The 72,089-nt window shown below is 43.8% G+C and overlaps 1 long non-coding RNA gene across 12 annotated transcripts; it reads left to right on the top strand.

Annotated features, from left to right (window-relative positions):
* Nucleotides 1–27,964: 27,964 nt before the first annotated feature.
* On the top strand, nt 27,965–72,082 carry LOC309654063. Of its 12 annotated transcripts, none has more exons than XR_014259788.1 (8): nt 27,965–28,059; nt 32,052–32,197; nt 41,607–41,681; nt 49,641–49,766; nt 63,774–63,914; nt 64,320–66,303; nt 70,723–70,831; nt 71,886–72,082. It is a non-coding gene; the product is annotated as an uncharacterized lncRNA (long non-coding RNA). The 12 variants fall into 12 exon arrangements; XR_014259789.1 differs by having other exon boundaries at nt 68,926–70,831; XR_014259791.1 differs by having other exon boundaries at nt 41,604–41,681; nt 68,926–70,831.
* Nucleotides 72,083–72,089: the final 7 nt, after the last annotated feature.

Here is a 72,089-nt window from a genome sequence, read left to right as displayed (position 1 = left end):
TTCTTACCAGGAAGAGATATTAGGAATCATCTAGGAAACAAATGTAGCAGTTTTATGCAATTTAAGCAATAAAAATGAGTTTCAAAATCCTCCTTTACTACCAGTAAAGCTTGAATTTTGTACTTCAATATAATATTTTCCCCCTTCCCCTTTTACCCAAGATTTACCCGCCTATTAATGTGCTGCCCTCGTTGTCTCGGTGAATGAAGTGGGCTATTGGAGAAGGTATGACCAGAAAGGATCATGCCGATGTATCTAACCAGCTGGTACGTATGTTTTCTCCAGGATTGTGTTTAAAGAAATGAATACTTTCTCAGTTCATTCTGTTGTCTTATACCTCTTGTCTTTCTTCCATATCACTTTTCTTCTCCCCCCATCAAAGTAGAATTTTAATATAGAATATATAATACAGAAGACTGGAATACAGAAACATTCATTAGAGCCAAACAGTCTTTTTCATAAGGATAACTGCTCATGACAAAGATTAAAGATCACATGCTTGAAACCCACCTCTAATGCTGTATGAGGTAGTTTTTAAATAAAAAAGGCATAAGACGATTAAGTTTTTAGTAGTAACCTTTATTATAGAGTATTTCTGAAAGACTATTCTAACTAATTTTTTGTTTAACATATTAGGCAATCACCAGAACGCTAAGGGATACAGCTGTGTATATTCTATGAAATCCTTGGTTTCTATAGTCCTGAGATTGTATACCAAGCATAATTAAAGAAAAATACATTTGACCTTAAAGTAGAAATGATAAATAAACCTACTGATAACACAGATATTTTTTTTTGAATAGAATTTAGAGATGGATTTCTCCTATTGTGTAAGTTGTGATTTTTAAATGCTCTACAAAATGGAAGCTCATTGATATATTGAGGGAGTGTATTTTTTGTAGAGTGTTAGTAATGTCTATGTATTGCATGCCTGAAGACTCCTTTCTTAGTGAGACTACTGTATAATAAAGTCTTTCCAGTACTTGCATATGTGAATTATGTTTGGAAATAATGTGAAATACTGTGAAGATAGCTACAGCAATACACTTATATAGCCCAGAGTACCGTTACCATTTATAAAGGTTCATGTAAACCTTCTTTTCTCTTTAGTATGCGTGCTATGCTATTGGTAAGGATGTGCAGGCCATGAAAGCCGTCGTTGGAGAAGAAGCCCTTACCTCAGATGATCTGCTTTACTTGGAATTTCTGCAGAAGTTTGAGAGGAACTTCATTGCTCAGGGTAAGATTACTATTTTCCTATGAATAGAAACCGCATCATATGTAGTTTTGAGGACTTCTTTCCTAGTCTGAGAGAATTTACATTGGTCTCCATACAGTTTTCCTTCTGATGAGAGAAGAGGTTCTTCCAGCCGCCTGCCATGTCTTTGTTCTTAGCCCTCTGGTTCCTTCCCCTCTACCTTCGATGTCTTTATCCCTTTATTTAGCTCCTGTCTTATTTTTTATCTTCCTTACAACCGGCCTTCTGCTCTCCTACCTCCATTGCCGCTTCTCCTCCCTCTTAACCTCTCTGCAATGCTCTCCTCTGGCTTTGGGGGTTTTGGACTTTCCCAGTCCATCTGTTTTCATCCTCCTGATTTCTTACCTTCCTGCTTCTTAATTGTTAATGTTCCCAAAGGCTTAATTACCTGTTCTTTCTGCGCTTTTTTTCCCCTATGCTGACGACTAACTTCCTGTGTATGAGCCTTTACCCTCTTTCTGAAGCTCTAATCCCACATCTCCAGCTAGGAAGCCTGTGTTTATGCCACCATCCTCTCTGGCTCAGCGTGGTGAGAGCCAGAGTATTTTTCCAACTGACCACCTGCCTAGCAATTCCCTTTTCAATTTCTGTCTACCTCTGGCATGACCATTACCCTAGTTAGCCCAAGCTCAGGAATTGGGCATTCTTAAGCCTCTTCATGTATTCTCCAGTCATCAAATATTTGCTAATTTGCATTGTTCTCCTTTGAAACATCTTATCCTGTTCTCTTTTCATTCCTATTAAAAAAACTTAGGCCAGTGTTTCTCAAAGTTGAATATGCTTTTGAATCTACCAGGGATCTTGTTGAAGTGCAGATTCTGATTCGGTAGGTGTGGGTGGGGCCAGAGAGCCTGTATTTTGACAAGTTCCTGGGTGACATTGAAGCTGCTGATCTCTGACCACTCTTTGTGTCCCAAGACCTAGTCCAGACCTTTGTCCCATCATCCTTGACCGTTAGTGCCAGCATCTTCACCAGTCTCCCTGACTCTCTATGTGCCATTGCCGGGGTAAATTTAGTATTAATTTTATTGATTGTCCTTCTGTTAAAAAGTCTATAATGGTTTTTATTACATAGCATGTGTAGGGCTTTCAAGCTGTTTTGTTTGGTCTCTTCCCTGCCACCCCTGCTAATGCTGGTAAACTCTATTTTTGACCTCAGTGATACTTACAAACGATGTGTTTGTTTATTTTGGAATAATGCATCAGCTGCACACTTAGGATTTGTGCACTTTTCTATTTGTGTGATACATTTTTTAAGTAACATTAAAATCCCCAGAACATATGATTGTTGGGTTTTCTAAAAAAAAAAAAAAATTTATGCAGAACCTTAATATCTTAAAAAGATAAAAATTATTCTGGTAGAGAAAAGAATGCAGAACTCTAGCCACTCTAACTCCTTCGTTAAAAAATGAGATTTATTTGCAGGATAAGAATGATGCTGCTATTAAAAATAATAATAGCAATAGCAAGTTTGAAAACTTTCACATGGACCTATTCAGGTGCTTAATTGGCATTTAAGGCCTTCTAAGTATCTGTACTAGCCTCCTTCAGGTCAGCCTGTGTTGCTGGGAAACTGCTTTTCTCACTACTCTCTGGACAAAACTCTGGGTCTAGTTTCCATTATTCAGTGGAGTGTTTTTAGATCCCACCCGTTGTTAAACACACACACACGCACGCACGCACGCACACGCCCAACGTCTCGCCTGCGGGCTTTCTCCCTTTTCTCTGATTCCCAGGGGTACTTACTGTCTAGACCCTCATTTCCACATTTGGTCACATCCAGTCCTGGGAGACCTGACTGCTTTGTGTCTCTTTTTTATACTTCATGCTCACAGTGCTAGACCCATAACAATAAATTTTGAATAACGCTGATAAGTTGGAGGTACTTGGCCTTTATTCATCTAATCTCAATGTTTTGTAAGGTCCTTAACGAAAAGCACACTGTCTATGAGACTTTGGACATTGGCTGGCAACTGCTCCGAATCTTCCCCAAAGAAATGCTGAAGAGAATCCCTCAGAGCACCTTGAGCGAATTCTACCCTCGAGACGCTGCAAAGCATTAGCTGCTACTTCATCGCTGGCTCGATGCTCTTGTGAAATACTGGTTCTGTTTTCTTTATTCCTTTTGCACTCGCCCATCCCCACCTTTGTGTTGGAGTTTACTGTGTTGCCCTGTAATTAAAAACAAAGAATAGGTAACATATTGTGCCAGTGTTGCAATGTTTCAAACTGCTAACAGACTTTAAAATATCCCCTGTTCAGAAAACCTGGACCTGCAATGCTTTGTTTAAAGTAGCTGAGGGTTGGAGGTGAACTTTTCGTACTGATGTGTGTATTTGTACGTAGTGGTGTAGTTAGCTGCCTAGTGTCCTCATTATTTGGGTCTCTCAGACCTTCCCTGTCCACCCCCTCCAGAGTATCACTATCTGAAGTTCTAATGCTTTGATCTCCAAACTAGGGACAAGATAGGGTCTGAAAGACGCTTCCTCTCTGAGCCGAGACGCTTTCCTGAGCACTTGTTTTTAGATTTCGGTGTGCCTCTGGGTCTGCTCTAAGCAGACGGCTTTTCCTGTCCACCTGCTGTTTCCTGTTTAATGAATAGATTAGAAAAGGAGTTTCCTTTTCCTCTTTGGTACGGATAAGTTTCAACTCCCGTGTCTTACCGTTCTCCCTCCCTCTGAGTAACACAGAATCATGCAGCTTTTGCCCAACTGGCATTGATCTGATAGTAGTGAGATGCCCTGTCTTGATGATCCCTTACTGGGTTTCCATGCAGAGGAATCATAATGAAAATAATTAATAGAATTGTTGGTTGGAAAGAGTTGGGATACAATTTTTTAAGAGAGAAAAAACCTATATCGGTTCTACATTCGGACATGCTAACAGTGGTTTTAAGTTTCTAAAGTGTTGACCGGATGCTAGAGGCAAGGTGGGGAAGAGAAAGCTCTTCTGTGTATGGAGTTTTATATATATATATAATCTATGGATATTTTAAACTCTGTTAGATAGCAGCCTTTGGAAAATCCCCTGTTTGGTCCTGCTTTCTGACCTATCTGCCTTTTCAGGGTAATCTTGTGGCACAAGTGATAGCATTTAAAAGCTTTAGTCTTTTAATTCCTCCTCCTTCCTGCTGCGAGCCCTGAGCTGTCTTCTATGCACTTCTGACATGTCTACTGTTTGGTCTCTCTGTGTTCTTTGTTACTTGGGTGCAATAGCAACTTCTCTGTGCATTCCATCTTTCTTTCAAGTTGTGTAAAGTTCTTCACTTTTTTTCTCTGAGGGTGTAGGGGGTGGGGGGAGTCAGCATGATTTTATATATTTATATATACATACATATATATATATATATATATATATGTATATATATATATACTTTTTTATGATTATATTTTAATGTAGAAAATGTGACCCAGATATAAAATGAAGATAAATATTAAATTAAATGGAAGTTACCTAAAGTGACTCTGTATCTTCTAATCAGAAAAGCAATAGCAACAAGCAAATATATAATAATGCACCTCTCTTTGATTGACAGTTTTGAACATCATGACCAGTATTGTGAACCAGCCCCTTGATTCACAATATTATGAACCATGTCCCCTTTACAGGGACATGGCCCATGTTCTGTACCCTCTGCCTTTTAGGCTGCCCTTTCAAGCTCTTTTCAGTAATACCTCTTCCAACATATTGTAGTTTGATCCAAGGTTGAGAGTTGCTAGGGTGTGGGGTTGTTTGTTTGTTTATTTGTTTGTTTTGCAGATCGTTAGTGGCTGTAAGTTCTCTGAAACTTGAAGTTTTGATTCAGGGTCCACTTAGCGTTTTCGAGAGTTACTAAGGTGTTTTATAGCATTCTTTGTTTCAGACATTCTCAGGACCTCTAGAGCCTGTCTGCCATGAATGAAAGAGGGTAATAAATAGAAAATGAAATACATACTGAAGCAAGCCAAAACTTGCTTCAAATAAAATCTGAAATAGATGGTCCAGTATATAAAGAAAACATACTGGTTAAAGCACAGGATGTGGCATCACGGTGGCCTCCCATTTCTTTCCCCTCTTCACCTCAGAGTGACGTTTAGGAGATGTAGAGGAAGAGGCTCAGTCATAGCAAGAGTAGGTAGACCTGTGTTCTGATTCTGGTGCTGCCACTAACTGTATGGTCTTGCTTAGTCATTTAACAGATTTGTATTCCTTTCAGGGTTATTATAAGGACTAGAGATTTTGCTTTTTATATTGCTTTTTAACTTACGTAAAAAAAAAAAAAGTTTGTTGTATTGGCATGTGTCTATTTCTGTATTCTCTATCCTATTCATTGAACTATGTATCTATCCTTCCACCAATACCACACTGTCTTACTTATAGCTTTACAGTAGGTCTTAATATTCTCTAACTGTATTCTGCTTTCTCAAAATTGTGTTACTTGTTCTGGTTCCTTTGCCTTTACCTTTTGTTCATACATTTTAGAATAAGCTTGTCCATGTTGACAAAAAAATTCTGTTGGAAGTTGACCTTTTATTATGTTGGGTCTTCCAATCCATGAATGCGATATGTCTCTCCATTGATTTAGGTCTTGTTTGGTTGTATCATACAGATCCTCTATTAAAATATTTATAATCAAATATTTCATGTTTTGGAAGCATTGTGTATGGCATTGTGTTTTTTTTTTTTTTAATTTTTCTTTTTTTCTTTTTGTCTGTGTTGGGTCTTCGTTTCTGTGCGAGGGCTTTCTCTAGTTGTGGCGAGTGGGGGCCACTCTTCATCGCGGTGCGCGGGCCTCTCACTGTCGCGGCCTCTCTTGTTGCAGAGCACAGGCTCCAGACGCACCGGCTCAGTAGTTGTGGCTCATGGGCCTAGTCGCTCCACGGCATGTGGGATCTTCCCAGACCAGGGCTCAAACCCGTGTCCCCTGCATTGGCAGGCAGATTCTCAACCACTGCGCCACCAGCGAAGCCCCGGCATTGTATTTTTAGTTTTGGTTTCCAGTTGTTCATTGTTAATATTTGGAAATATGACTAATGTTTTTGTGTTGATCTTGTATCCTGAGACTTTGTTAAAGTAATTGCCACTTATTAATTGCTTCTTAGAGATTTCTTGGGATTTTCTATGCAGACAGTCATGCTATCCATGAGTATGGACAGTAATATTTCTTCCTTTCTAATCTGTGTGTCTTTCTTTCTTTTTCTTGCCATGCTGCACTGGCTAGTACCTACAGTACTAAGTTGAAAAGGAGAGATGAAAGAGGACATTCTGGCCTTCTTTTGAATTTAGGAGGAAAACATTCATTCTCTCACCATGAAGTATGATGTTCACTGTCGGTTTTTTGTAGATATTCTTTACTGGGTTGAAGTAGAGTCCTTCTATTCCTGAGAGTTTCTGACATGAATGTGTGTTAAAGTTCATCAAATGCTTTTTCTTCATTAATTGATGTGGCCATGTAGATTTTCTTCTTCAATCTATTAATATGGCAAATTACGCTGATGCTTTTTGAATAGTAAACCAAGCTTGTGTTCCGAGAATAGACTCCAGTTGATCAGAGTGTATTGTTATTTGCTTCCTTCTTCATGTGTTGATTTTATTGTGCAATTTTTTTCCCGTTTCCGTGTGTGAAAGCTTAGATTATTGATCTGAGACCTTCCCTCTTTTCTATTCTAAGCATTTAGTGCCATTCGTTTCCCTCTTAATAATGTTTTATCTGGATCCTTCCACATTTTATGTGTTGTATTTTCATTTTCACTCAGTTCTATTTATCTTAAAAATTTTCCTTGAAATTCCTCTTTAACCATGGATTATTGAGAAGTGTGCATCTTAATTTCCAAATGTTTGGAGGCATTCTACTTCTCGTTCTCATTTTTATACAATTTAAAGCTTAGACTGTGGACACAGTGGAATAAAATGCGATTATGTTTGTATAGTTATTTTATAGAGGTTCTTCAAATATCACTGGAGTGAAGTTTTCAAATATTAGTTTTCCATAGTAGTTCTCAGTCTTTTGCACTTGTAACCATAAGAGAGTTCCCTAAAAATATGTAACCCTGGCTGCTGGAGCCATGTTTATCAGGGGCAGTTCACAGTCACAGGAATAGTGGGTAGTTTGTGGGTCCCCACTGCACACTTTGTTTTGGGCCAGCACACAGGGATCCAGTAGGGATCCAGGGTCCAGGAGAGGGACCCAAACTTTGGGCTCTGGTGTTTATATTGCAGAATCAGGGAAGCCCAGGTCCCGTGTGGGCAGGAACTAGGACCAGCACTGGGACACACAGGACCCAAGTCCAGTCCCTCTCCATGGAACGAGCACTCAGGCTGAGGGAGGCCCAGCCTCTCTCCTGCTGGTCAGGGCTGAGCCAAGCTGCGGTTGCAGCTGTATTGCTCAGTAGGCCCATGGCTGAGTCACCAGCTATGACAGCTGTAAGCCCTGGCTATGGGGAGTGTCCATGAAGTCTTGAGGAAGGCCGGCCTTCCTCCTGCAGGGAGGCAGTCTTGAACAAGTCAGCCCTGCCCTGTCACTACTTCAACAACCCAAATTTTCATTACTCCCTCTTGCTCCCCAACCCCACTCAGATAAAAGCATAGTTTCTCATGGGGTGGCCAACCTTTTATTTTTCAAACATTATCAACATCATTTCATCCAAGAAAGGACATTCGAACCCCAATTAACTAAGAAGCACATATTGCAGAATAAGCTCGTTTGCCCTAAAACAAGACCCTTCGCTATTTCCATGGACCATCCTTGATTTCTCCATTATGCTGCTGAGTAGTGCAAAGTTGGTGCTCAAGAACTCCTTGGATGATGGTGTGCTATCAACAGCTGCTGTGAACGCAAGCAGCTGGCACCCTCGGTGGCTATATGGGCAGAGGAGTTGAGGAGACAGTAGGTGATGGCTCTGTGCTGTCAGTGAGGGCTGTCCTCTGCCCGCACCCCTTTTAATCCCTTTGTATCCCTACCACCTGAGGAATGAAGGCAGTGATGAGTTATTGGCAGAATTGCCCTGTCTGATAAGAGGGTCACCTGCAAGCCAGAGGGCCCAAATCCTCCCTGGAACACATCACTCCCTACCCACCACTTAACAATTCCCTTCAAACAAAGGTGCAAATTTGTAATAGCTGTACCGTTAAGATATGCCGTCTGTGATTCGGACAACTGTGACTCCTTGGCCTGTTCTTGGAGGAACATGACATTTTGTAGGGAGAACCCAGGCCAGGTGGCCAAAGTCTCTGTCAAGTCTGTTTCTTCAGCCAATACTTGGATTCAAGTTGAGGGTGGTGATGAGTGGGCCTTCACCATGATAGCCTTTCCCTGGTATCACTGGCCAAGGTTCCCTTTGGTGAACATTACATACAAAAGCTTGCCCAGCACATGCCTCGCTCTCAGCCGAGCCGTGGCCACGCTGCTCCTGGGATTAGGCACCTCCTTTGCACACCCTGTGGATGGTGCTCATTTCCTTGATTCTGTGAATGGGGCATTTGTTAAACTATTATTTCTTTTTTTTTTTTTTTTGGCTGTGTTGGGTCTTCGCCTCTGTGCGAAGGCCCTCTCCAGCTGCGGCAAGCGGGGGCCACTCCCCATCGCGGTGCGCGGGCCTCTCACCACCGCGGCCCCTCCCGCCGCGGAGCACAGGCTCCAGACGCGCAGGCCCAGCAGCTGCGGCCCACGGGCCCAGCCGCTCCGCGGCACGTGGGATCCTCCCAGACCAGGGCTCGAACCCGCGTGCCCTGCATTAGCAGGCAGACTCTCAACCACTGCACCACCAGAGAAGCCCTAAACTATTATTTCTTGATGTCTGTGCAAGTTTCAATTCTGCAATTTCTATTTCCTTCTTCTTACGGAGTGAAAAACACTAGTGAAATTCCTCATCTTACAATCTATGCTCCTTAACATTAACCGTAGTCTTCTTAAAGTCCTTGGTCTTGCTCTCTCAAAGGCTCCCTGGGGCTTGATTCCAGTGGGCTGGTGAGGTGGACACCACTGAGCTTGACAACATGCCATACTCCACCCAAGCCTGGAGATCTCCGGTGTCTGGGGGAAAAGGCAGGGGCCGTGAGACAGGAGACAAGAATGGAGGTAAATTCAGGGGTAAAGCCCAGGGAAGAGTCCATATGTCAGTTACAGGTCAGCTATGGGCCCTGTGTCCGAGAAGACGCCCCTCAGTGTGGGATGACCAGCTGCTCTCAGAGAGAACGAGGCTCCTGGCCCCGGCTTCTCATGTGATACTGGGGCAGATCCTATGCACAGAGGCTGTGGCCTGCAGGGGGCGTGTATGAGCACCTCTGCAGGGTCGAGGGGCCAAAGGGGGCCATGGGCAACCTCTCCCAGGAGAAGTCACCTGCCCTGGGGCTGGGGCATCAGTCCCTCAGACCCACACCATCTACCTTTCTACCTGGGTTCCAAGCCCAGCAAGGCACAATCCTGACTTCCCCAGTGTAGGATTTCCCCAGTGTGTGACAAGCCAGGCTGTGGCCACCTACCCCGAGGGTATAGTTCAGCGGGGCAAAGCCCGTCACTGCCCCCTGGGGAGGCAACTACAACAGAAAGGTGAGCTTTGGAGAGCAAGGGTCAGGAGTCAGGGAGGAGAGGCAGAAACCCAAGAAAGGACCCATCGCCTGAGCCCACATCCTTGTCCACCTCTGTGGGGTCAGTCAGCCTCCAGTGTCTGCTCTGAGATCACAAGACCCCACAGTACTGGCCATCACAACCACCTGCCTCAGAACAAAACAAGAGGGCACAAGAGCAGGAGGCCCGTATGATAAGCGTGGTCCGTTGAGGAGGTGCTCCCGGGGCCAAGTGACAAGACATGGCTTCTCAGGGCACAGTTGCCCCCAGACTCAGCATAAATGTCTGGGCTGTGAGCCCATTGGTTCTGGGAAGGGCACCAGCATAAGGTGAACAGATGCTCCATCCTGTGGGTCAGGCAAGCCAGGAGCCTTTGACAGTCAGCCTGCGCTACACCCTCATACTTCACAGGGCAGGAGCCTCGGGGGGGGAGGGGGGAATGGGGCCTGCCCTGAGGTCACAGCAGAGAAGGTTTGCTGCTGGAGGGCCACACACAGGACAGCTGTATAGAATGTGATCAAAGGCTCTCTGGTGCTTCATGCCATTCAAAACCAGGGGTCTTAAACAGCCCGAGGGTAAGATACCGCCAAATCCTTGCTGAAATTTCTGAGCCCATCCTCAGATCCCAAATTTTGCCCAGATTGCCAAAAGTTTCCTGGACTTCTGGTCAAGGACCCGATTCATCTGTACTGCTCAGTGCACAGCAAGATTGCCAGGACGGGGCCTAGGGATCTTGCCCACACAACCGTCCCTGACATTTGGTCCTGGAGAACCACCTGCCCAGCTACCGACATCTCCTCCTTCCCTCTCATCAGGCTAAATGCAACTGGGAGAAAGGCAACACAAAAGGAGGCAAATGTGGAAACATAAACCCGACAGTGCTGTCTCCCCCAGCCAAGACTAAGAGTCCATGAGTCTACCCGCTGCACTCACCTGAAAGCCCCCACATATCACCAGAAGCACAGAGAGCACACAGGCCATCAGATACACCTGACCTCAGTTTCCTCCTGAGAGAGCACTCAGGGGCCTCCCTGGGATTTGGAGGTGTCAACAATTCACTGCATTGTGGCTTATGCCACAGAGCAATTTTGAACAAGGATTCTAGTACCGGTAAACTTTAAGCACTGCTTTAAGTCCAATCACTTTCTGTTTAAAGAGAGAGGACTTGGGACTTCCCTGGTGGCGCAGTGGTTGGGAATCCGCCTGCCAATGCAGGGGACATGGGTTTGATCCCTGGTCTGGGAAGATCCCACATGCCGCCGAGCAACTAAGCCCGTGCTCCACAATTACTGAGCCTGCGCTCTAGAGCCCACGATCTACGACTACTGAGCCCGTGTGCCACGACTACTGACGCCCGCGCGCCTAGAGCCCGCGCTCCGCAACAAGAGAAGCCACCGCAATGAGAAGCCTGCTCACCGCGACTAGAGAAAGCCTGCGCACAGCAACGAAGACCCAACGCAGCTAAAAACAAATAAATAAATTAATGAATTTGAAAAAAGAGAGAGAGGAATGGAATATTTTAAACAGAGACATATGAGCCCTTTAAAGGGCAAAAACATGTTGCTTACAGCTTTTCACATGGAAAAGGAAACAAAAAGTGACTGGGTTTGCCGTTTTCCTTGAATTTGTCTAGTACTAGCACTAGATAATATTGACGATCTTCACGCTTGATCACAAACAACATGATGCTGTAATATTCAAACTGTTGGTGAAACTTTTTTAATCTCATGATTTACTCTGGAACAATTGTGTTGACATAGGTACTGATGGTGCAAAAGCAAAGGTGGCAGAAGTGCTGGCACCTTAACCCAAATCAAGGAGTAGCACCAAACTGTACTAGTTGGGCTTGTATTCACTATCATACACTTGTATTAACAGTGCCAGTTCCAGTTAAGAATGTTCTGTCTTCAACAGTAAAAATGATTGATGTTAGTAAATCTTGACCATTGAAATTGAATATTTTATAGTGGATGATGAAATTCAACATACAAACATCACACATCTGTATATCAAAGGGAGTGGGAAAAAGTTAGATCAGATACTGACAAAGAGGAAGTGGATGACATGGATGATAGATGTGAAAAATTAGCTAAAATGTAGCACAGAAAAGAAACGGTCAGAAATTATGAATGAGAAATATATGGACCTAGAGTCTGCTGGTGGCTTGATTTTGGACTTTGCAGCCTCCAGAACTGTGAGAAATATACGTCTTTTGTTTAAGCCACCCAGTCTGTGGTAGTTTGTTATAGCCTTTTGAGCTAAGACATATTTTAGTACCAAGAAGTAACAAATACCTAAATATGTGGAAGTGGCCTTGGAATTGGATAGTAGGTAAAGGCTGAAAGAGATTTGAAGTGCATGCTAAAAAAGAGCTGAAATCGCCATAAAGTCCTTTCAGCCTATACCTATTAAAAGTGATTCTGGTGATGGCTCAGAAAGCAAAGAGGCACACTGGAGAGAAAGTCTCCATCTTTGTAGAGAATACAGAAATAATCATGAACAGATAGAAATATGGACGTTAGATGCTATTCTGGTGAGGTCTCCAACAGAAATGAGGAAGACATTATTAGAAATTGGAGGAGAGGCAATTCTTATTATAAAGTGGCAAAGAACTTGACTGAACTGTGTTCTAGCGTTTTTGGGAAGGTAGACCTTGTAAGTGATGAAATTGAATATTCATCTGAGGAGATCTCTGAACAAAGTTTGGAAGAAGTAGCTTGGTTCCTCATCACCGCTCCTAGTAAAACACATCAGGAGAAAGATAAATTGAAGACCAAATTGTTAAGCAAAAAGAAATCAGAACTTAGAGATTTGGAAACTTCTCAGCCTATCCATATTTGAAAGTGAGAAAGCTTGTTCTGAAGAAACTCTAAGGGTGCAGCTGAGCAACCCTTTGAAGAAGAGATCATAGGTGTGATATTAATTTAATTAGTCATCTCAGCAGAGGCCAGGAGTAGAGAAGGGACACTGCCAGTTTGAACTAAAGGGGACAGAGAAAGCCAGGCAGAATGAGGAAGGCTGTCAGAATTCTTGGATTCTACAGAATGGGAGACTAGAGCAATTTGGCTGTGCATGTGTACTCCTCTTGAAGAAAAGGGAAGAAGGACCCCAAAGGTGATTCCGAGGTCATCGGGTCTGTCAATCCCACCACAGGCCGAGGGGTCTCAGTTTCAAAGTGTGAGATTGTCGCCCTCACAGAGAGTCATGGTGTAGGTGGAGGCCCTACAGAGAGCTGCAGTGTGGGTGGCACCCCACCAAGCTGAAGGAGTGGGGCTGCCCCACCGAGCTGTGGGGATGATGTTGCCACCCCAGTGGGCCTGGAGGGCAAAGCATCAAACTAAAGAGGGTTATTCTCGTACCTTAAGATCTAATGGGACTGGCCTTGCTAGGCTTTGGACTAGCTTGGAAACTGTCACCCCTTCCTTCTTTGCTATTTCTTCCTTTTGGAGTAGGGATGTCTATTCTATGCCAGTCCCAACATGGTATTTGGAAACACTTAACTTGTTTGGGTCACAGATTTACAGCTACAGAGGAATTTTGCCTCAGGATGAATAGTACCTCCTGTCTCACCCATATGTGATTTAGATGGTGTTTAGATCAGACTTTGGACTTTAAATTTTACAGTTGATGTTGGAATGAGTTAAGGCTTTTGAGGCTGTTGGGATAGAATGAATGTATTTTGCATACAGTAAGGACAGGAATTTTGGGTCCCAGGGGCAGAATGCTATGGACGTATATCCCCCCCACCAATTCTTATGTTGAAGCCCTACCCTTCAATGTATTTGGGGATAGGGCCTTTGGGAGGTAATTAGGGCATGGGAATGGAGCTTTCATAATGGGTTTAGTGCCCTTAAAAGAAAAGACACAAGAGAGATCCCTCTTTCTCTCTGCCACGTGAGGACGCGGTAAGAAGACAACCATCTGAAAAGTAGGAAGAGAGCTCTCACCAGGAGCTAAATATGGCACCTTGATCTTGGACTTCCAACCTTCAGAAGTGTTAAGAAAGTACCGTCTGTTTTTCAAGCCACCAGGTCTAGGGCATTTTGTTATAGCCGTCCAAGCTGATGAAGACACAGAGAATATATAAGATGGTCTAATATACATATATCCAGGGTTCTAGAAGTAGAGACAGGAGAGAATGAGTAGAAGTAACATATGAAAAAGATAATATTATGTTCTAGATGAGATGAAGAATGTGGATTATCAGTTAATGAAGCAAAATAGATCACATGGAGGATACATTTTTTTAACCTGAAACTAATCACACGTCAAGAAACTGGAGAACACAAAAGACAACAGACAGTCTTCCAAAAAACAATCAGCAAGGAAACTGATCACCCACCATGAAAGGGTGTATTGATGGCATAATTTGAAAAAAACAGTAACAAAAGCCATATTCGATGGAATAAATACTCAAAGTTCTGAAAGGAAAAACTTTTCCTCTGGAACTGATTACCCTGTCACATTATAATTTCTAAAAGTTCACCAACAAGGGAACTGATAAAATATTTTTAATGTATGCATACAATGCAAAATTATAAATAATTAAAAAATTAAAGAACATCTAATATATCCATTTTTCTTAAAGTAAGAATGTTGAAAGAAGAAGCCAAAGGCAATATGATTTACATGACACCATATATAACCAAAAATATTGTTATTATACATAATTTTGATTATCTACAGCTCTGCTAAAAGCATAAACATTTTTATAAGATGGATATATACCAAGTTCTTGATGGTAGCTATCTTTCTCATTGTTGGTGAGAGGTGTAAAATGGGACAACCCTTACGGAAAACAATATGAAGTTTCCTCAAAAAATTACAAATATAACTACCATGTGATCCAGCAGTCCCACTTCTGGGTATGTATCCAAAAGAATTCAAAGCAGGATCTCAAAGAGATCTTTGCACACCCACATTCGTCGTAGCATTATCCAAAATACCCAAGACGTGAAGAAGCCCAAATGTCCATCAACAGATGAAGGGATAATGGGGGTCTAAAAACACAAGGAAATATTTCCTTCCTTGAAATAAAAGGAAACCATGTCTCATGCTACAACATGGATAAACCTCTAAGACATTATGCTAAGTGAAATAAGCCACTCATCAAAGGACATATCATAGCCACTCACATGAAGTATCTACAGTAGTTAAAATCATAGAAACATACAAAGGTGATTGTCAAGATCTCAGGGAGGAGGAGGGAGAATTAGGGAGTCTCTGGTGTCCCAACCCCCGCCTGGGTCCTGGGGAAGGAATCAGAACTCAGAACCGGGAGAAGAGGCCTTGGCCAGCAGGGAAGGGGGGGTGAGGCCCAGGGCGGGTCCACAAAGGATCAGAGCATCTGAGTGCATTAGGAGGAAGGGGCTTCAGAGGTGGGCCAGCACAGGCCGTGACGGGGGCTAAGCAGGCTGCGAGGGGGGGCAGTTCAGGGAGACAGCAGGGGTCTGCTCCCTGCCCCTCATTGTTTGCTCGTCTCACCCTTATGAGCGGGTCATTTCCCCTGCTCTGATGATTCAGTCTCTGCCGGCAACCACAGGACGGTGACTGAGGCCTCTACACTCCTCAGCATGGATCCCAGCTCCCACCCAGATCTGGGGCCACAGACACCTCTCCCCACCCCTGCTGCCCCTGTGAGCAAGCTGTTCTTGTGAAACACGGTCATAGTTTGTCAGGAGGAACTGTTTTCTATGGGAATACAAATCAGTCTTGATACCAATACACACACATGTCCAGCCATGGGTGGAAAGGGAAGGGACAGTAGTTCTGGGGTGTCGTTGCACACCCCTAGGCCCCTAAGGCCAGTCCCCACAGCCACAGCCAGATGGGTCCTCCTCCCTCAGCTGAACGAGATGCTGCTGCACAGAAATCCCACAAGTCCCACAAAGGGGCCCCACTGTCACTACCCTTATACACACCTGTAACAGGTGCCCCATGAACTTCCCCGCGCCCATTCCCCTTGTTGCATCCTCATTGGGATTAAGAGGTAGCTGCCTCAACCACGCTCCACATTGCAATAATCCCAGTGGGACTAGAGAACGCTCCCGCTATGACGAGGCAGACAGTCCTGTCCCCATGGCCAAGACTTTTCCTGTCTGGTCAGGCCACCCACACAGGAAACCCTGGATGAGCGGAGGGTCACCCCAGCGCCATCGCCTGGCCACTTCAGGGAAGCAGAGAGAAGCTCCATAAAGACAAGGGCCGTCTCCAGGCTCCGTCCTAGAAACTGGTTAGTGTCCAGAGGGCTGAGAGGCACAAAAGCAGCTCTCCCTCCCCAGACGGTTCAGGGATGCAGAAGATGCTACAGATGCCCCAGAAGGCCCCTAGCCAAGCAGGCTTTAGAGAAGGGGATGATGAGGGGGTCCCTGGGGAAAGTGAGAGCTGTGCGTTCCCAGGGGCAGCCTGAGGAGTCCTTGTCTATGTGGAGGAAAGGTTTGGTCACCTGTAGATCCATAGCTCCTGTGACCTCCCTCACCCTTCCTTCCTCTCAGGATCGCTCTCTGTGGAGCAGCTCCACACGAACAAGATGACAGTGGCCTGAGAGCATTTCCCACCAAAACTATCTTTATTCACCATTTTCATACATCACTCCAAAGGTCCTGCCCACACCCACCTCCCCCACCTCCCTAACCCCCCACAATCCCACTCCCCCTCCCCGCCCTGGTGGTCCTGCCCTCCCTCCCTTCCCCCCACATCCTCCAGGATCAGCACTGGGGTGAGGAGGAGCCCCTAGGCTCCCGTGGGGGCCGCCCTGGGGGGCTCGCCCTGGAGGGCCGGCCCGGCTGTTCCCTACTAGCTGCAGCGCTTCCTCTTCCTGTTCCTCCTCTTCCCTGTGACAAACGGGTCACGCTTTCTCTTTCTCGGCTGTGAGGGGCGAGCCAGCCCCAGAGCCAAGGCTGGCCTCGCAGAGACCCCGTGGGCAGCCCCGGGGATGGGCAGCTTCTCAGCAGCGGCTGGGCGCCCACACAGAGCCCGCTTCTTCGACTTGGGAGCGGCTGGTGGAGCTGGACTGAGGCCCCTTCTCTGAGGGGAGGGGGCCTGGGGAGCACTCTGGGCCCCCCAACCTCCAGGGGAGGCCAGGCCTGAGGCAGGGGCACGACTCTGGGACAGCCGGCAAGGCGGCAGGCCCTGCGGAGAGGCCAAGAGGGAGGCCAGGCTGGGGCGCTCCTCCTTGTCCTCACCGGCCGCGTCCCTGGGCCTTCGGGCCTCCCGAACAGGAGGCGCCACTCTGAGAACAGACGCATCCCTGGGTCCCAGTCGAGGGCCAGTGCGCCTTTTACCCTGGGGAGGGGAGGGCCGCCCAGCCCGGGATGGAGAGACCTCCTGACGTCCTGGAGAGGGAACAAAGACTTTGGGCCCGAACGGGCCAGTGTCTGTTCGGATGGGCCTATGAAGAGCCTCAACATCAATCTCTGGTGGGCAGGCTTCATCACTGACCCCTCGACGGCGGTCCTGGTCGTGCCTCTGGGCACCTTGGCCGGCGTGGGACTCAGATGGACTTGAGCCCATTCCGGGTGCACTGTGGCTCGGGGCTGCCGGCCCACCCTCGTCCTCCTTCAAGGCCAGGAGTCGTTTCTGCACCAGCTGGTAGGAGGGAGGAGGACAGTGACGGCTCCACGCGCACGTGTGAGAGGATGAGCACTGGGCAGTGGGACAATGGCCCTGGGGGGGAGGAGGGGACAGGTGACCCCAGGACTAGACTCCAAATCCAGACACGGTGGCATTCCTGCCATCCTCCTGCACCTTATTCCCAGCTGTGTGTCCTTCCCTGCGCTCCCGGCTCCCCATCCTCTCCTTCCTATCACCCTGCGCTGCACCCACCCCAGAGAGGGCCCTTCCCCATGCCAGGCCTCCGAGGCAGGGAAGGGATGGACAGAGCCATGTGGGCCTCCTGCTCTGGGGCCCTACCTCTCCCCTGCTCACTGGGGTCCCTCCGTGCCCTGGTCTTCCTGGGTGTCCCTTGTCTCCCCTGTTCTACCTGCGATCCCTCCCTCCTCTGGCTCCCCTGGGCCACCTGGTTTCCCCTGTCCCCTGGATCACCTGGGGTCCCCCCTCCCCTGGAGTCCCTTGGCTCCCTAAGTGTCCCTCTCCCTCCCCTGGCTCACTTCTTCAGGGGTGAGTCCTTCCTCCTGCTTCGACTCCTCAGCAAGGGCCGAGACATCCAGCTGTGGGTCTGGGGAAAACAATTCTGCCGGGAATCGAGGGTGAATGACTGCCTCCACCTCGGACAGAAAGAAGAGGCTGTGAGCATCCTTGGCCAGGAGTGGCCTGTGACACAAGAAGACCAGGAGGGAAAGTGAAAAGCAGAGACCCACCCCCACTCTCCTCCACAAGGCGGGGATGGTCAGCACACACACACACACACATGCACATACACAGTCACACAGAAAAGAGCACATATACAGATGCACATACACAGACACACAAAGGCATACACACAGACACAAACATATACACACATACATCTGCGTAAACCTCCCCTAACACCAGGCTCAGGAACAAGGAGCTGAGCTTAAGTCCCATCGGCCTGAGCAGAACCCAGATCTTGGGTGCTGAGAGTTCCATGCCCTGGCATCTTGTAGACCCCAGGCTCCAGGCCCAGCCTACCTTGGTGACAGAGTGTTCCCGGGAACGCAGCTCGTCAGTGTAGCTCAAGAGACAGGGGTCCAAGTAGGTGTCGTCCTCTTCCTGCTTCAGCTCATTTCCGGCCTTTCCACATTCTGCATCTGACTTGCCTGGGGCTGAGTGGACGGGCCCCACCAGCGCCTCCATCCTGTCCACATCCTCCCTCACAGCCTCAGGGGGAATCTCCTTGGGCGCCTTGGGCTCCGGGTTCCGCTGGGATCTGTGTGGCTTCGGGTGCGAGGTCTGGGCCCTGGGGCCGGACATCCTGGGAGCACAGGCTGAGGCAGAGCAGGAGGAAGGGAAGGAAGGTGAGGGACTCCCGGTCCACCTCCTGACCACCGAGCGCACGTTGGTGAGGGCATTGTTTGGGGGACGTTGATGTGGGTGTGGGAGGGGTCAGGACCATCTGAAGCCTCATGCACAGTTGGAGAGGGGAGGTTAGGGGGTCATCTAAGAGAGTCACAAGTAAGGAAGTGGGGAACCTCCAATTTTCTAGGGGTCTCCCCATCAAGCCCACTTCTTAGGCAGACTTAGTGTGGGGTCCTTTGAAAGGGAGGTGTGAGAGGAGTTACAAAACTGACCAAGTCAATAGCCCGTAGTGACAAAGGGCAGCTGAGACCCCCCCCCCCACCCCCCGCCTCGGTGGCTGTTTTGGTTGAAAGACCAATGCCCCTGTCTTGAAAGAAAAGGATCCACATGGGGACGGTGGCCAACCCTAGGCCCCTGTTACCTGTGCCTTCAGCTCCAGTGGGAACCTGGGTGCCTGGCTGAAGGCCCACTTTCGGGGCTGGGGGCCCCCGAGGATCCAGCTTCGGTGGGTCCTGCGCGCACTGCATCCACTGCAAATTCTGAATGTGCATCTCCTCCTCGGCTGCAAATTCCATGAACCTGGGGGGTGACGGAGGCACAGGCCACCCTGAGAAAAACGCCTGGGTTCTGGAGCCCAACAAAGGCAGCCAAGAATGAGGCACTGGGAGAGGATGTGCCTTGGGGCCGTCAAGGCCCTGTGAAGTGCTGTCCACAGGACAGAGCTGCTCCTGGAAGTGATAACAAGATCTGGGACCCTTCCTGCCTCACCAGCACTGCAGGGCATTCAACAGCATAGACCCAGGTCGCTGAATTGAACCAGGTCAACGGGACACATGGCTGACCCAGGGGGCACCCTCCTCATGCCCCCGTCCCCATCCAGGACCACATGCAGGGCTGCCAGCCAGAGGCTGGAACAGGCATGTGCTCCCCACAGGGGTCCTTGCCCGAATCCAGGACCCTGGGCTAGGACTGAGAGTCCTGCAACATAGACCTGGAGACAGGGCCCAGGAGAGGCTGGACAATGTGGATGCTGAGCTTAGAGGAGAGGCCTTCCCTTCCTCTGAGAGGCGCTCGTTTGTTTGGTTTTGTTTCTTAAACCAAGGGGATTACCATGGAGCAAACACTGGAAGGGCCGGAGACCCTTGGGCCGACAACAGCTGACTTCCCCAGCCTCTTCAGGGATGCCAGGGTACCCACTCAGGGCACTCTTCATGAGGAGAGGTGGTCCCAAATCTATGTTAGTGGCCGCCAGCCACCCACCACTAAGGAAGCAGCAGGCTGGCGGGTGGAGCTCTTTCCCCGGCCCAGCCCATATGGCCGGAGTGGGACCCCTACTGGACTCACAGCTTCACCCTGCCCCGTCCTGAGACCTTCATGTCAAGGTAAGGGTAGGTCAAAATCAGGGGAGGGCAGAGCTCCTGGTGGAGGAAGGACAGAAGTCTCAAACTGTCAAGGTGAGGGATGGGTTTCTGGGGGACAGCAGGGACCCTGGGCTGCGGGGACCCTGTGCTGGGTGACAGCCCTTCTCCTCTGTCCTCTCTGATGCGCACCCCCACGGCCAGACCCTGCCCTCACCCACTCGCCTCACCCTCCACGCAGCCCCTGGGCCCAGGACGCTGACTCACTTTTGCGCCGTCTCGTAGTAGATCTTCCGGTCAAACTTGCTCAGGCGCCGCCATTCCTGCACGGCCCTCCACAGTCCCTCCTCCAGCAGCATGGTGGGATTCAGGCGGGCCACGGATCGAAGCACTGGGCTGTAAGCCCTCGGGGTCAGTCTCCGGGCCCAGCCCAGCCCCCACCTGCCTGACCCCACCCGCCCATGTGGACCACACATCACTCAACCCAGAATGACTGAGCAACAGGAGGGTGAGAGGCGGGCGTCTGGGAGGGCAAAGACAAGCCTTCCCGGCCACTGCTGTCACCGCCTCACACTCACTCAAGGATGACCATCCACTCCCAGGCTAGAGCTGGCACATTGTGCCTTGGGGAGCTCTTTTCCTCCTCAAGGCTGCATTTTCATAATAAAAATCACTATCATCAATGAGGCATGGCAAGTGCCAAGCAATCTGCTCACACTTCATAGATTAGTCCAAGGCGTCTTCTGCACAGTCCTCTGAGTGAAGTGTAATTGTCCCCTTTTTACGAGGGACCGGAAGTTTAGGATGGAAATGCCTGCCAGGCTCACAACTCTAGTGGGAGAGAGCCCACGCCCTTAGGAGAGCTCTACCATCACCCTGTTCCTAGTGGAATTCTCCACAACGAAGTGGAGGCATGCATAAAGCGCTCTCCTGGGCCCCGCGCTCCTCCCCCTCCTCTGAAGTGACCTCCCCTGGCCATGTACGCTCAAGTCCTGTATGAAGGACACGGCACCACAGGAGAGTGCGGCATCCGCTCCTCGGCTCCTCACCTTACACCACGACCCTCTCTGACTGCAAGTCTTCAGTCCATATTACCATGAGAATCATGGAAGAGCAAGCTGGCCAGACTCACAGGGTGGTGGGGCCAGTTGAGATAGGGCACATGTCAGTCCTGATGTCACGGACTGGCAGGCCCACCCATGTGACCGACAGTGTGCCTTCTCATAGCATGGACATCGCCCTCACACCTTCCTTCCAGTATCCCTAGAAACCTAACGTGCGAGTCCATCCCCAGTTCCTCTTTATCTAAAAGCTCCCATAAGCTCAGGACCCCCTGAGCGTTCACTCACATGAGAAAGCAGGAAAAAGCTTCTGCATCAGGACTCAGGCAAAAGTGTCTCCGGGCCAGGGGCTTGACGTGCTGCCAACGTAGGAAGTTACTGTACTCTCTCTGGGGGTTGGAGGAGCCATCCTGCGAGGCGTTGGACTGGTTGGTGGCCAGGCGGCCCTCCCTGGAAGTGCCATGTGGCCATGGCCCAGAGTTCACTGGGCGAATGAGAGGGGCCAGCTGGGCAGCTGGTGGTGGAGCTTGAGGAGGAAAGCCTGGGGTCCGGCCTCCCTTGCCAGCCTGACTAACTCCAACAGCTGAAGCAGTCACAACGGTCCCCATCACAGGGGTTGCTACGAATACGGGTGCAGGACATGAAGCACTCCTGCTGAGGGCCCCTGCCGCGCTCCAGTTGAGGGGGGCCTGAGTAACGACAAAGGTCTGAGTCTGGGGGACCTCCACTGTCCTCCCTTGTGACCTGACTTGAACAGTGAGGTTGCAAGTCCCAGGGGCACTGGGGCCACGGCCACCATTAGCCACCAAAGGCGTCCTGGGGAAAGCTGGCAACAGCAGGCTGCTGCCAGGAGGGAATGCTGGCGTGATGGGACGTGGCAGGTGCTGCTGCCAGGGTGGCCGGTGCTGGGCGCCAGGAAGGGGTGGAGGGAAGGGCACTGCCGTGAAAGTAGACAAGGAGGCCCCGGGGGTCATGGTCATATCCGTTCCCAGCACTGCAGATGCTGTGGAGGCAAAGGAAAGGAGTGAATGCAGGAGGAGAATGGGCACGTGGCACTGAGGCTTTCTGTGGCATCAGAGTGTAAATCTCCACAGGGGAGGGACACTTGGACAAGGGAAACTGTGCAGCGTGCAAATGTCTTCCAGTGATTTTCATGCCCTGACCTCCAGTTGAGAATTATTCCACTGGTGACCCCGCGCCCATCCACCAAGATCCCTGACCCCTGTCTGCCGAGAAGAAATCGCCTCAGCAAGCACTGACTTGGAGAGCCTCCCTAAGGCACCCCCTGGCACCTAAGCCTCACAGGCTGTCTCCCAAGACCTGGAACTGTGTGGACATCCGCTCTGTGAGAAATGCCCCTCAGCCGGCGTACTAGCAGGTAGGGACCTTCTCCAAAGTAAGTTCTAGGCACCCAAAGGCCCTTTGTGGACAGGTATTGTGTAAAATATTAGGGCCCCACCTCCTCCTCAGTCCTCCTTTTCCTGATGCTCAGTAGAAATCCCCTCTTTCTTTCCTAGCCTCACAAAACAAAACAAAATGCTGGAAAATATCTCTCTAATGGAATCCCGATACAAACCCAGAACAATGGCCCAGAATGCACCTGCATCTCAGAACAACCCACAGCAGACACGTAACATGGGCCAGGTCCTGCCACCCCCTCCCCAGTGCCCAGAGTCACTGTCATCACTCAGGAGTTCTGTTCCTAGGAGGCGGGGGTGGGGGGAGTGGTGTGTGAGAAGTAGGCACGTGTCCCTTAGATTCTGTCATTTCACAGCCAGTGATGGCTGCAGAGGATTAAACAAGGGCCAGGGAATTGTCATGTTACATTGGTCATGGGAGTACAGACCGCCTGTGGTCCTTCCCCCTCCAGCTCCCAATAACGGAAAGACAATCTGAGAAGCAGGCATAAGCCAGTTGCCATGGCGATCAAGTGTCTGGATCACATCCCTGTTCAGGAGAACAAGGTACACACCACGGTGCACCTAATTAACCGGAACAGGTGTCATAGGACGTTTAATAATAACACAGAAGATCGTCTTCCTGCCCCTGGGCTACACTCCTTCCCCCTTTAAAAGAGGAAGCAGCCTTCACAGACATTCCACCCGAAACAACCCCACTCCACATCTGTCCCCTGTCCATGAAGAAGTGACAGGAAATATGAACAAACTCTTCCTCTCAAGGCAGCCTGAGGGTCCACCATGAGATACTGGACGAGATGAAGTAGGTCTGAAGTACTGCGATTCCACAAAAGGAAGAACAATTCAGAGCAACTCAGGAACCTGAGCCCTCTCTTGGCTGAAGTTACACGGTTGCCCATCCCCTGTGGAATCCAAAGCAACAGTTGCCTGAACTGAGAAGTGAGCTCTGGGCTGGGAGGAGTGGACGAGGTGTGGGCTGCGGCAGTTCGAGTAACCTCCGGCCTAGCTCTCGGAGAGGACACTTCACTGCAGGCGTGGCCACACACAGCCCCACTGAATAGTTTTCTCACCAAGACCATCTCTCCCCACGGCCCCCTGAGACACAGTATGCTCCTGTTCAAATCCCTTAGAAAGATACGGTGAGGCAAGCTTCAGGCGCCTCAGGAACACAAGACAGGTCTAGGCTTTCCTCATGACCCTCCCTGTGTCACCACCAGGACATCACACACATCCTTACACACACGTTTCAAAGTGGCTGGTCTCCCTTCTAGAAAGAATCAACCTGCCTGCTGCCATCCTTTCTCCATAGCCAGGGCGATTCCTCTTGATCCACCTCCAATGACCCCTCCTCCCCAGTGCAGTCTCAGGTTTCTTCAGGCTCCCCAGTCTCCCAGGTGAAATGTCCTTGTGTGTCCAGGGCTCTCTTCTCCCTCTACTTCAGTCCAACTGTGTGCCCACCGTGAAGTGTCACGTGTGAACCCGAAGGATGGGAGGGATGGCAGGGTCTCTGAGAACACACCCCCAGCCTATAGGCTTACCTCCTTCTGAAGCCATCCTGCAGGCTTGGGCACGGACTACTGCTGCCTGGTAGCCTCCATGAGAAAAGTCAAGACCAGGACCCAGAGAGTGACCTGCTTCAGCAGACGCTCAGGATCCAAGTGAAGGAGGGCCAGGTTTGAATCATAAAAGTAGAATGTGGCTGAAACGTTCTGCAGTGGGGGAGGGGCAGAGGGCACGTGGGTCTGGGTAGGGTGGGGGTGGGGAGACATTCCACGAGGGCTCTGGCAGGTAGGCAAGAACCGGAAGTTCCTTCCACCTCACACAGTGGCAACACAATTGGCGTGGGCCTCTTTATGCAGTTTATAGACTGTTTTCTTGATTCACGGCACCGAGGTTGGACTTGACGGTCCCTTCCTTTCACTTCTTTTTCCATCAACCTAGTTTTGTGTCCCTCAACACACTCTGCTTCCTACCTGGCTCTTGACTTACTTCAACAGAGACTAGACTTCCTGAACAAAATTCAGAACTGTTAGTCTGATAAACACTTGGGTATTTATGGCCACATGGAACTGAGTATTTGCAATTAGGATTGTCTCAGCAGATCCAGTGTCTTTGACTGCTGTATGTACATCACTCCTAAGGGAGTGGTCCTTGTGCTCCAACCAACATCCAGCAGGACCAGCCTTACTAATGTTCCTTTGTGCTGGAAAGCCCCCGTCCATGAAAAAACCATCATGCAGCCCCCATGTCCAAGACCAGAATTCACTAAATGTCTTTCTCATAGTATTCCATGGTTGTAAAAGATTTAGTTTTGTACCTTTTAAATGATTTTAGTATAATATTTTAAGCGAGCCACACCTTCTCATGGTTCAAAATTAAATTGTGCAAAATGGAATATGCAGTGGCGAGTCCTCCTCCCACCTCTTTCCCCTGTCAACCCAATCCTCTTTCCCGGAGGAAACCAGTGTTATCTCTTTCACTAAAATCTTCCCAGAGATACGTCATGCAACTAAAAGCGAAGGCAATCTGTTTTCAGTTTTTAAAATGCCTTCATTTTTTTTCTAGTTGAAAATTCATATATGTTCCAATATATCTGAGGATATTTCCAATGATTGTCTTTGTACGGGTATCGTGGCTCCTCTGTTTCTGCACTAGATTCCCAGAACAAGAATTTCTAGTCTCTTAAAATTCAAAGCACCTGAAAGAATAGGGTGGCTCGATCTAGTAAAGAAAAGTAACAAATGCCTAACTGAATTTGACTTTTGAATTTCACATAAACAATGAATTCATTTTTAGTACAACTTTGTCCCATGCAACATTTTGGACATAGTTTTACTGCAAATTATTTCCCTGTTCATCTGAAATTTACATTTAACTCGAAATCTGTATTTTATCTGGCAACACTACCAAAAATTCAGAACATACTAAGCTATTCTCAGTTACTCATCCTTATGACAAAGAGAACTTGGAGTGACGAGACTCAAGTGTGCACCTTGGCTCCAACAGAAAACACAACTGTAAACATCCACAAAATCTGCAGGCTCTTTGGATGAAATGGATTTGGAAGAGTCATCATATAGCACTGAACATCTTGGCTTAGTAGCGGTAAGGACAGAAGTAAGGAACAAGAAGGCAGAAAATCTTCTTCTCTTTCCTTATGTTAAAGGGACTAAACACCCTAGAGCCCTGGTTTTTCTAGGTGTTAAAAGTCCACTACCCATGAGATGGATGTGCACCTTGACACAGTGCCAAGAGTTTATCCACCAGTGTCCAATCCCCAGACAAGCCCACTTCCATCGAAATCCTAGCCTGCAAGCCCTGCTTACAAGTTTGTTCATTTCCTGTCTGCATTACATACACTTGCTCTTTACAATCTAGGCTCATCATTGCATATGGCCCCATCTGCATGGGAATCATGGTAGCATTCCTTTTACAAAACTTGTTTGATTATGATTTTCATATTGAGAATCCATGTCAGTCAGTTTACCACTATCAAAATGATATGAAAGAGTATTCGTGTTTTGTGTTGTGAGAAGAGAGGACTGTTAGGAAACTTGTCAAGGGAGATGAAGGCTGAAAACCTCAGAGGATGGCAACCAAATCACTTGGGAGACGAGATTCTCTCACTGCTGTAGCTGCAGTAGAACTCCAACTGATTGTGGGGTGTTGGGGAAGGAAACAGAGGTTTAGAAGGACTGTTCCACAGTGTGAAAAAGACTCCTGTTGGTGCTTAAGAAGTTCCTTGCCCCTTGTCAGGAAAAACTGACTCCGAAGAAGATGAGAAGATAAGGTGAGAATATTTCAAGCAACATCATGGTGAACTTTACATCTAAAGAAACTCCTGTGGGGGGCTGAAAAAAATAAACAGTTTGGGAATATCGCTCAGTACTGGAGCTTTTACAATGAAGGAAAACGCATATGATTTTCACCCAATAACTTCATACTAGAGGGATGGTGAGGCAAAATATTGTACCCAGGCACTCGAGAAAGGCAGGCTTCCTTGTTGCTTCCTCCCTTTGTTCAGTCATTCAACCAATTATTTACAAGAATCTCACTCATAATTCTGATACAGGATTTGAAGGACTCTTCTCAAGGCCACTGATACAAAAATTGCACTGTGCAAAAATTAGCCAGTCCCAATTCTGCAATCACTTTTGTAATACTTCAAAATCCCACACCCCAGAGACAGAGATCATCAAATTAGCCCAAATGTAATTTGGGAAGAGCAGTCACAGAAGGGAGTATCTAAAAGTCCTTTGGATCATGATCTCTGACTATTCCTGCACAGAGGCTGCCGGCAGGCATTGACTACTGAGAAAAAACAACTCTGGACATGCATCACAAGCCTCAGAAGACAGTTCATCTTCCACTCAATCACGAAACATTAAAGAAACGAAGAGATACCATGTTTGTGTCTGGTGGAGTTTTCAAGTCTGTGCACTTGGAGGCGCTTAGTACTGTTAGACGTGAGGGGTCTTCAGAGGCATCCTGTTGAGTGAGAAATGCTCTAATCTTGCAATTGACCAGAAAGAGGATCTGATGATTGAAGTTTCTTTGGGAAGTATTACAAAGTTAGGGCAGTAAGTTGATCCCGCTACTATTTTTGTTGTTGTTGTTGTTTTTTAATGCCAACTGAAAGTCTGCAAGATATTACAAAAAAGGAGGGAGGGAAAGTAAAATTGTTCCCATACTACCTGCTGTGTTGAAATTGGCCCAGATTGTCCACTCTCTCTCAAAGTTATTAAAAAAAAAAAAAAACGTACAAAGGAAACACCTGTGAATCAACATTTATTGAAAAACCTCCATGTATTAAATACACTGAGAAAAAATATTCTAGTAGAGTAAATGCGTTTGGAAAAACTCTAGGAACGGAGTCAGGAGACAGTATCTTAAGAGTGTTTCCCAGGTCTGAATTCTTTGCTAGAATTGTTTAACGGAAACTTCAGGCTTGCTAGGAAAAAGGACCCACTGTTTTTTGAAAGGCATAAACAAGAACCAAGGAACTGCAGTCCAAAGGGCATGAAAGCACTTGCCCCAATTGGAGGCTACTGTGCTTAGAGCAGAGCTCTCCAGAACTCTTTGTAGCTAAGTGTATGGGTTTCACGTGTGCAATAGAAAACTCACGAGTGCACATCTCACAAGAGCTGGTTTTAAGAAGAGACCATCAGGAAAGTTCCCGGCGAGGAGCGTCGCCAGAGACACTCCGCAGCGTGCCCGACACTCCACCTCGCTCCTTTCTGGCAGAGAGCTGCCAGAGCAGGTCCCCGCGCGCCCCGCGCCTGCACGCCTGCGCACGCTCACTAGGGCGGGGCTCTCGGGCACGCGGACCGCCATCCTCCAACTGCTCCTGGCGTCTGTTGGGGCAGTCGGCTCCGGAAGACAGGAGCGCATGCGCGAGCGCGGAGGGTGGGGCCCCAAGGGCCGTCCGGCGGGGGCGGGGCCTGTCATGGCGGCCTCGAGAGTCAATTCCAGGAACCCTGAGGTAAGGGGTACGGGGACTTTTGACCCCTCAGGTGTCACCGCTCTGCGCTGTTGTTCACCCTGTGGGTTATTTGTGCCCTTGTCCGTGTAAGGAGACTCCCCACAATGTGGATTCACGCCCCCATAGAGCTCGATTCCCTTGAGGGGTTTACCCCAGGGTTATTGGCCCCACTGGAGAGCCGGCTGCATGAAGTGTTCAGTGATTGCGAGGCCTACAGTGGGGGGGAAATAGTGTGTGTGAGCTATTAAACAGGTGCCGTTCTAGGCTGCGCGTTCTGAAGAGTACAAAAGCTAGAGGGACGTTCCTGCGAGTTGAAAACCCTCATCTGGTTCCAAAGGTGTAGCTCAGGTGATTGGAAAATGAGTGAAGAGCGAAGGAACACACTCATGGTTTCACTAGTGTCTTCCTTCTTATCATAAAAACATCAATCACCACTTATGTCCAAACTGCATTCTTTTGTCAGTGATGGGAGCAACTTTGCTGAATGTGGTAATAAACATGTATTTGTAGTCTGATGTCACATCATGATTGATTTGCAAGCATAGATGGGGTCTGTACATATTTAATTGGTTGGTGGGAATCTGATATGTAGTCAAATGTGTGGGTTGGTTTTGTCTGTGGATGTTTGTGTCTGAAGGGAGGTCGTGCCTGTGTTTTTGTGAGAGCGTGTAAGAGTGAGTGTTGTACTTGGAGGGTGTTGAGATGTGACGCAGGCATACTCAAGGAGTTGGTGGTTAGGTGTTTGTAATTAGTTGTTTGGGGAATATGTTTACATGTGTTTTTTTCACCCATGAATTTGGGGATTTATGTGTGTCTAATGGTGGATTTGGAAGGATTATCTGCATATGCATAAGGGCAATGTCAGGAAAAGTAGTGGTGTATATTACTTTGGGTGTCCAGTCTGTTTATTTTGTATATTTGGGGAATGTAGGATGATCATTTGTGTATTCAGGGCATGTTGTATGGTTATGGGGTGTTTGTGTGTGTGCATTTTCAGGAGCTGTCTATGTATATTTGGATGTGTAGAGGGCAAGTCTGTGGCTATTTTATGGGACTGGTGGATGTTGTATATGTAGGTATGTTGTGTTTGTATGATTCTGTATTCTGCAAGATGGCAGAGTTAGTTCTGTGTGAGAGGCTGGGAATGTGGGGTTATGTATATGCCGGTAGTGTGGTACTGTATGTGTATTTGGAACAAAGGGCATATAGGGTGATATTATTGCACATTTGTAGTGTACTGGGTAATTGTGGTTCTATTTGGGACTTGTGGAGAGTTATGTGTTAAATGAGTTTGTGTGTGTATTCAAGGGGCATGGCCACTTGGAGGAATATTTGCTGAGGCTGTGCATTTGTAATTTTCAGTAGGAGCCTCTTAAGCTTATGTATTTTGGGAAGTGAGTATATGTGTATCCGATAAAGAGGTGGGGTTCTATGTTTCTACAGGGAAGTTGGACAATTGCATTTCTATGTATTAGAAATATGTGATACGGGTATTTGTGAGTACTTGCATATGTGTGAGCTGGCTCCTAATAGCTAGGGATAATTTGATATATGGAAGTTGTTTCATAAATGGTTTGCTGGAGATACTTCCATGTATCTTACTTGTGTATTCTAATCTGTGTGTGTGTCCATCATCAGGTTCATGCATTATCAAAGTTTGTTCATAAGGTATGGAGTTGTTAGGAGTATTCAAAGTGTATATCTTTGGAGAATGCTAGGGTGTTTATACATGTGTTTGGTAGGAGTAAGAGGTGGTCTGTCTATATATTCAGGGTGAGGGTAGAAATATATATATATAAACACCCACACACACATACACAGTTTATATGTTGGGGTAGTGGTGGGGAGCTTGTATTCTGGAGAGGTAGCATAATGTATAGTGTTTGGGAGGGGATCTGTATGTTCAGGGCTTGGGAATATTTGCATGTGTGTGTCCATACGTGTGTGAGAATTGTGTATGTATAATAGTAAGACTGCAGAGGTTTTGAGTGTGTCTGAGCATTTGGGGTGTACACTCATGAGTAGTTTGTGGGTGTGTGTATTTGTGATTTGTGAGTATAGCAGGAGGCTTAGAGTCCTCTATGTGTCTATTTCAAAATGTAATGCCTGAAGAATTTAGTGGTGTTGCTTGTATGTATGTTCTCAGTATTAGTGAGGTGGACTTATATGTACCGTTGACCCTTGAACAACACACGTTTGAACCACACGGGTCCACTTATAGTGGATTTTTTTCCCAGTAAATACTACAGGACTACTACACGATCCATGGATGCAGAACCACTGCATGGAGGGTTGGCGCCCTAACCCCCAAGTTGTTCAAGGGTCAGCTGTATTTGATAAGTATAGGTTATTTGTGGCTGTGTGTGTTTTTGAGTTCCTGCGGCTTCTGGGGTATGTATTCTGGGGGATGTGAGAGTTTAGTTTGTGTGTTTGGAAACCAGTAGACGGTGTAGGTTATGTGTGTGTGCAGGAATCCTGGAGTATATGTATTTTAGGGCTGTGGGACTGCATATGGGTCTTTTTTGGGTTGCACGTGAGACAGTTGTGTACTTGGTGAGCCTGTGTGTTTAGGTACTCAGTGTGTACATCTGGATGGCATATTGGTTGCACGTGTTTGTTTTCAGGCCCATGTTGTGCGTGTATATATAGTTGTGAGAGTGGAATGTGAATATTCAGGGTGAGTAAGGTTTCGTCTGTAAAAATTTAGATAGTAAGAGGTGGTCTGTTTGTGTATTTATTCAGGGTGAGGGTAGAAATGTACGTGTGTGTTCAGGATATATATATATATGTATGTATATGTACAAACACATATGTATATGTGGTATCCTTTTGGTTCTATATCTGTGGTGGGAGTTGAGGGGTCTACTTGGGGTGTAAGTGGATTGTGTGCACAAATTCATAGGAAAAGGTATGGGATGTGCTGGAACTGGTTCATACTATCTTGGGATAGTCAATGGTGCATATCTCTTCCCAGCTCTGTGTTCAGTGATGTCAGGTGGGTAGCTTGAAATTGGTCATGCTGGGAATATTTATACCATGTAGATAGCATAAGTGAAGTCTTTCCCACCTTTCTCGGAGAGTTTTTTAGCGCTTACCAGCAGACCACTGATGTGCGTGTTTGGATGTATGTATGTATGAAGCAAGAATATTTGGGCATCGGTGGATACGTATGGGACACCCATGTGAATTGTGAGTGGGGCACCTGGGGCTATGGGCCCCTGTATATGTGCATTGACCCTGGTAATTGTGAATCATTGCATTGCTCCTATCAGGTTGGTCTGTTCTTTAGGGCCAAAGAATCCCCATCAATGTTGTAGATTCCCAGTAGAAATCATGCAGATGGATACAGGGGTGTCTGTACCTTAGGCAGGTGGACACTCCTTCAGCATTTGGGTGGTCCTAGCATCTGTGTCCCTAGAAGGGGGGGCCTGGTGGACAGATGGCCATGCAGAGCAGAACCTTCACAGGTGTGTTGTTGGCGTGACAGGCAGCAGTCAGAAAGTCACGGGGCTTCCTGGATAGGAGGTCAGATGACCAAGGGCTCTCCCAGGAAAATACCCTGAGAATCAGTTGGACAGCTACAGGCGTTACTGGCTCTTCTGGGGCACAGCTGACGTGCAAGGACACCCTCCACATGGAGTCCAGAGCCACGTGTCCCTGAGCCCAACTGCCCCAGGGTGGTGGGAACTGTTGCGTATCAGGCTGGTCAACTGTATCACTAGGTCTCAACCAACCTGTCTCCATGGAAATCTAAGTCCTCAGGGGTAGGCAGGACCTCTAGGGATCAGTGAGCTGACAAGGACAGGGGTGGGGAGGCTTTGTCCCTGAGGGAGAGTTGGGGACTGAGACCTGGAGAGCCTGGGGAGTCCCACTCTGAGGAGATATGGCTCTGATGTTCCCAAACCCTTTAGCCATGTTCTCTGTTCTTTTCTGAAGGCTCATGATGCTTCTAGCAGTGGGAAGCTTATCTCAGTTTCATGTTTCTCTGATAGGATGAACTGACCCTTTTATTCACTATTCCACATCGAGCTGCAGACCCATCAGATGGAACCATGTGATCATTGTGGCCACCAGCTGACCCCACAGCCACCTTGTGCCTTCCTTGGACCCACCCAGGAATTTCTGAGCCTTCTTTATGGTGAGTCTTGTGGCCTTTTCTCCCTCATTGGGAATCCTCCTGCCAATAAAACATGCTGTGAATGTTAACAAAAGGAAACCTCAACTAGAATTGGAGTCTGGAAGGCCCGTAGAGGGAGCTCTCATGCCGTGTCACTCATCATTCATGACCCCAAGAGGAAGAGGTCATTCACTGACCCCAAACAGGAAGTGCAACCACTTTACTACCCCAGCTGGAGGAGGCAAGACTTCCTTCCTGGCCAGCAACCAGAAATAGAAAATAGAAATAGCTAATAGAGAATTCCGCAGTTTAGCCAATGAGAAGCCATTGTCACCTGAAGTTTCACTTTCCTCCAGTGAACTTTCATTTTTTCCCTTGATGATGACTTTCTTTCCTTGTCCCACCCTCTTTACTTTGAAAGCCTTCTGGGACTTCCCTGGTGGCCCAGGGGCTAAGACTCTGCTCTTCCAATGCACGGGGCATGGGTTCGATCCCTGGTCGGGGAACTAAGATTTCCACATGCCATGTGGCGTGGCCAAAAAACAAAAAGCCTTCCATGTTGTGTAACCCGTTGGAGTATCTCCTTTTCTGTCAGATGAGATGCTGCCTGATTCATGAATCGTTTAATAAAGCCAATTTATTCAAACTTCAAAGTAAATCTTCACATTTACTCAGTTAAATTTTGTTTTTTAATACATTGGTGGCATTCAGAGGTGGCCGCTAACAGTTTCATATGTATCCCTCCAGAAATGTTCTGTATCAAAATATGTATGTGCACTTTTCTAAAATCCACTCTTATGATTCCTCTTGCTAACAGGATGATTTTATGATTAAATGCTTATCTTTTTAAAAAGAAAAAGATAAATATATTGGTGGCAGTGATGGGATCTGAAGCAAATTTCTGATAACATTTGGGACAAGGAGAAACAGGTGTAGTGCCCACAACTCCTTTGAGTTCACTGTCTTTCTTGCCATTCCTGAAGGTTTTTGGTAAGCTCCTCTTGGTTTGAGCTCCATTCTCTTTGATTGAGTTTGTGCTCGCAATCTAATTGGCTTTCCTTTACAGGGCAGGTCAGTTTGGCTGGTAGAGGATTCTCCCTGAGGCCAAACCCCTAGCCTTTCAAATGGAAATTCCCAGGACACAGTAACATCTCTTGGTTATTGCCAGTATATTTTTGAGTGGGAAACCTTAGCCCCTAATTTTGTTCCCTGGATTCCACATTGGGCACTGCTGGCAGTGTAGTCTGCACTTCCCCATCTGTTTGGAATCAGCCCTCAGTTTCCATGCTTGGAACTGTTGGTGGCAGCTATAGTTCTCCATTTTGTTTGGCATCAGTTTGCAGTCCCCATTCCTTGGGATTTGCTGGTTGGATCTTTTTCCTCAGTCCAGGGATCCCTGGGAATTGGTGGTGGTGCATACCAGGCCTTCTTTTGGCCAGGACATAGTGACATCTCTTTGTTACTGCTGATATATTAAGGCGCAGTTCTTTTGTGTGTTCTTTTGGGTTGACAAAGGCTAGCTAAGGAAATGAGATCCTTTATCACCAAAGAGTTGAGAATGCCAGCTTCTGGCACACCTGTTTATTTTATATTTGAGAACTATGGTCCTGGAGGCTGTAGATATTTAGAAAGATGGCAAAATTATACTAATATTGAGCTAGAATTACAATGGTCATTGTGGGGAATGTTCCAGTTAGACAAGATTGTTCATTTAAGGAAAACACTAGAGAGCAAGTGTTCCCAAATTGGACAGGGAGAATGAGATGCCTGCTTTAGTTGGTATGTAAAAATTTACAGAAGGTTTCAAGATTCCAAAATAGCTTCGTTTAGAGACTTAGAACAAAAAGCTAATGAAAAATTGAAGAGACAAAAGGTACCTGAAACAAAAGACCATAGGACGGATGTGACTGCAGATTTAACTCCTACTGTCCCCCCCTTTCCTTTTTCACCTGAGTACTCTTGTTTTACTCATTTTCTGTCTGAAATACTTTTCTATTCCAAAGAGAATATTTAACAATTGCCATTTAAAGTAAAACTACCTGAGGTTGCAGGTGAGCCCCCTCAGGTGTCCTTTACCCCTTGGTCAAAGACTGAACTGAGAGCTATAGTCAAAGAATTCTTTAAACCTAGGGAGGAACGCCCAACATTTTTTTGAAGAATTTAGAGTCACTGTCACGGCCTATGTCCCCAAACTGCTAGATCTTTATCCGCTTGTACACATGTTGGTAGGACTGGGGGAAGCCCCAGAATGGACGTGGGAAGCAAAATGACATAATCCCTAGGATGATATTCAAGATCCTCGACCTAAAAAGGCTTGCAGAATAACAACTAACCTTTTATAAGCTATTCCTAAAATCTTCCCTGCTCACACTTGGTCTATTATTAATTGGCCTAATAATGATTGGCCTATTATTCACTCATACAAACAAAAGAGGGGTGAATCTGTGGAAGACTTTAGAGCCCGTTTGTAGGCTCTCTTTTTACAGCATTTGGGGTTGCAAGCAATAAAAAGGCCACTCAGCCTACTTTAACTGCCCTCTTTGTAAATGGATTATCTTCTGAGATTAATGGATTGATAAACGGGCAGAAAATAGGCTGGGAGGCTGTAGGCCTGAGTGAACTCCTGACTATAGCTGAGCATTTTGAAAGGACCTTGGAGTAAGATCACAAACAGAAATCCACCAAGCTCATAGCCTTACAGTTACAGCAGCTCTAAGGCAAGAGACACAAAATAACACCTAGGCCTCCCCCATTACAACCTCCTAGGGGTCCATGATCAATTCGATGACCCAAAGTTGATGTTTCATTTGTAATCAGTGAGGACACTAGAAAAAAAGGTGTCCTCAAAGGTCCTATGCAAACTCTTCACAAATGCTCTCATATCTGTCTCAAAGGGAGGGCCCCCCCATGACCCTCTCCCCTAGTTGGCAGAACTCCAGAGGTTCTCTGGTAAACTATTACCAGCAATTACCTTAAACAGCCCAGAGGAAAATAGAATGAAAATTAATGAAAAACTGCCAAATTTTAGTTGATACTGGAGCTATGCTTTCTACTTTAAACCCCACTCTCATATTCTACTTTGAAATCTACATTAAACCCTAACCCTAACTGTAAACGTAATTACCTAACCCTTTAACACCCTAGCCCTAGCCCTAACCAGATCTGTGCTTTCTACTCTAAATCCCACCCTCAAAGAACAACAGGTCCCTCTGAGTCAAGAGGATGTTTCCATGGTGGGAGTACCTAATAAAGTTCACAGAGAATTTTTATCTCAACCAAGACTCCTTTTTGCTATGCAATATACCCCTGTTAACCTATTTGGTAGAGATCTCTTTTCTAACTTAAAAGGGCCAGTACATTTTGCCTCCAGTGGAGATCTCACCTTAAAGTTTCCTGATCAACCTGAACCTGATTATTTATGTTCCTTACAATCTGTCCTGGACATAAAAGAGGAAGTTCAGCACAAGTTCTCTAATTTGATGGAGATGCCTGCAAATTTGGGGGCTACTTCTGACAGCGTTAACATCAGAAGAATAAAAAAATGCAAACCTATAAAGATTCAGATAGATGTAGCTAAACCTCTCCCTAGGTTTCCTCAACAACTATTAAAGCCTGCGGTCATACAAGGTCTCACACCTATTGTAGAAGACTTAATTTCCCGGGAGGTAGTCATTCCTGTACTCGTCCCTGCAGCATGCCAATCTTGCCTGGTTGGAAACCTGGCAGGATGGCGATTTGTCCAGGACTTGGGAGCTGTTAATAAAAATAGTTATTCCCTGTTTTCCTGTTGTTCCAAACCTAGCCACCCTTCTGTCACAAGTTTCAACTGACTTGGAATGGTTTACTGTTGAAGACCTTTGTTCACCTTTCTTCAGCATCCCGGAGACCCAACAGCCAATATCTATATGCCTTTACTTGGAACAATCAACAATATACCTGCACTTTTATGCCTCAAGGGTTCACTGGGACCCCTTCTTTTTTCTCCCAAGTACTTCACCAAGATTTAAGTACCCTCTAGTTCCCTGAGAAATCCACCTTTTTACCATATGGAGATAACCTCCTGCTGTACTCAGCTACTGTAAAGATTCCATAAGGCATGCATAAAAGATTCCATTTATTTGCTGCAACAGTTAGCTGAGAAAGAACACAAAGGAAAAATTACAATTATCTCTAGACACTGTTCATTACCTAGGACATAATCTAAGCACTGAAGGAATTCAGCTATGTCCAGAGAGAATTAGGCTGATACAGGAACTTCCTAGACTCACAACTAAGTGCTAGCATTGTGGATTTCTAGGTTTAGCTGGTTATTGCAAGCTCTGGGTTCCAAATTTTTCTCTGTTACCTCTTCCACTCTATGAACTTATTAAAGATTTAGTTCCTGAATCCTTTGCTTGGGAAGATAAACATAAGCAGGCTTTTATAAGGCTAAAACAAGCACTGCAAGAGCTGCCTGCCTTAGGGTTACCCAAATGATCAGGTTCAGGTTGATCCGGAAACTTTAAGGTGAGCTCTCCACTGGAGGCAAAATATATTAGCCCTTTTAAGTTAGCAAAGAGATCTCTACCTAATAGATTAACTTTAGGTTATTCAAAACCTTTTACTTGATTTGTGCATGAATGGCATAATCAGGCCCCGCGGAACTATGTGAGCATGGTAGTAAACATAGGCCTTTTGCCTATTATAGCATGCAACTTGATTCAGTTGCTTATGCCTATCTCAGTTGTCTTAAGGTTATAGCCACAACTGCAAATTTAGTGGAAGCCTTGGCAGATTTGACTCTAGAAAATGAAGTTTATTTGCAAACTCCACACATTGTCCACAGTCTTCTTAACTCTGAATTGACAACATTTCACTGCAAGTGTCACTAGCTTCACTTCCTGTGAAATCCTGCTTTCACCACCTAATCTTTATCTTAAACTTTACAACGTTCTCCATCCTGCTGCACTACTACCTCTGTCTCACAAAGGTGAGGACCATGACTGCAAGGTAACAGTGTCCCATGGGAATTCCCTGGTAGGCCATTGCTTAGGACTCCGAGCTTCCACTGCAGGGAGCGCGGGTTCGATCTCTGGTCGAGGAACTAAGATCCCACAAGCCACGTGGCGCAGCCCAAAACAAAAACAAACACAAAACACAAAAACAAACCAAACAGAAAACAATGTCCCATTTTGTGACACCGTGTCCTGAGTAAAGATGTTACCAAGTCCAAGCTTGCTGTGCTTGCCGCACGACAGGCCAATAAATTGGAGATGAGGTGTTGAGGCAAAGAATATGACTTTATTCGGAAAGCCAGCAGACCGAGAAGACAGCGGACTAAAGTCTCAAAATAACCATCTTATCGGGGTTTGGATGCCAGTTTCTTTTATAGCACAGAGAGGGGGAGGAGATGAGGAGGTAAAGTAAAAGGGCCATAAGTTTTGCGAATATCCCCTGGAATGGCCAGCCTCAGGGAGGGGATGTGTTCATTTCTTCTTAATTGCAGCCATCCACAGGTGGACAGAGTCCGTATGTTTCCCTGAACAAAGGCACTTTGGTTTAACATTCAGGCAGAGGAACAGGATTTCCCGAGGCAGGCCATTATGTACAGACAGTATCCTTTTAGTGAACAAAAGCAGCGGAAGGCAAAGGTTAAAGTAAAAGAAACAGATCCAACGTGTAGTCAGATTTGGCTCCTCCCTGTTCCAATTCCCTACTGTCAATGTCCATTCCACAGTCTTGTGGAAAAAGGGGTGCCGGCCCTTCTAATTGCTTTGTCAGATGGAACTTTCCGGGAGTGTCCACCATCGGTGCCAGTGTTCCAAACGTTGTTTTTTTTTTTTTGTTCCTCTCTGGAAAGTGTCTCCTTTACACCTGTAGCCTTAAAAAAAAATTCTCAGCCTAAAAGTTGAGAGTTATGATCTATTTGACGGGAATTTTGAGAGCTTCAAGCCTGGGAAGCAGCATCTCAAGTTAAGGAATTTAGCAGTTTTCTATGTATGGGAAGATGCAAGAGTCTGGGCTCACTGAAATCATTCATTTGATATGTACCTCAGCTACCCGGGGCCTGTATCCTATATTCTCATATCCTGAGTTTTGTCAGGGCTCACCGGCTCACGTTGGAGGGCTGCAATCGCTAATGACTGATGTGTCAGGCAATATTCCATTTCTCAGATCCTCTCCTGTTGGTCAGGATTTTGACCAATATTTGGGAGACATTTCAGGATCAAATTTTGTCCCACGGTGCTGGGAGGCTCATCCCAGGTCAGGGGAGAATTCTTGATATGCCACTCCAGGTGCTAGTTTTTGGACTAGGCCCTATTGATAATTAAAGATCCTCTGGATCCTCTATCTTAATTATGATCCAGGAGACATTTTCCCTTGTTGCTTCCTCCCATACCTAGAATCACACTATTACAATTATTTTATGTTATAAATGTGATCTATTTCCTCAAGATGTTTAGCCATAGAAGTATTGTTGGAGGCCTGGTTACAGACTGGGTACTGTAAGAGACACCAATCTTATAAAATAGACAGGATATAAGTAATGCAGCTAGTAACGTTAACAAAGACACAGTGCAGCAGGGAGACACAAAGAGCAAACAATCTGGAAACAAAGAACAATGATCAGTATAACTACTTGTAATCCAATTGCAATGGCGAGCGACCAGAGGTACCATAACTAATTTAGTGAGCCATCCGCTGTTTCAGTGTACCAGCAGTGCGTACTTAGACATGCACAGCTTAATCTTTGAGACAAGCATACGCTACTGGCAGGATCAACCAAGTAGAGAGAAAAAGATAAATATTTCAATTCTGCGTACAAGGGTATAATTTAACAAATTACTGTAAGTCATAATTAGTTTAAGGGGAGGGTTTTGCTTACACCTGGAAAACACAGATTTAAAGCAGTCATTTTTCAGATAGAAACCATAAAAATTATAACCATAGTCACCAGTTTACCCAGTCATGTGCAACTAATCGTTTTTGTTAACAGCTTTATGAAGCCATCAGGTTTCCCATTAGAATTCTTCAACAAGATCTTACCCAGTTCACCTTTATGGTCTGAAAACCAGAAACTTGTATTTATCCAAAGGTCCCTTCTATAAATCTTGAAGAGGAAGCATTTTTGCAGAGGCATCAGAGTGAAACCGTAACTGTGTACAATGACGAAAGACTTAAGAAGGCACTTTTTTTTTTTTTTTGGTGTAATCCAGATTTTATTGCTTATTATATCATTCCATACAACTTTAGGTAAACACGTTGAGAAAATATACTGGGAGTATTAAACAGATGATGGCAATATTGATGAAAATGTTCAAGTGTTTTACATAAGGTAGTAAGAGGCACCGCTGCCACCATCACCCCCCCCCCGAAATTTGTACATTTCGTATAAAAAGAGTAAAAATAGTTCATTGGCATTTAACTAGCATTATTCCTTGTAATCTATGAACCACGATATGCCTGAAAAATTTCAGAATCTTCAGAGCAAAACAAAGCATTTTCTTCCACTAGCAGACATAGCAGTTTCAGTTTCTTTAAAAAACAAGCAAACAAATCAGCACAACAAAAACTATACACACAACCCCAAAACAAAAAAGTTGGCATATTCCAGTGGTCCGGAATTTTGACGTTTCTATCGCATTAATTCAAGAAATAAAATGTGATTCAGCATTTAAAAATGAGACAAGCTTCTTCACCATAGTTATACTTACTTTATAATTGAAACGATTTAACTGAAGCCAATGTTAACCCAGCAAAAACCATGGCTATAACTCAAACTGCTCTTTTGATAAAGAAACTTCTTTAAAAGTTAACTATTCTTTAAAAACTCAGACCCGAGCTGCACAGGTGTAATTGAGGAACGGACAACTGACTCTTCCAGAAACCACAGCAGCAGTTCTAAGTGTTTTTGAAGCTGGGGAGTATATACAGAATCACTGTAAATGGCACATACACATCAGTAACTTCCTGCTAAAACAGCATTTGAAAGACTTCTATGTCTATTTTTACAAAGATGAGTGGGCTGAGACATTTGGCTACTTGAAAAGAAACAAAGAGAAGGCACGTTTAAATCTGATTACGATGCAATTGACAAAGTAACGTGGTTACTGCGGTGACATGCAACACTTTCCGATAATAAAGAGAATTCTGACTGGTCACATTTTACCAGGACATACCAAATTTTAGGAACTCCATATAATCTGTAGAATACCTGTATCATTTGGCATACAATGTAACCTAAGAAGATTTATTGCTTATTTGACAACACTTCCCGTGTAATTCAACATACCAAGTCAACCTAATTAGTTAATATCTCTTTGGGGTGTTTCAGGGGCCCTTTGAAGCACCCCAAAGTTAGCTAGAGGTCAAAGGAACTTCATTATAATTTGATTTGGGAAGTTTTGTCCGAAAAATAAGAAAAGGGTTAAAAACAGGGAGGATCACATGTCACTGTGAAACAATAGTTATTCAGTTAGCCAAAGTAACAACAAAAGATTTCAAAGGCAAGTACAGAACAGATCTCTTAAAAGGTAGAAAAACTTAAAATCTGGTATCAAAAGCAGTCCAAAATCTTAAGAAACCTTGTCTTCTTAACAGAGAGAAAAGCGAAATTCAGGTTTTGCACCAGCTTACTTTTAAAATTTATTTACTCAATTCAACTTAGTCAATCCTGACCACGTACAGAACTCTTTTTTTCAGGGTCCACTTTCCATAAAGCTTCTGTCACTTATTTTAGCAGAATTCTGACTTTCAAGTGGTCAAATATCTGGAGAGACTAATTTTAGATAGACCTTCCTAAAAGATAAGTATTTTAAAAAGTTCACCTAAAGCTCTTATTTCATTTGCATTTTCTGTCCTTAAAAGTTTCTTCACATCAGGTTATTTCCCTGCTGACAAATTTGCAATAGATATAACAAGATTTTATTTAGCTTATATTAAACCTAGGCATAATAAAAGTATTATACTTAATGTTGATGACTCTAACAGCATGTCTATATTAATTAGATCAACAAATGAACATTAATACCAGGTCTTAATTAATACTAAATATTTCCCAGTTCACATGAACCTGAAGCTCATTTAGCTCAATTTCTCTTGTATTTAGAATAGTTTGGTTTGTAAGTGCTCACTTTTCTTTAAGCCAGTTAAATAGAGCTCATCCACAAATCAACCTCAGCAATGTTATCCAAAGACAAAGACACATACAAGGACACAAACATACAGAGACGTCATAGTTGTCATTTCCAAATTTCAGCACGGAGTCAGGTACAGCCATGTGAAACCCATCAGTTTGCAAAAAGAGGTTGGATTCAAATTAGGTTTCTGACAGATGGAAAAAATCAAACTCACTGGTCTAGATGGCTGAATTTTTACAGAAAAGACACTTAGGTTTTTAATTTATCCTTGATAAGTCAATTTCTAAATTACTTTACCCTCTTTTAAGAAGATGCATTTTAAAAAGATGGCAGAGATGAGGGTTCCTGAGAAGACCAGAAAGGACATTTGCATCTCAAAGATACAGGCAAGTTATTCCTAGGACGACTTTGTTTCCCCTTTGTTTAATATTTACAAGCCTCTTAAGATAAACTGGGAGGGTTTGGGAGTGGTATCTATTGGAGAGTCAATCAACTCGTTCCCCACTGTCAAAGTTCCCTGGGGCTCCTGTGGGGAAATTGGAATCAGACGCCTCAAGTCCAAGGGCGTCGCCTGGCCTCTTATAGGTTGTCAGCACAAGGGAAATTGCCCTGCTGTGGAAGTGGCTCCCGGTCCAAATTGGGTGGCCTGTGGAGTCTTAGATGGTGATACTAAATCCGGCTCCTGTGCTCTGGGGGTTAACACAGAAACTTCTATTTGATCCCCGTGGGTAGGGGAAACAGGAGGTGGTGAATATGATGGCGGCATGGGGGGAGGGTGGGCAGTTGGAACAACTGCCGGTGCAGCTTGCTGTTTTGCAAAACACTTGTAACTGTGAGATCCTATAAAAGTTGAGTGAGCCATTCAGGGGCTACCGCCCTTCTGATCCTATATTTTGAGTCCGCACCCTATTACAATAGTATATCATGTGTTTCTTAGTCATAGGCTCAGGGCTATGTTTCACCCATTTATCTAATATAGGCCCCAAAGGGCTCTCCTTCAGGGTAGATGGAGTATTTCCCATTTTGTACACCAAAACGCAAAAGACGCAAGCAAATTCTGGCATCAGTGCACACAAAACCAAGACCAAAACCAACGAACCAGTTCCCAAATCGGTTCTGAGGGGGTGTAGTGGTGTAGAGAGCAGCCATCTGGTCCAGAAGCCCACAGGCAGCTAGGAGGAGCTGTGTTAGTCCAAAGGCTCCAGGACATATAGTCCATTCTCAGCCCAGAAGGAGCAGCCAGGGGGAACCAGTGGGAGGGCTTGACTAATTGACCTTTGTGCCTGCTATAAAGCTTATTGTTTAGCTCTTCGCCAGTAAAATATGGAGGGTTTGTACGTGGCTGCATAAATGGGTCTACGAATGATGGACAAGTGTGGTATTTGTTGCCTCCGAAGTGTGAAGAGACCTAAGGAAGACGAGTTGGGCTTGCTATAGTGTGTTGGGGGGCTGAATAGTTAACAGCTGAGGTTTAGCTGCAAGAGGAATTTCCTGGCTTTTAGAGGATCAGTTAATGCCCAGAAATGTAATAGTTGTGGACAGCCCTTGAATTTTCTGTGGGGCAGTAGCCCACCTGTATGTTATAGATGGGTCACCAACCATGTTAGGGCCTCGTGCACCAATCTCCTGAGGGGCTCTGGATTAGAACATCAGTATAGTGCCAGACGGTGCAAGGGGACACCAGGTCTTGCCAGCAAAGACTGTGGGCAATAGCTGGGCTGTTAAGATAGCCAGTAGGCAGACAGGTTAAAACATACTGGGTGCCTTCTGCAGTAAAAGTAGACTGCAGCTGGGACTCCTCAATAACTGGTACTGAATAGAACATAATAGCTAGATTGTCACAGCAAAGTAATTCCCTGGAGCCCTTTGGATATCCTTAATCAACTGGACAGTGTTGGAAATGGGAGCCTTAATAGTGGGGATCAGCACTGATATTTCAGTAGTTGCTTATAAGGCGCCACTCATTAATAGCAGGCTTTAATAGCAGCCAAATGGGGGAATTGAAAAGGAGAAATGGTGTGTTTAATGACTTGTTCTTGTCATAAATTTTGAATTTGGGGCTGCAATCCCACAGCCCCCTGTCATACATGTTATTGGGGGATATTTACCGTCTTAGGTGGCAGTCTTATGGGCTCCCAATATTCAGCTTCCACCAGGAAGAACAGGGATTTGGGTTTGTTCCAAACGGCGTTGCAGTACATCAAGGCATCCATAGCTGTAACGGGAAAGGGTAGGGCCAAAGGGGCTACCACCACTAAAAAAATTTTAATAAAGATTGTTTCAGTAGTGACATTCAATGGAAGTTGAATGCTTTCTACTCCCCTGACTATTATGCGTTGTAATCTAACGTGTGGCCCTTGCTTATAATTGAAGGGTTTCCCAGGAAGCAGTGTAATTTGAGCTCCAGTTGTCAATGAGAGCCATAAGAAAAGTTGTTTATGTGTGTCCCAAGGATAATTAGAGAAGTATATGGGCAATTGTCCCAGAGGAGGACCACGCTCCAGGGATCTGCCAGGTCCCTAAGGCAGAGGCCTTGGCAGAGGTCAGGGTACAGGATTCGGAGAGGTGACAGCTGCCCATCACTCCAGTCTGCTGAAGAGTCTGAGCAAAAATGTCTACCTTGTGCTTGGGCTGTCCCAAGGTTACGTCATTAGGGACCCCAATCTCCAGAGCTGCCAATACAGGGAGGTCTGTTAGTCATCTCAAGAAGGATGGAGCTGTGTGAAAGCACCACCCCTTGGTGGAGACCAATAAGGGTCCCAGAAGTCCCTATATCCCTTAAGCGTCCTCTGTTGGGTTCCTGGCCGATGGGGCAGCGGCGCCCATGTGCCTTTACTGGCAAGCGAGATTTGGGGCTTCAGAAAAATTATCTTTCTCATATCTAGCTACAACATGGATGCAGTCCAATGCCTGTTGTACTGTATCTGACGTTTCTTTGAATTGTAACAGCATGGCTTTATAATTAGGGGGAACACAGTTCTCCCCCTTCCCTTGGAGAAATTTTTTCTAGAAAAATTTGCACTTCTATCATGGTATAGTTACATGTCTCTGTTTCTTGTTCATGCTGGTCATTCGATGTTTTGGTGCAATGGATGGTGACAGGGAATACCTGGAAGGGAGTTTTCCTCTTCCCTGACTCATATGCTGCCACTTCCTGTTTAGGGTGTCCCGGTCAGCCTCGGTGGGGTCAAGGGATGATTTGCAACAGCAGCAAGAATTGCAGCAACATAGGAGGCACTTACCTCAGCGGCATTTGCCCACTCGGGGTGCCATGATGCCCCTGGTAGAGCTGCCTCTGTCATGGGTTAGGGCTGTGTGGGGAACTCATGGATGTATGTTTGGGGTATAGGACGGTTTGGGGTAATAGTAAAGCTGTGTAGAGACTGTGTATGTGTGATCTGGGGAGAGATGAGGGGCCTGAGTGCCTTTATGAGTGTACGGTTGGTGTAGCATGGTGCGGCTGGGTGGTGGGGCTGGTTCTGGGTGTTTTGAGGCTCTGTGTGCAGGCATTTGAGAAGAGGTAAGGGTATGCATTTTAATGTTTTGTGTGTTGGATCTGTGTGTATTCAGAGTATAGGGGTTATACATATGCTCATCCTGTAGGGTAAGAGTTTAGGGAGTGTATTTTTGGTGTGGAGGAATTTGCAGAGATTGGGGTTGTCAGTGTAAATGGGGGTTGCTAGCTGTGTATGTATAATCAGGGGATGTGACAGAGGCTGTTTATAGTATCTCAAGAGGGAGATGGGTGTATGTTTGTATTGGGGGTGTGAGTTCATCATGTGTTGTGGGGGGAGTATTTAGGAGAAGGTTGGAAACCTTGTGTCTCTCTGATGGTATTTTGTGTTTGTCTCAGCTTCTGAGGCATTGTACATACGTGGATGTTCACAGCTGTGGGGGGACTGTATGTGTTATATTTGGATTTTGGGGGTTGTGTCTTATGTTAAGAAGTATGTGAGTTTGGTTTGAATGTATTTGGCTATGGTTGAAGGGTTTGTGTGTTTGCATTGGGGGGTTATATGGGGTTGGGTGGACTTTTGTGGGATATGAGGATTTCGGTGTTTGATTATCGGGGGCCGTTGGGGGTGTGTTTTTGTATTCAAGACTGTGGCTGTGATTTTATTGGGGTTTGTAGTGCATGTATACTGGAGCAGGAGGGTTCTGGGCACACAGGCATCTGCTTATAGGTAGGGAGTTTGTGTGTTTGAGGATGTTTGGAGCTCTGTGGGGCTGTGTGATGGTGGCACAGGCGACTGTGGGCAGGTGGAGTGTGTGTTGGGCTGGAAGGGAAACTCGAGGGCATGTTGGTGACTGTGAGGCGCCCATGTGAACTCCCATGTGGACTGACCTTTGTTCCCTCTGATCTTCTGTGGCTTGTACCCATCCTGATCTTCTGTGGCAGCTACGCCCCTGGAATGGTCAGCAATACTCTGCTCATTCTTAGCCAGATGAGTCAGGAAATGTCACTTCCTCTGGCAGCTGGATGTGTCTCTTGCAAGTGAGTGGTCCTGGAGTCCAGGGTGCAGGACTGGTGGACAGATGCAGAGTGAGGCTGATTCCCCCGTGAGCCCTCTCCTCAGTGAGGTGGCCAGGAGGTCAGGGCTGTATCTCCAGAGGGTCAGACATGGCCAGTCCTCTCTAGAATGTGCTGGAGGGGCCAACTCATTGAACGGACCCTGCCAGGAGATAAACAGACCCCGAGGACAATTCCTAAGGGAGAAGTCTATACCTACCCATCTTCCACTTTCTCCTTTGGATGGCCTCTACCACAAGGTAAAAGCTAAGCCCCCTCACACGGCCCTTCTTGGCCTGGTCTTACTGACTGGCCAGTCTCTCCCCACATCCTGGCTCACTCTGGGCCCTCTGGTGATACCAGCATGAGGCCCCCCTGCATGTCAGTTCTCACCTCCTTGCCTTGGCCCTTGCTGCCCTTGCTGTTTGTCCTGCTCTTCCTCCCCCAAGGCCGTGAGTCACCTTCTCCCGGTGGGAAGGATCCACTGAAAATGCAACTTTGGGTAATTACTGCATCACCTGAGTCTCTAGCACGTGCCAGGCACTATGACGCTTGCCAAATCCATAAAAACCCCACAAAGCGGATGTGCTATTAGTTGCACTTTGCAGGTGATGAAGCTGAGGTTCAGAGGTGAGCAACCATGACCAAGTAACCTGTATGTACCAGAATATCAGACTGGTCAACGTATCCAATAAAGCCAAACATTAGTCTGATCAGTACGCCTAGATGCCAGGCTGTAAAGGCGCAAAATATGTCCCAGCAAGAGAAGGAGCAGTGCCAAGTACCCCAGCAAAGAAGCAGAGTTCATATCCTGCCTTCTTAATCAAAATAGCTGCAGATCAACCCACAGTTTCCTACTCTGTTAATAGGAGGAAAATACCAATGTGCGTTGTCCTATAAAACTACCTTAAAATAATATGAATGATCCCGAGTGCTTTGGTAATGACCCCAAATCATCATCATGAAGTTGGGATACTTCTTAAAACACTGCAAGTCTTACACACTGGCATATAGAATCTGTAAAGTCAGTTCTTTGTGTAATGATGGTACATAGAAGTGGCCCAGAAGGACAGAAGACAGAAAATAGAGCAGAAACTATTTGTCCAGAGGTGACAATGGGTCATAGCCAAGGTTCAAGCATTACTAGGGAGGTGGTGAAAATAGTAATGGGCATAGAGTGTAATAAGTCAAGGATATCTAATGTAGTTTCCAACGAGAGTTTGTGAAAGACATATAACTAAAAAGATAATAGGCTGGGAGGTGAAATAGTACAAAACATTTGATATATTTTTTACAAGGATAAAAGAAGATAGAAATGAACATTAAAGAAGTCGGTCAAATAGAAAAACTGTAAGATGGTAATAACCTCACAATATGATGAGGCAACTTAGATTTATTTTGTTTAAATAAATTGGTAGACTATATTTAGAGTAGTTTTAAGTTTAAAGAGAATTTGAGCAAAGTATAGAGTTCCCATACACCCCCTCACATCTATTCCCCAAACCAAAGTTTCCCCTATTATTAACGTCTTGCATTAGTGTGGGGCATTTTTTACAATTGATGAGCCAAAGTTCATACATTACTGTTAACTAATATCCATAGTTTACATTACAGTTTACTCTGTTGTATATCCTATGGGTTTTGACGAATGTATGACAAGCATTGACCATTACAGTATCATACAGAATAGTTTAAGTGCCCTACCTTTTCCAGGATGTCATATAGCTGAAATCATACAGTATGTATCCATTTCAGTTTGGCCTCTTTCATTTAGCAATATGTGTTTAGGGTTCCTCCATGTCTCTTCCATTTAGTACTCTTATAGCTCAAGCTGCCATAACATAATACTATAGCCTTGGTGACTTTAACAACTCACAGTTCTAGAGGCTTGGAAGTGTAAGATCACGGTGCTGGCCAATTCAGTGCCTGGTGAGGGCTCTCTTCCTGGCTTGCAGACAACTGTCTTTTCACTGTGTCCTCACATGGTGGAGAGACACAGAAAAAACTCTCTGGTTTCCTCTTATAGGGGCACTAATAGAGCCTAATCCTCATGACATCATTTAATCTCATTACCTGCCAAAGGCCTCATCTCCAAATACCATCACTTTGTTAGAGCTTGAATATATGAATTTTGGGGGGACAGAATTCAATTGATAGCCTCATTCTTCTAACAGTATAAAATATGACGAATAAAGAAAGCTCATCGTTAAATTATCTCTTTTCTAGCAATACATAGATATTTACTTGCTTTTTATAAACTATTTACATATTTTAAGATAAATGAATTAAAGATTTAAAAAAGTCAGGTAGAGCAAGATAAGAAATTGTAGGTACAAACATGTTGAAGCAAAAACACATAAACCCTGCCGTTGCATTGTCTCAAAAATTCAGTTAGAGTTTTACGGTCTGATTTAGGTTTCCACCTCTGGTTCATGCCATTTGCTCTACCACAACAACAGGGATGGGGTAGTATGCTAAAGTTAGGACATTAAAAAACCATTAGAAAACAGATACCTCGCTAAACTGAATGTTTATTTGGTGTGAATTGAGGCTGTTTCTTCTTAACGATATGATTCATATTAAAACTTGTCAAGACACAGTAAATTAACTAAATGTAACTTGGGGAGAAGTTTTACTTTTTACTGAGATAAAATTAACCGTTTTAACTTGAACGATTCAATAGCATTTAGTACATTCACCATGTTGTGCAACCCTTACTTCTATGTGGTTCAAAAATATTTTTATCGCTTTAAAGGGAAGACCTACCCATGCTTTCTTCTACCTAACCCCTGGGCAGTCACCAGTCTGCTTTCTGTCTCTATAGATATATCTATTTGGATATTTCATATAAGTGTAAATTATACAGTATGTGACCATTTATGTCTGGCTTCTTTCACATAGCATAATTTTCAAGGTTCACCCATATTGTAGTATGTATCATTACCTCATTTCTTTCTTCTTCCCATCTTTAATGAGGTATAATAGAGAAATAAAAATATATCTTTAAGATATACAACTTGATGTTTTGATATACATATACATTTTTGAAATCATTGCCACAATCAAGCCAATTCACATATCCATCACCTCATATAATTACCATTTTCTTTTTTCTTTCTTTATGGTGAGAACACTTCAGATCTACCCTCTTAGCAAATTACAAGTACACAATACAGCATTGTTAACTATATGCACATTGTTGTACACTAGATTTCCAGAAATTATTCACCTTGCATAACTGAAACTTTGTACCTCGTGATCAATACCTGCCAATTTTCCCATGCCCTCATCTACTGTCAACCACTGTTCTGCACCCCACATCTATGACTATTTCAGATTCCACATAAAAGTAGCATCATGAAGTGTTTGTAGCTGTCTTTCTGTACCTGGCTTATTTCACGTAGCATAATCTCTTTCAGGTTCATCCATGTTGTCACAAATAGCAACATTTCCTTCATTTTAAAGGCTGAATGATATTCCGTCGTATACAGGCATACCTTGGAGATAATGCAGGTTTGGTTCCAGACCACCAAAATAAAGCAAATATTGCAACAAAACAAGCCACATGAATTTTTTGGTTTACCCGTGCATATAAAACTTATGTGTCTACTATATTATAGTGTGTTAATGTGTGATAGCATTATGTCTAAAAAACCAATGTACATACCTTAATTTTAAAGTAATGTTAATTGGGAAAATGGCACCAATGGACTTACTCAATGCAGGATTGCCACAAACCTTCAATCTGTAGACAACGTAGTATCTGCAAAGCACAATAAAAGGAGATATGCCTGTTTATATACCACACTCTGTTTATCCATTCATGAATCTACAGACACTTCGGTTGATCCAATATCTTGGCTGCTGTGAAAAGTAAACATGGAAGTGCATATGTCTCTTCACGATACCGATTTCATTTCCTTTTGCTGTATACCCAGAAGTGGGATTGCTGAGTCATAAGGTAGTTGTGTTTTTAATGTTTTGAGGAACTTCAATACTGTTTTCCTTAGTGGCTGTATCAATTTACATACCCAACAAAAATGCACGAGGGTTCCCTTTTCTCCACATCCTCATCAACACTTGCTATCTTTTGTCTTTTTGATAATTGCCATTATAACAGGTGTGAGGTGATATCTCATTGTGGTTTGACTTGCATTTCTCTGACAGTTAGTGATGTTGAGCACCTTTTCATACATCTGTTGGCCATTTATATGCCTCCTTTGGAGAAATGTCTATTCAAGTCCTTTGCCCAATTTTAAAAATAAATTTATTTTATTTATTTTTGGCTGCGTTGGGTCTTTGTTGCTGAGCGTGGGCTTTCTCTGGTTGAGGTGAGTGGGGGCTACTCTGTTGTGGTGCACGGGCTTCTCATTGCAGTTGCTTCTCTCATTGCAGAGCACGATCTCTAGGTGCGCGGGCTTCAGGAGTTGTGGCGTGTGGACTTAGTTGCTCCACGGCATGTGGGATCTTCCCAGACCAGGGCTCAAACCCGTGTCCCCTGCATTGGCAGGCGGATTCTTAACCACTGCACCACCAGCGAAGTCCCCCACTGGGATTTTAATAGGGATTGCATTGAATCTGTGGATCACTTTGGGTAGTATGGATATTTTAATGATAGTAAATCCTCCAGTTCATGAACATGGGTTGTCTTTCCATATTATCAGTGTCATCTTTAATTTTCCTCATCAACTTTTTATACTTTTCAATGTAGAGATCTTTCACCCCTTTGGCTAAATTGATTCCTAAGTATTTTATTCTTTGTAATGAAATTAAGAATGGGGTTGTTTTCTTTTTTTTTTTTTTTTTTTTTAGAAATTTCATGTAATGTCTGAAACATTTATATTAACATATTTCCATACATATTTCCATACAAATACAAATATAAGATTTTTAGGAATTTCATGTAATGTCTGAAACATTTATATTAACATATTTCCATACAAATAACCCAATGAAAGTTTAGTATTAGTTGTTTTGTTTGTTTTTTTATACTGCAGGTTCTTATTAGGCATCAATTTTATACACATCAGTGTATACATGTCAATCCCAATCGCCCAATTCAGCACACCACCATCCCCACCTCACCGCAGTTTTCCCCCCTTGGTGTCCATATGTCCATTCTCTACATCTGTGTCTCAACTTCTGCCCTGCAAACTGGCTCATCTTTACCATTTTTCTAGGTTCCACATACATGCATTAATATATGATATTTGTTTTTCTCTTTCTGACTTACTTCACTCTGTATGACAGTCTCTAGATCCATCCACGTCTCAAAAAATGACTCAATTTCGTTCCTTTTTATGGCTGAGTAATATTCCATTGTATATATGTACATCTTCTTTATCCATTCGTCTGTTGATGGGCATTTAGGTTGCTTCCATGACCTGGCTATTGTAAATAGTGCTGCAATGAACATTCGGGTGCATGTGTCTTTTTGAATTACGGTTTTCTCTGGGTATATGCCCAGTAGTGGGATTGCTGGGTCATATGGTAATTCTATTTTTAGTTTTTTAAGGAATCTCCATATTGTTCTCCATAGTGGCTGTATCAATTTACATTCCCACCAACAGTGCAAGAGGGTTCCCTTTTCTCCACACCCTCTCCAGCATTTGTTGTTTGTAGATTTTCTGATGATGCCCATTCTAACAGGAGTGAGGTGATACCTCATTGTAGTTTTGATTTGCATTTCTCTAATAATTAGTGATGTTGAGCAGCTTTTCATGTGCCTCGTGGCCGTCTGTATGTCTTCTTTGGAGAAATGTCTATTTAGGTCTTCTGCCCATTTTTGGATTGGGGTGTTTGTTTCTTTGATATTGAGCTGAATGAGCTGTTTATATATTTTGGAGATTAATCCTTTGTCCGTTGATTCATTTGCAAATATTTTCTCCCATTCTGAGGGTTGTCTTTTCGTCTTGTTTATGGTTTCCTTTGCTGTGCAAAAGCTTTGAAGTTTCATTAGGTCCCACTTGTTTATTTTTGTTTTTATTTCCATTACTCTAGGAGGTGGATCAAAAAAGATCTTGCTGTGATTTATGTCAAAGAGTGTTCTTCCTATGTTTTCCTCTAAGAGTTTTATAGTGTCCAGTCTTATATTTAGGTCTCTAATCCATTTTGAGTTTATTTTTGTGTATGGTGTTAGGGAGTATTCTAATTTCATTCTTTTACATGTAGCTGTCCAGTTTTCCCAGCACCACTTATTGAAGAGACTGTCTTTTCTCCATTGTATATCTTTGCCTCCTTTGTCATAGATTAGTTGACCATAGGTGCGTGGGTTAATCTCTGGGCTTTCTATCTTGTTCCATTGATCTATGTTTCTGTTTTTGTGCCAGTACCATATTGTCTTGATTACTGTAGCTTTGTAGTATAGTCTGAAGTCAGGGAGTCTGATTCCTCCAGCTCCATTTTTTTGCCTCAAGACTGCTTTGGCTATTCGGGGTCTTTTGTGTCTCCATACAAATTTTAAGATGATTTGTTCTAGCTCCGTAAAAAATGCCATTGGTAATTTGATAGGGATTGCATTGAATCTGTAGATTGCTTTGGGTAGTATACTCATTTTCACAATGTTGATTCTTCCAATCCAAGAACATGGTATATCTCTCCATCTGTTGGTATCATCTTTAATTTCTTTCATCAGTGTCTTATAGTTTTCTGCATACAGGTCTTTTGTCTCCCTAGGTAGGTTTATTCCTAGGTATTTTATTCTTTTTGTTGCAATGGTAAATGGGAGTGTTTCCATAATTTCTCTTTCAGATTTTTCATCATTAGTGTATACGAATGCAAGAGATTTCTGTGCATTAATTTTGTATCCTGCAACTTTACCATATTCATTAATTAGCTCTAGCAGTTTTCTGGTGGCAGTTTTAGGATTCTCTATGTATAGTATCATGTCATCCGCAAACAGTGACAGTTTTACTTCCTCTTTTCCAATTTGTATTCCTTTTATTTCTTTTTCTTCTCTGATTGCCGTGGCTAGGACTTCCAGAACTATGTTGAATAATAGTGGTGAGAGTGGACATCCTTGTCTCGTTCCTGATCAGAGAAAATGCTTTCAGTTTTTCACCATTGAGAATGATGTTTGCTGTGGGTTTGTCATATATGGCCTTTATTATGTTGAGGTAGGTTCCCTCTATGCCCACTTTCTGGAGAGTTTTTATCAGAAATGGGTGTTGAATTTTGTCAAAAGCTTTTTCTGCATCTATTGAGATGATCATATGGTTTTTATTCTTCAGTTTGTTAATATGGTGTATCACATTGATTGATTTGCGTATATTGAAGAATCCTTGCATCCCTGGGATAAATCCCACTTGATCGTGGTGTATGATCCTTTTAATGTGTTGTTGGATTCTGTTTGCTAGTATTTTGTTGAGGATTTTTGCATCTATATTCATCAGTGATATTGGTCTGTAATTTTCTTTTTTTGTAGTGTCTTTGTCTGGTTTTGGTATCAGGGTGATGGTGGCCTCATAGAATGAGTTTGGGAGTGTTCCTTCCACTGCAATTTTTTGGAAGAGTTTGAGAAGGATGGGTGTTAGCTCTTCTCTAAATGTTTGATAGAATTCACCTGTGAAGCCATCTGGTCCTGGACTTTTGTTTGTTGGAAGATTTTTAATCACAGTTTCAATTTCATTACTTGTGATTGGTCTGTTCATATTTTCTGTTTCTTCCTGATTCAGTCTTGGAAGGTTATACCTTTCTAAGAATTTGTCCATTTCTTCCAGGTTGTCCATTTTATTGGCATAAAGTTGCTTATAGTAGTCTCTTAGGATGTTTTGTATTTCTGCTGTGTCTGTTGTAACTTCTCCTTTTTCATTTCTGATTTTATTGATTTGAGTCCTCTCCCTCTTTTTCTTGATGAGTCTGGCTAATGGCTTATCAATTTTGTTTATCTTCTCAAAGAACCAACTTTTAGTTTTATTGATCTTTGCTATTGTTTTCTTTGTTTCTATTTCATTTATTTCTGCTCTGATCTTTATGATTTCTTTCCTTCTGCTAACTTTGGGTTTTGTTTGTTCTTCTTTCTCTAGTTTCTTTAGGTGTAAGGTTAGATTGTTTACTTGAGATTTTTCTTGTTTCTTTAGGTAGGCTTGTATAGCTATAAACTTCCCTCTTAGAACCGCTTTTGCTGCATCCCATAGGTTTTGGGTCGTCGTGTTTTCATTGTCATTTGTCTCTAGGTATTTTTTTATTTCCTCTTTGATTTCTTCAGTGATCTCTTGGTTATTTAGTAACGTATTGTTTAGCCTCCATGTGTTTGTCTTTTTTACGTTTTTTTCCCTGTAATTCATTTCTAATCTCATAGCGTTGTGGTCAGAAAAGATGCTTGGTATGATTTCAATTTTCTTAAATTTACTGAGGCTTGATTTGTGACCCAAGATGTGATCTATCCTGGAGAATGTTCCGTGCGCACTTGAGAAGAACGTGTAATCTGCTGCTTTTGGATGGAATGTCCTATATATATCAATTAAATCTATCTGGTCTATTGTGTCATTTAAAGCTTCTGTTTCCTTATTTATTTTCATTTTGGATGATCTGTCCATTGGTGTAAGTGAAGTGTTAAAGTCCCCCACTATTATTGTGTTACTGTCGATTTCCTCTTTTATAGCTGTTAGCAGTTGCCTTATGTATTGAGGCGCTCCTATGTTGGGTGCATATATATTTATAATTGTTATATCTTCTTCTTGGATTGATCCCTGGATCATTATGTAGTGTCCTTCCTTGTCTCTTGTAACATTCTTTATTTTAAAGTCTATTTTATCTGATATGAGTATAGCTACTCCAGCTTTCTTTTGATTTCCATTTGCATGGAATATCTTTTTCCATCCCCTCACTTTCAGTCTGTATGTGTCCCTAGGTCTAAAGTGGGTCTCTTGTAGACAGCATATATATGGGTCCTGTTTTTGTATCCATTCAGCCAGTCTATGTCTTTTGGTTGGGGCGTTTAATCCATTCACGTTTAAGGTAATTATCGATATGTATGTTCCTATGACCATTTTCTTAATTGTTTTGGGTTTGTTTTTGTAGGTCCTTTTCTTCTCTTGTGTTTCCCACTTAGAGAAGTTCCTTTAGCATTTGTTGTAGAGCTGGTTTGGTGGTGCTGAATTCTCTTAGCTTTTGCTTGTCTGTAAAGCTTTTGATTTCTCCATCAAATCTAAATGAGATCCTTGCCGGGTAGAGTAATCTTGGTTGTAGGTTCTTCCTTTTCATCACTTTAAGTATATCATGCCACTCCCTTCTGGCTTGCAGAGTTTCTGCTGAGAAATCAGCTGTTAACCTTATGGGAGTTCCCTTGTATGTTATTTGTCGTTTTTCCCTTGCTGCTTTCAATAATTTTTCTTTGTCTTTAATTTTTGCCACTTTGATTACTATGTGTCTCGGCGTGTTTCTCCTTGGGTTTATCCTGTATGGGACTCTCTGCGCTTCCTGGACTTGGGTGGCTATTTCCTTTCCCATGTTAGGGAAGTTTTCGACTATAATCTCTTCAAATATTTTCTCTGGTCCTTTCTCTCTCTCTTCTCCTTCTGGGACCCCTATAATGCGAATGTTGTTGCGTTTAATGTTGTCCCAGAGGTCTCTTAGGCTGTCTTCATTTCTTTTCATTCTTTTTTCTTTAGTCTGTTCCGCAGCAGTGAATTCCACCATTCTGTCTTCCAGGTCACTTATCCGTTCTTCTGCCTCAGTTATTCTGCTATTGATTCCTTCTAGTGTAGTTTTCATTTCAGTTATTGTATTGGTCATCTCTGTTTGTTTGTTCTTTAATTCTTCCAGGTCTTTGTTAATCATTTCTTGCATCTTCTCAATCTTTGCCTCCATTCTTATTCCGAGGTCCTGGATCATCTTCACTATCATTATTCTGAATTCTTTCTCTGGAAGGTTGCCTATCTCCACTTCATTTAGTTGTTTTTCTGGGGTTTTTTCTTGTTCCTTCATCTGGTACATAGCCCTCTGCCTTTTCATCTTCTCTATCTTTCTGTAACTGTGGTTTTTGGTCCACAGGCTGCAGGATTGTAGTTTTTCTTGCTCCTGCTGTCTGCCCTCTGGTGGTTGAGGCTATCTAAGAGGCTTGATGGTAGGCTCTCTGGGGTTGTTTTCTTAATTTCCTTTTTTGGGTAGGTCATTGCTTTTGTATAATGACTTCTATATGCTGATTTTATATCCTGCACCTTTACTAAACTCACTTATGAGTTCTAACAGTTTTTTGGTTTTCATTTATTTATTTGTTTGTTTATTTATTTATTTTTGGGTGTTTTGGGTCTTCGTTTCTGTACGAGGGCTTTCTCTAGTTGCGGCGAGCGGGGGCCACTCTTCATCGCAGTGCGCAGGCCTCTCACTATCGCGGCCTCTTGTTGCGGAGCACAGGCTCCAGACGCGCAGGCTCAGTAGCTGTGGCTTACGGGCCCATTTGCTCCGTGGCATGTGGGATCTTCCCAGACCAGGGCTCGAACCCATGTCCCCTGCATTGGCAGGCAGATTCTCCACCACTGCACCACCAGGGAAGCCCCTCTAACAGTTTTTATTGCTGTTGTTGTTGAATCTTTAGGATTTTCTACATGTATGATCATGTCATCTGCAAACAGAGGTCATTTTACTTTTTCCTTTCTGATTTGGATGCATTTTATTTCTTTTTCTTGCCTAATTCCTCCGTCTTCCAGTGCTATGTTGAATAGAAGTGGTAAGTGTGGACATTCTTGCGTTCTTCCTGAGATTAGAGGGACAGCTTTTAGTTCTTCACTGTTGAGTAAGATGTTTACTGTGGCCTTTTCTTTTTCATATGCCTTTATTGTGTCGAGGTACATTCCTTCTACACCTAATTTGTTTAGAGTTTTTATCATGAAAGGATGTTGAATTTTGTCAAATTCTTTTCTGCCTCTATTCAGATGATCATATGATTTTTCCTTCATTCTGTTAGTGTGATGTATCACATTGGTTGATTTGTGTATGTTGAACCATCCTTGCATCCCAGGAATAAATCTGACTTGAGCATGGGGTATGATAATTTAAATTTATTGTTAAAATTGGTTTGCTAATACTTTGTCAAGGATTTTTGCATCTATGTCTATCAAAGATATTGGCTGTAATTTTCTTTTCTTGTAGTGTCTGTGTCTGGCTTTGGTATCGGGGTAACGCTAGCCTTGTAAAATTAGTTTGGAAGTGTTCCCTCCTATCCAGTTTTTTGGATGAGTTTGAAAAGGATTGGTAGTAATTCTTCAAATATTTGGCAAAATTCACCAGGGAAGCCATGTGGTCCTGGATTTTCTATTTTGTTTTTTTTAAAATTTTGATTCAATCTCTTTATTTGTTATTGGACTGTTCAGACTTTCTGTGTTATTTTGATTCAGTGTTGGTAGGTTGTATGTTTGTAGGAATATCCATTTCTTCTAGATTATCACATTTGTTGGCATAATTGATAATGGACCCTTATGATTCCTTTATTTCTGAGGCATCATTTATATTGTCTCCTCTTTCATTTCTGATTTTATTGAGTTGTCTTGTGTATTTTTTTCTTAATTCGTGTAGTCAAGAGTCTTTCAAATTTATCTTTCCAAAAAACACCACTTAGTTTTGTTTCTATTTTCTATTGTTTTTCTATTCTCTATTTGATTTATTTCTGCTCTAATCTTTACTATTTCCCTCCTTCTGCCAAATTTGAGATTACTTTTTTCTTCTTTTTCTAGTTCCTTGAGGCATAAAGTGAGATTGTTTACTTCAGGTTTGACTTCTTCTTTAATGTATGCATTTATCACTACAAACTTCTCCTGTAGTACTGCTTTTGCTGCATCCCATAAATCTTGGTGTGTTGTGTTTCATTTTAGTTTGTGTCAAGATTCTTTTAAAATTCCCTTTTGATTTTCTCTTTGACCCAATGGTTGCTCAAGACTGTATTATTCAACATGATAAATATAATTAACATTGCTGTGTGTTATGTATGAAGGTTAAGAGAGTAAATCCTAAGAGTTCTCATCACAAGGAAAACATTTTTCTCTTTTTCTTTTATTTTGTGGCCATATGAGATGATGGTCACTAAACTTACTGTGGTAATCATTTCTTGATGTACATAAGTCATATCTTTATGCTGTACACCTAAAACTTATGCAGGGCTCTATGGCAGTTATATCTCAATAAAAGTGGAACGGGGGAAAAGAGTATATTGTTTAGTTTTCACGTATTGGTAAATTTTCTTGTTTTCTCTTCTTTATTAAAATTTTGTTTTTAATTTAATTTTTTGCTGTGTTGGGTCTTCATCACTGCATGCAGGCTTTCTCTAGTTGCAGTGAGCAGGGGCTACTCTTTGTTGTGGTGCACGGGCTTCTGATTGCAGTGGCTTTTCTTGTTGCGGAGAACAGGCTTTAAGGCACGCAGGCTTCAATAGTTGCAGCACTCGGGTTCAGTAGTTGCGGCACGTGGGCCCTAGAGCGCAGGCTCAGTAGTTGTGGTGCATGGGCTTAGTTGCTCTGCATCATGTGAGATCTTTGCATACCAGGGATTGAACCCATGTCCCCTGCATTGGCAGGCAGATTCTTAAGCACTGTGCCACCAGGGACGTCCAGATATTCCTGTTTTGTTACTCTTATGGGATTTCTAGTTTCATACCATTGTGATCAGAAAAGATACTTGAAATTATTTCAGACTTTTTAAATTTGTTAAGACTTGATTATGGCCTAACATATTATCTATTCTGGAGAATGGTGTGTGTGTACTTGAAATGAACGTGTATGTACTGCTGTTGGATGAAATGTTTTGTATATGTCTGTAAGGACCATATGGTCCATAGTGTTGTTCAAGTCATGTTTGTTGATTGATTTTCTGTCTGGGTGTTCTATCCATTATTGTAACTGGGTTATTGAAGTCCCTTACTATTCGTGTACTGCAATCAATTTCTCCATTTAATTTCGATATTTCCTTTAGAGCTTTCTGTGCTCTGATGCTGGATGCATATATAATTGTTATACCCTCCTGATGAGTTGACTCTTTTATTATCATATAGAAACCTTTGTCTATACAGACAATTTTTGACTTAATGTCTATTTTGTCTGTGATGCATATAGGAACTCTCACTTTGTTTTGGTTGCCATTTGCATGGAGTATCTTTTTCCATTCCTTCACTTTGAGCCTGTATGTGTCTTTTAATCTAAAATGAGTCTCTTGTAGACAGCATAAGGTTGGATATTGTTTTTTTATCCATTCAGCCACTCTATGCCTTTTGATTGGGAAGATTAATCCATTTATATTAAACTAATTATCGATCAGTAAGGACTTACTATTGCTGTTTTGTTAATTGTCTTATGCCTGTTTTGCACTCTTTCTCTGTAGCTTTATTTCATTGTTGTTTGATTATTTTTTTGTAGTGATTTACTTTGATCCTTTTCTCTTTATCTTTTGTTTATTTATAGTAGGCCTTTTCTTTGTGGTTAGCTGAAGGCTACATAGAAATCTTGTAGTTCTAAACATCTATTCTTTTACTCCCACCCAAACTTTGTGTCCTTATAGTCAGTTTCCTTCTTTTTATATTGTTAACAAATTTTAACTTTTATCTCAGGATTAAAGTACTTTATACAGCACCATTACAGTGTTATTATGCTATATTTGTGTGTGTGTGTATGAGTTTACCATTGAAATTTATGCTTTTGTTTGCTTTTGCATTTCTGTTCACATGTTTTCATTTCAAAGTGATCTCCCTTAAGCATTTCTTATAAGGCAGGTCTAGTAGTGATGAACTCACTTTGATTTTGTTGACTTTATCTCTCCTTTATTTTTAAAGCATAATTTTGCTAGGTATGGTCATTTTTGCTCACAGGTTTGTTTTTTTTTTTCAGTACTTTGAATATATCATCCAACTCTCTCCTGGCCTGTTAAGGTTTCTGCTGAGAAATTCACAAATTGTTTTCTGGGCGTTCCCTCATATGTGCCAAGTCACTTTTCTCTTGTTCCTTTCAATATTCTCTCTTTGTACTTCCCATTTAACAAGTTGATTATAACGTGATTGCGTGTAGTCTTCTTTGTGTTGATCCTATATTGAGCCCTTTGAACTTACTTCTACTGCTACACTATTTATTTTCTAGATATCTTATATCCTTTTTGTTCTTCAGTTCCTTCATTATTGCATTCTTTTGTGGTTGATGGTTTTCCCAGTTTACCATTTTGATTCTCTTCTTATTTCTTTTCTGTATACTTGTGAGGTAGTTTTCTTAGTGCTTATCCTAGGGGTTAAAGTAAACATCTTAATTTTATGAAAAAACAAATTTGAAGTAATAACATTTTTATTTAATAATAACAAAAATTCTGCTTATTTACATCCCACATCCTCGTTTACACTGCACTTGTCACAAATGACATCCTCATGTATTGTGTGCCCATTAATAGCCTTATAATAACTATTTTATATATTTGTCTTTTAAATCACATTTTGAAAAGAGGTGTTACAAACCCTAACTGCAAATGTGTTGGCCTTTTAAACTTAGTGTAGTTACCTTTACCATTGTTCTTTAATTCTTCATATGGTTTCAAGTTACGTTTCATTTCAGCCTGAAGGATTCCTTTAACAGTTCTTATTGAGCAGATCTACTAGTAATGAACTTCGTCAGTGTTTCTTTATATGAATGTCTTAATTTTCCTCTATTTAAAAAAATTCTGGTAAAATATACATAACATAAAATTTATCATCTTAACAATTTAAGAGTGCAGGCCAGAGGCATGAAATATATTTACACTGCTGTGCTATCATTACCATCATCCATCCACAGAACTTTTCATCTTGCAAAACTATAATAGTCTGTACTCATGAAACCACAACTCTCCATTTCCCTTGCCCCCTCACCCCTGGAAACCACCATTGTACTTTCTGTCTCTGTGAATTTGATTACTCTATGTACTTCATATAAGTGGGATCATACAGTATTTGTCCTCTTGTGACTGGCTTATTTTACTTAGCGTAATGCCTGAAGGTTGGTCCATGTTGTAGCATGTGTCAGAATTCCCTTCCTTTTTAAGACTGACTATTGATTTATTGTTTGTATAGGTCACATTTTGTATATCCCTTCATCCCTCAATGGACCCTTGAGTTTTTTCACCTTTTGCCTATAGTGAATACTTCTGCTATGAACATGGGTGAACACATAACTCTTTGAGTTCATAATTTCAATTCTTTTTGAGTATTTAATAGGAACTCGAATTATGGGATCATATGGTAATTCTATTTTTAATGTTTTGAGGAACCACCATACTGTTTTCCTTTCTGTGTGCACCATTTTCCATACCCACCAACAGTGTACAAGTGTATACATACTGGATATTAACCTTATCAGCTACAGGATTTGCAAATATTTTCTCCCATTCAGCAGGTTCGTTTTATTTTTTGATGAAAGAAGTTATTTTTAAATTTTGAATACCTAGTTTATCTATTTCTTTTATTACCTCCACTTTTGGTGTCATATTCAAGAACTCTTGGCCAAATTTCATGTCATGGTTTTCTTCCCAGAACTTTCTTCTAAGAGTTTTATAGTTTTAGGTCTCACATTTAGGTCATTCATTCACTGAGTTAATTTCTGTATGTGGTGTGAGGTAAGGGTCTACCGTCATTCTTTTGAATGTGGATATTGTTTTTCCAGTACCATTTGTTGAAATCGCTATCCTTTCCCCATTGGGTGGTCTTGGCACGCCTGTTGAAAATCATTTGGTGATGTATATACGGGTTTACTTCTGGGTTTCTGTTTTGTTCCACTGGCCTATTCTCCGTCCTGTATGTGTGTTTATGCCAGTACTATTTTGATTACTGTGGTTGTGTAGTAGGTTTCGAAATCAAGAAATTTGAAACTTCAAATTTTGTTCTTTTTCCACATTATTTTGACTATTCAGGCCTTTTAAATTCCATATGAACTTTAGGATGAATTTTACTACTTCTGAAAAAACCTCACTGTGATGTTTAAAGAGATTGCTTTTAATCCGTACATCCCCTTAAGTCGTGTTGACATATTAACAACATTAAGTCCTCCAATCTGTGAACATAAGATGCCTTTACATTTGTTGGTGTCTTCATTAATTTCCTTCAGCAACGTTTTCTAGTTTTCAATGTACATGTCTTTTGTCCCGCTGGTTAAGTTATTCCTCGTCTTTTACTATATTTCATGATATTTTAAATGGTATTTTTTTTTAACTTTCCTTTTCAAACTTTTCATTCTTAGTGTATAGAGAAACAACTGATTTTTGAGTGTTGATTTTGTATCTGGCAAATTTTCTAAATTCATTTATTAATTTTAACAGATTTTTTTTGGTGCTTGTGTGTTGTCTCTGAACAAATATAATTTTATTTCTTCCTTTCCGATTTAGATGCGTTTTATTTTTTATCTTGGCTTATTTATTTGGCGAGGAATTCCAGTACTTTGCTGAATAGAAGTGGTGACAACAGGCATCCTTCCTTTGTTCCTGATCTTAGGGAGAAAGATTTCACCACTGAATATAATAGCTGTTGGTTTTCTATCTGTGACCTTTGTTATGTTGAAGTCATCAACTTGTATTCCTGGTTTGTTGAGTTTTTTTTTTTTTTTTTTAATCATAATATGGCATTGAATTTTGTCAAATGTTTTTTCTGCATCAATTAAGATGATCACATGGAGTTTAGTCCCTTCAATCTGTTTATGTGCTATACTACATTGATTGATTTTCATATGTTGAACCAACCTTGCCTTGCAAGAATAAATCCCATTTGGTCATGATGTATAATCCTTATAATGGGCTGTTCTGTCTCTTATTATTTTAAAGGGTTTTTGCATCAGTATTCATAAGGGATATTGGTCTGTAGTGTACTTTTCTTGTAGTGTCTTTAGGTTTGTAATTGATGTAATGTTAACCTCATAGAATGAGTGAAGATACATTCTCTCCTCTTAAATTGTTTGGAAGAACTTGAGAAGGATTGGTGTTAATTCTTCTTTAAGTTGTTGGTAGAATTCACCATGAAGATACCTGGTGCTGGGCGTTCAGTTGTTGGGAGATTTTTGATAACTGATTCCATATCTTAACTTCTAGATCTGTTCAGATTTTGTATTTCTTGGTACGATGTGTGTTTCTAGGAATGTGTTCATTTCATCTAAGTTATCAAATTTGTTGGTCTACAACTGTCAATAGTACTCTATTGTAAGCCTTTTTATCTCTACAAAATTGGTAGTAATGTCCCTTTCTTCATTTCTGATTTTACATATTTTGTTCTTATCTCTTTTTTTAATAGTCAATCTAACTAGTTTTGTCAATTTTGTTGATCGTTTTCCTCTTTTTACAGCTATTTTGAGGCATAACTGACAAAACTGTAATATATCTAAAACGTAAAATGTGATTATTTGATATACGTATATATTGTGAAAGGATTCTCACAATCAAGTTAATTCACATACCCATCACCTGTCATATATTTACTTTTTGTGTGTGAGGACACAAATTCTACTCTCTCAGAAATTTTCAGTTACAGAATACAGGATCATCAGTTAGTCCCCATGTTATACATTAGTTCCTCAGACCTTATTCCTTCATTTTATCCCTCATGTTATAACTGAAAATTTGTATCCATTTACCAGCGTGTTCCCATTTCCCCCCATGCCCAACTGCAGGCAACAATTTCTGCTCTGTGTTTCTATGATTCCAACTTTTTTTTTAGATTCCACACATAAGTGATACCGTGCAGCATTTGTCTTTTCTCCATCAGGCTTATTTCACTTAGCATAATGTTCTCCAGGCTCATTCATGTTCTTGCAAGTGTAAGGATTTACTTTAAGGCTGAATAATATCCCATTGTGTATGTTATGTATGTATATTTGTGTGTGTGTGTGTGTGTGTGTGTGTGTGTGTGTATCAGATTTTGTTTATCCATTCATCTGTGAGAGACAGGCAGGTTCTTTCCATACCATTACTGTGAATAACATTTCAAAGTTTGTTTTTGTTTTTGTTTTTGTTTTTTTCCCGTACCACGTGGCTTGTGGGATCTTAGTTCCCCAACCTCGGATTGAACCCAGGCCCTCCCCTCAGCAGTGAGAGCACGAAGTCTTAACCACTGGACAGCCGGGGAACTCCTAAAAAAATATTGTTTCTTTTTGCTATATGACCAGAAGTGGAGTTGCTGGATCACATGGTATTCTAATTTTATTTTCTTGAGGAATCTCCATACTGTTTTCAGTACTGGTTGTACCAATTTACATTCCCCAAAACAGTGCACACAGATTCCCTTTTCTCCACATCCTCACCGGCATTTATCTCTTGTCTTTTTCATAATACACATACTAACAGGTGTGAGGTGATATCTCATTGTGGTTTTGATTTGCATTTCCCTGATGACTGGTGATGTGAATCACCTTTTCATATACCTGTTCCCCAAATGTTTGTTATCTTTGGAAAAATGTCTTTTTAGGTCCTTTGCCAACTTTTAAATTGTGTTATATGGTGTTTTTGCTACTGAGTTGTATGAGCTCCTTGTATACTTTGGATATTAACTTCTTTTTAGACACGTGATTTGCAAATATTTTCTCACACTCCATAGGGATGGGGAGGATCTAAGTTGCTTGTCTGAGGTCACACCGCCGGAAGGGAAGGCTCTAAGAGTCCCAAGTTTCTCTTCCTCGCCCCTCTTGCTTCCTGCCCCTGGAATGTGGGCTCCCCCCAGATGGAGCAAAGTACCTGTCAAGCAGCATCAAATATCCAGTGCAATCAAGACAAGTTCTATGATATGAAAGCAAGTCCTCAGGGCCAAGGCCCATGGTCCTGCTAACTCCCTGGGAAAGAGGCCTCAAACATCACTCGTGATATCAGAGAGAGCCAAGGACACACACAGGGAACGTTGCCCTGGGCAGTGGCCACTTCATGCTTCATGGTGTGTGACCAGTGTGAGAACGCAAGGCCGTAGGAGGGCCCCATGCTTGGCTAAATACTCTGCCACCACCATCTTGAAATTCTTGATAATTATTGAACAAGGGCCCTGTATTTTCATTTTACACCCAGCCCTGTAAATTATGTAGCTGGTCCTGCTTCTGGGAAAGTTGCTTGGTCACCTTCTCCCTGCCTTCCCTGTCCCCAGTCTCAGGACTTTGTGCAGGGCCAGGGCTGCACACAGTCACTGTAAGAGATGCTTTTCCGACCACCGTTTGGAACCAAAACAAAACCAACAAAAGCCCCAGATCCATGCAATTAGCCAATATCTCCTCACCAAGACAAAGCCCCTCTGCCTGGAAAGATGCTGCTACTGGCTTGAGACTCCTTTTCCCCCTGAACATCCTACCCTCCAAGGTCTTGCTGCCATTTTCATGTGACACAAGTCAAATGACCAGGGGCTTTTTTCCCCTCTGCATTTTCCTGCATAGATTTGCACCTGTTTCTGTGGCTAATGTTACTGTTGGGTTTCTGTTTTCCCATCTCTGTCCTCTCATCCCTGCTCACACACTGCACACACAATCATAAATTATATTCCAGACAGGCCAGGAATCTCTCCTCACACACATCCCTAATAAAATGTTTATCTGATGGTTTCAAGACCCTAAGCTGCCTCCAGCCAATTTTTGCTAACATACGTCACCCCTGGGACTAGCCAGAGGTGGGCAGTCAAACGTTAGCATCAACACATCCTTTAGAAGGTCCCTAAGAGGGCTACATTCTCCAGGGCTATTCCTGGAAAGTTGGTCACAACCTGTGGGATGGCCAGACATTCCCCCCAGTCCCAGGAAGGGGAGGATGAGGTCAGAGAACTTGCAATGTCGTGACCCTTTGATATGCCTCTCACAAGGACAAGCTCTCCTCGAAGGAAGGTTATACATAACTGAGTGTTTCTGTCCAGGTGGTACTTATAATAACCAAAGGAATTAATGCAGATTAGTTTTCTTTGGTGTCTGGGTGTGGTAGGCATGATGTCCCAAAGATGTCCACGTCCTAGTCCCTGGTACCTGTGAATATGTTACATTACATGGCAAAGGGGAAGTAAGGTTACAGATGGAATTAAGGTTGCTAATCAGCTGACTTCAAAGATGAGATTATCCCGAATTGTCCAAGTGGGACCAATGTAACCACAAGGGTCCTTAAAAGTGGAAGAGAATCAGAAGAGGAGGTCAGAGTGATGCTATGTGAGAAGGACTTGACCTCTAGGTCGAAGATAGAGCCTGGCTTTGAAGACAGAACAAGGGGCCATGAGCCAAATAATGCAGGCAGCCTCCAGAAGCTGGAAAAGGCAAGGGAAAAGATTCTCCCCTAGAGCCTCCAGAAAGGAATGTCGCCCTGTTGACACCTTGATTTTAACCCAGTGAGAACTGTGTCGGACTTCTAACCTATGGAACTGTAAGTTTATAAATTTGTTTTGCTGTAAGTCACTAACTTTGTGATAATTTGTTACAGCAGCAAGAGGAAAATCATGCACTACCTCCTTAGATTCTTATCACCGGGGTGTGTTTAACAAGCAGAGCTAAGCGGAGGCAGGGAAAGGCCCTTGGAGGAACCACCACTGCTTCCCTCGTGATGAGAAGACCTGGCAAAATTATGAAGTAAGCAAAGTGATGAAAAACACCCTTTGTTTTTTGTCCTTGGGTTGTGCCACAATCCAAGGGGATCCCTCATTTGGGGGACTCCAGGTAGACCTACCCCATAAAAGCCTATTGAATCCAGAAGCTCCCAAGTTTTCCTTTCAGCCTACCAAGGGTTAATTATCCTAGCTATTAACTAAAGCATGAAAGTGATCATATTGACTATAGATACACGACAGGATAATGAAAGAGAGTATATAAATGAACACTCATTTACTGTTTATCCTTTTGGGAAATGCTGACATGCTTAATGAGCCTCACTCCAACCCAGCAGCACTTAACCTTTTTAAAGTCACAGGCTCTGCTGAGAATCCAATGGAAGAAAAACGCCAACACACCCAAAACCTATTTCGGGGGCTCGTGAAACCCCTGAGGCATCCAGCCTCAGCCCAGAACCCCTGCTCCAATTGCTAGGACAGCTAAGGAAGGTAATTTGAAGGCTGTTTAAGGCCTGTGTCCCTAAAATCACTTCTCCCTGTTGGCTACTTCCTGCCTGTACACAAAGCTGATCGTGGGGCCAACCTAAAAAACACCAGAATTATTAACAAGTACCTCTTTCCCACTGGTTGAAGAGACCTTAGGGGTAACAGACCAGAACCCAGTGATGGGAACAAAATGTTCAAAGAATGGAGACAAGAAGCAGTGAGAGATAACCTGGGCGGGGTGTGGTGGCGGACAGATTTTGACATGGCAACAGCATATCTTGTGGGCAGAGAGGCACAAAATCCCCATTCCCTGTTAAATAGGATCTGACTACCACCAGAGTGAGGTGGATGAGCCCGGGCCAAGGGGGAGACTGACACCCACATCCCCGTCACGGCCACCTGGGTACATCCCTGGGCAATGCTATCCGATCCATCCCCACTCCAGAGACACCCATGAGCCCGGTGCCCAAACCACTGCTGTGTAAGTCGGTGCCTCTCAAGGCAGTGTCACCTGAGGGTGTCCAGCAGGGCTCAGGCATCAGAAGGACATTCTCGCAAGGCCTGACTGCCCCTTACCAGCTCTGGATCTTGGGCAAATGAGTCCGCCCTGCATTCTGCCTCCTCAGATGCAAAATGCAGACGATACCAGGACAAGTCCACAGTCCCTCATCGAAACCCAAGGGTCAGATGTGCTTCAAGGTTCAGAATTGTTCAGATTTGATAAAGGTAATAGAGTGCCTATGCATTATAGTAATACCCATGGTGGGTCTGTCACACAACACATCAATACGAACATTCAGACTAAAAAGGATAAACAGTTTAGGTCAGATTTTGCCACCAAATGCATTCATTGGGTTAAGCTTACCCTCTACTTAGTTATGAAATAATTTTGTTTGCAAAGTTTTGCTGTTGTTCAGAACAGCCGTGAAGACATTAAGGCCCTGTAGGATTATTGTTGTGTGGATTAAAACAGTTACAGTGCCCACCGCCTCTAGCCATCCCTGCACCTCAGGCCCACTTCAGTCCTCGTATTCATCACACTGAGTTACAATTCTCCTAGGTCTGTCTCCTCTTCTAGATCGTGAGCATTTTGTGGTCAGGAATGACAGCTTGCTCACCTGTGTATTCCCAGGCCCATGCTGGGCACATGTCCATAAATGTGTGCAAAACACAAGTTACTTAGTCATCTAAATCTCTCCACCTGCCTGCCTCCAAGCAGGTGGAAAAGCGCACCCCAGAAGTGCTCCCTCCCTTGCTCCTGAACCCGGGTGCACATCAGAACATCAATCTGCCTACTCAGCATCATCACGACGGTGCGGGAACCTCCTTGGCACTTTCAAATACTTTTTTCATAAACCCAATTCATGTCCACTAGGAATGGCCCTGACCAGGGAGAGACTTGGGAGATTAGAACTTTTGCTAATCAGCAAAGCTATATCTGAGTCCAGACTCTTGCCTCCAGCCTTTAGACTGAAGAAGGACCTGGCAGCCCCAGGGGGCCAAGGAGGCCCACCTGTCTGTTTGCTTCTCCGGGAGCTGCTCCCACACGTCGTGCAGTCTGGGCACAGCACCAATGCGAGCTCTGCTTTCAGGACTTTGCATCTCTCTTTCTCTGTGAAGACTCCACGCCTGCCTGGGTTTGGAAGGCTCTCGGCTGCCTCTTCACACTTATCTCTGAATGAGAGAAACCCAGCCCGGCTCCCCTGAGCAAGGCTGAATGAGCCCCGAGATCTAAACTGGCAGGAGCTACAGCTTGAGAACCACTCGTGCTAAAATGGAGAGGGACTTGGAGAGCGCAGCGCCTTTTCAAGAGAACGGAGAGGAAAATTCAACAGCAGGAGGAACTGAAACAGCCACTTGGATTACTGTCCTAGGTGAGGGTGGTCACCTGTGTCACGTGGTCACCTTTGTCACGTGGCCACATTGACAGGATGCAGGTTAGAATTAAGCCCACTGCCGCCCATCGGATGCACAGTGAACATCTAGAGCGTCTCCCCAATGGTTGTCATCTCTTGGTGGGTCAGAATCATTTACAAGGGTCCTTGTATCTCAGGTAGCAGAGGAGCCTAGGTCCAGGACGCCCCTAAAGTGTGCCGTGTCCCAGGCAGAGCTGTACTGCCTCCCCGCCTGCCTGGTCTAAGAAGTATTTGCTCCTCAGCAAATGAAGACGACTGGAAAGCCCCGACCCTCAGAGATGAAAGGGGCCCGAGAGAAGGGCTCCACCGACCTCCATTCTTTGAATGGACACGTTTCCTGAACGCGGTCACGTCTATACAGCGGATTTCCTGCACCAACTCGCTGTCTGGTCCTGGGAGCGATAATAATGATGCCACCGCTACTCGTACTGGGGCTGCCTTCCCGGAGGGGAAGATCGGGCAGGGGAGGCGCTGAGGCTACGCAGTTGGCTGCCGCACCTGAGTCCCCTCCGCAGTCCTAAGAAAGGTTTCAGGGCCCTCTTCCAAGCAGGTGGAGGTTTCTGCCTAGGGCTGTTTGTTTGAGGCTTTCTCCTGAGTTTTTTTCACCTCTTCTGAACAGCCTTCCACCCCAGGGATGACCCAAGCACCTACCCCCACCCCGCCCCGGGGAAACAAGCTCACTCCACACCACAAAGCATTCCGGGTCCGGGTCCGGTCCGATCACAGGTTCTCCTTCCGCTTTAACTCTCCTCTCTCCAGTGAAACTCCCACCCCCTCGGGCTCAGCCCTGTGTAAGAAGCTGTGTGCTGAGAGAGGAGCCCCTGCAGCTATTCCCATTCCCCAAATGCTGCCTCTTATCAACCCTAAGGAATCTCGGGCTAGTGGAATTGGAGGCAATGTAACAGCCTTGCACCTGTTCTGAGACGGGGCACGTGTGTGGGGATGTGACATTAAACTGCTAGGGACACAGCATCACTCCCAGGTCACCTGCCTCCGGGTCAGAGCACCTCCAACCCACAGGGTATAAGAGCTACCCGTGGCACCTGTTAAAATGCAGAGTCCGGGTCGCTCCCAGAGGTTCTCATCCTGTAGGGCCTGGGTGGAGCTCCCGTCTGGGTAGAGCCCCCTGATCTGCACGTTGCACGAGCAACTCAGATGACCCTCAATACACAGTCCGCAGACCAGCCTGAGAACTACTGGCTCGCTCATTACCTATGTCTGCTTCTCAGTTTCTACCCCTTCCCGCTTCTGAAAACTGCCCCTCACAAATGTTTTCCCGCAAAGAGCTGGGGGCAGTTGGTAGGGGAAAGGTGGCCCCCGAGGTTTTCCATGAGGACGATGTAGCCAGAATTACCCCAACTAATACTGGATACTTAAGTATATACAGATGCAATTGTCTTGAATTTGCTTCAATCTAATCCGAAAGGGGGGGGGGGTAAGCTATAAAGGACATTGCTAGGGTACCTGATGACATTCGGCTATCCACTGTGGATTAGATAATATCAAGGTTGGGACTTCCCTGGTGGTCCAGTGGTTAAGACTCTGTGCTTCCAAAGCAGCGGGGGCCAGTTCCATTCCTGGTGGGTGAATTACGATCCCATATGCTGCTGGGCATCGCAAAAAAAAAAAAGATAATATCAAGGTTAAACTCCTGGTTTTGAACATTGTACTGTGGTTGTATTCTTATTGTTAGGAAATACATACTGAAGTATTTAGAGATAAAAGGACACAATATCTCTGACTTATTCTCAAATGGCTCAGAAAAAATAGTAGTCACACATATGTATACATATACACATAGAGAATATGATAAAGCCAATGGGATAAGATGGAAATTGTTCAGTCTGCGTAGAGTAAATGGGAGTTCCCTGTACTGTTCTTACAACTGTTCTATGTATCTGAAATTATATATCAAAGTAAAAAGTTACCAAAAAAAAAAATCCCCAGGTGAGGGGTGGGTGTGGGGATAGAGACTCCATTCTCTTTACTTTTATGTATGTTTGAAATTTTCTATCATTAAAACGATTCCCTGTACCAAGCCTCAGGTATGGTTTGAGTGGCACCGACCCTGGGCTGCTGGGAGCCTAGACACCGTCCACAACATCACGGGCAATGACCTGTGAGCTAGGAGTACCGCCTGGATTAGCGGTAAGGTCCTCCACGTTCTGTCCTCCCAACTCCCAACACTTAGCGATACACCTTCACAATCTGACTTTTCCAATGTTATTTTTTTCTGATGATTAATATCAAATCTTTCGGGCGGAATCTTACATAAAGGCAATTATAAACTAGAAAATAAACATCACCTTTTAGACACACATTGCCTCTATCACAAAAGAAGTTTTTATTAGGACAGGTGATTTACTTTCAACCCCAGAACTTAGATTGGGCCCTAATACCTTTCCTTACATGATTTAGGATATAAATTTAAGCCAGAATGACTGACTGATTTTTTCAAAGTTCTCATTCAGTTAAAATAGAAAAGGATAGAAGCTGAAGATTATATGAATCATATGATAACAAGAAAATGCATATGCAGAGATGATATTAAAAATATTTGAGTACACCATAGGGAACTATATTCCATATCTTATAATAACCTATAATGGAAAAGAATCAAAAAAGGAATATATATATATATATATATATATATATATGTATCTCCAAATTACTTTGCTGTATATGTGAAAGTAACACAATATTGTAAATCAACTATACTTCAATTAAAAAAAAACTGACAACCCACAAGGGCACCAACCAATCAAAACCAATCAGAACAGATTTATTTTTAGATTTAAGCCCTGCAGCTGAGCCAGGTATTGGCCCTTTAGCTCTTGGATTGTTGGGAATTCCAGGAGCACCAGGGAAGGCACAGTTATCCAATGATTTTAACCACTGGGCGAACACTGACTGACTACCAGCTCTGTGCAGGAAGGAATATTAGCTCTAATAACTATGGTTTATTCCAACCCTCCTGGGAGCTCTGCCAAGTTTAGGTTCATACCCAGTCTATGCTCAGAGGGTAGCTCCAGATGGAGTCAAGACCCTGGAGTAATTCAAGCAGAGCTCAAAAATGTTAATGACTCACCCACTTGTCAGGAGCTAGGGAGCCAAACACAATGGATTTGGAGGTGGGAGATGGGAGGGGGAGATATGTGGGCATTATTCACACTTGCTAATAAATACCTTCTTTTGCTTATAGAGACTCTAGGGCAAAACAAATGCTTTCAGGGACACTCCAGTGACTCACAGGCTGAGAATAGAGACGATCTTCATTGTAACCATCTGCAAAAGCTTCTTATGAATGTATTTATTAGAGGAGGGAACCGACAAACTACTCCAGGAAAGTTACATTTTAGAAATTCATTTCTAATTTCATGCATAGAACTTTTAAAGAAGTAAGAGT

Source organism: Balaenoptera physalus (genome assembly GCF_965194825.1).
Source record: "Balaenoptera physalus genome assembly, contig: HAP1_SCAFFOLD_1849, whole genome shotgun sequence".
NCBI lineage: Eukaryota > Metazoa > Chordata > Mammalia > Artiodactyla > Balaenopteridae > Balaenoptera > Balaenoptera physalus.
This window is presented reverse-complemented; position numbering and strand designations above follow the sequence as displayed.